This window comes from Engraulis encrasicolus, chromosome 11 (assembly GCF_034702125.1).
Source record: "Engraulis encrasicolus isolate BLACKSEA-1 chromosome 11, IST_EnEncr_1.0, whole genome shotgun sequence".
Lineage (NCBI taxonomy): Eukaryota > Metazoa > Chordata > Actinopteri > Clupeiformes > Engraulidae > Engraulis > Engraulis encrasicolus.
The window spans coordinates 6,915,174-6,987,262 of NC_085867.1; the positions used below are offsets into that span (position 1 = coordinate 6,915,174).

At 44.7% G+C, this 72,089-nt stretch overlaps 2 protein-coding genes across 9 annotated transcripts in view; one reads left to right on the top strand and one right to left on the bottom strand.

Annotated features, from left to right (window-relative positions):
* The first annotated feature begins 8,443 nt into the window (after nucleotides 1-8,443).
* On the top strand, nucleotides 8,444-39,905 carry smpd4 (sphingomyelin phosphodiesterase 4). Of its 5 annotated transcripts, none has more exons than XM_063209809.1 (20): nucleotides 8,444-8,544; nucleotides 9,376-9,459; nucleotides 9,614-9,700; nucleotides 12,749-12,885; nucleotides 14,193-14,268; nucleotides 14,934-15,042; nucleotides 16,135-16,187; nucleotides 16,582-16,730; nucleotides 17,421-17,553; nucleotides 18,139-18,210; nucleotides 23,962-24,051; nucleotides 27,779-27,951; nucleotides 29,648-29,738; nucleotides 32,644-32,744; nucleotides 34,101-34,264; nucleotides 35,046-35,251; nucleotides 36,145-36,396; nucleotides 36,892-37,020; nucleotides 38,338-38,466; nucleotides 38,770-39,905. In XM_063209809.1, the coding sequence occupies exons 2-20, from the start codon at nucleotides 9,421-9,423 to the stop codon at nucleotides 39,121-39,123; spliced, it is 2,544 nt and encodes an 847-aa protein (XP_063065879.1). In that variant the 5' UTR covers nucleotides 8,444-8,544; nucleotides 9,376-9,420; the 3' UTR covers nucleotides 39,124-39,905. The 5 variants fall into 5 exon arrangements, with proteins under 5 accessions (XP_063065879.1, XP_063065881.1, XP_063065882.1 ...); XM_063209811.1 differs by having other exon boundaries at nucleotides 27,782-27,951; XM_063209812.1 differs by having other exon boundaries at nucleotides 14,934-15,030.
* A 1,642-nt stretch (nucleotides 39,906-41,547) lies between these two features.
* Nucleotides 41,548-72,089, bottom strand: part of scarb1 (scavenger receptor class B, member 1) — a 34,476-nt gene continuing 3,934 nt past the window's right edge. The window contains exons 3-14 of one of the 4 annotated variants that reach the window (XM_063209816.1): nucleotides 68,479-68,620; nucleotides 66,171-66,374; nucleotides 65,765-65,860; nucleotides 65,219-65,334; nucleotides 62,676-62,842; nucleotides 60,897-61,015; nucleotides 53,000-53,073; nucleotides 52,736-52,787; nucleotides 51,174-51,320; nucleotides 50,337-50,375; nucleotides 49,667-49,742; nucleotides 43,062-43,157 (exon numbers count right to left, since the gene is read on the bottom strand). In XM_063209816.1, coding sequence (XP_063065886.1) covers nucleotides 43,150-43,157; nucleotides 49,667-49,742; nucleotides 50,337-50,375; nucleotides 51,174-51,320; nucleotides 52,736-52,787; nucleotides 53,000-53,073; nucleotides 60,897-61,015; nucleotides 62,676-62,842; nucleotides 65,219-65,334; nucleotides 65,765-65,860; nucleotides 66,171-66,374; nucleotides 68,479-68,620 — 1,240 coding nt within the window. In that variant the 3' untranslated portion in view covers nucleotides 43,062-43,149. The other 3 variants (XM_063209818.1, XM_063209817.1, XM_063209815.1) reach the window with 3 other exon arrangements.

Below are 72,089 nucleotides of genomic sequence, written 5' to 3' on the forward strand. Positions count from 1 at the left end.
GTAGTAAATGGAATGCATCAATGGGATTGCACCTCTCACGTGGAGAGCTTATATACAATGTTCCACTGACAGTTAATTCAGTTGTGGTTACGTATCTGATGTGTACAGTAAACTTTACGGTAACCAAACTCCAGTGTCCGAGTCCATCTTTATAATAACCAGGTTATTATACAGTACCTAACTGTATCCCCCTAAATCCTGGTTTGGTGATTTTTTTAAGAGTGAAATTCCTCTCCTCTTTGTACACCTGTTGACAAAAACCTGGCCTGACATCCCTTAGCCTAGTTTTCCCTTTTTAGCCTAAGGAAGTGGGCTATGCCATTTAGGAGTGGCTATCTCGTGTAACCTAACATAACCTAAAGAGTCTTAAGATGGTCTAAAATTAGGAGTGTCAATTTGGGAACTATTGTAGGCACGAAGTAGATAAGGACATATTCCATAATCCCCATAGCCCCCTTATAAAACCCTTATCTTGCTCTGGGGAGACCGCAAGTGAGCTAATTTGCAAAAGGAAAAGATATCTTGTTCCTTGGAGAAACTCAGCAACGGACTCTAGCATGTGTGGCCTGCGTTATCTCTTTACCGTAATATTTTTTTTTATATTTTTAAGATGTTTAGTGACTACGCCACTCTCATTTGTTAGGGTGAGAGAACCCAACCATCAAACACTTGATTTGACTTTCCCCGCAACAGGTTAGTGAATAACAAGAGATACAACTGTCATACAATTCAGAGTTCTTTTTATTTTCTTTCTTTTCGTAATGCTGGCATAGCCGACGGCCAAGCTGCGAGAGAAGCATGGAAGGACTGTCTGAGTTGAAGCAGATGGCAGCGCATCAGCAAGGGCAGCTGGATGTGCTGTCAAGGTGGCTGGGCATTTCCCAGCAACCTCAACCTCAACCGGAGTCGCAGGAGGCCAGCTTCACGTGGGAGAGCCAGCATCGGGGGCACCCGGTGAGAGACCGTGATGGGCAACGGGCCTCTGTGGGTGCGCAGCGCTCGCCGACAGCCCACTCAGGGGGCAATGGGCAGGCCTCCAACCGCAGACTGTCATTTAGTGGACCGGAGAGTAACCGTCCAAGAAGAACGTCCATGTCGCATGAGGCTAGCTTCACGTGGGGGAGCCAGCATCTGGGGCACCCAGTGAGAGACCGTGATGGGCAACGGGCCTCTGTGGGTGCGCAGCGGCAGCCCTCGCCGACAGCCCACTCAGGGGGCAATGGGCAACGGGCCTCTGTGGGTGCGCAGCGGCAGCCTTCGCCGACAGCCCACTCAGGGGGCAATGGGCAGGCCTCCAACCGCAGACTGTCATGTAGTGGACTGGAGAGTAACCGTCCAAGAAGAACGTCCATGTCCATCCAGCCTGGCGTGACTCCATCCTGGATCATTATGCAGTGTCTGTGTATGATTATGTGCATGTGTACTTTGTTGATGGTTAATGTGCTGGGGGGCTTCTAGTGTGCATGTGGTTGCGCTCGTTGGATGCGCATGCGCGCGCGTGTGTGTGTGCGTGCGTGCGTGCGCGCTTGTTGGGTGTGTGTGTGCGTGCGCGCTTGTTGGGTGTGTGCGGGGATGTGTGCGAGTGCGGAGTGTCACCGGGACGGTGACCTTTTAAAGTGGGGGTGTATGTAACCGGTGGTTATCCTGAACCTTTATTCTGACGGGGTAACGACGCTCCCCTTTTCCTTCCGGTGGGTAGCGTATATCATTCCGGTGGTAACTAGCTAGCAAAGACGCTATGTTTTTGATGCTGCAGAGTGTAGCGTGGGGTACACCGCTCTCTCTGTCCATCCGTTTGTGGTTGAGCCATCGTACAGAGGAAAGCCCTGTCCATCGGCGGCTGGCGTTGGGTCGGCTGCTGTTCTGGGATGGTGTGCCGAGCTGGGCAAACTCAAGTGTCGCTGGTGGCGTGTCTCCACTTTGTGTCCTATGGGGTTGACTGCTTGCGTGCCGCTTCGAGAGAACCAGAGGAGGAGTTGGTGCCTTCGACTACACTGATGCAGTGTCACTAGAGAAGGGGGGCATCACTGTTCTTTTCCCAACCTTTTTTCTTCGTTTTGTCCTATTGTGTGAGTGATTCATCCTGTGCAACCTTTTCACTTTGTAACGTCCGAGACGAAGGGGCTTGTGTAAGTTTCACTCTAACATCCGAGACGAAGGGGCTCGTGTAAGTTTCTACTAGTAACTGCCAAGACGGAGCTTGTGTATGTGATTAGGGTATGAACACTGAAGTATTACTGGGAGGCGTATCTTAAATCTCAGACTCCTTTTGGAACCTATACTTGCTGTAGGGGGAGACCAAAGACGTGTGTCTAACAGGCTTGTGTGTGTGTGTGGTGGCCATTACCAATTTTGCCCTTTTGGCAGTTTGTTTTCTTTTGTACAATTTGCTTTACTAATTTTGTTTGCCGGGCAATTTTTGTTATTTGGTCCACCCCTCGTGCAATTGCCAATTGCCATAAGCACTTTTGCATAACTAGCACATTTGCACAATTTTGTATATTGAGATGACTTGCCTATAAATACTGTAAAAGGTTCATATTCTATTTTTTATATTTGACTGAGCCCGTGAGGCATATTTTCATATACGGAGACTCATTACGAAAAGAAAGAAAATAAAAAGAACTCTGAATTGTATGACAGTTGTATCTCTTGTTATTCACTAACCTGTTGCGGGGAAAGTCAAATCAAGTGTTTGATGGTTGGGTTCTCTCACCCTAACAAATGAGAGTGGCGTAGTCACTAAACATCTTAAAAATATAAAAAAAAATATTACGGTAAAGAGATAACGCAGGCCACACATGTATTCTCAGTGCTCTTGTATGATGCTCCCTTCCGTACAACTCTGGACAAAACTTTTCTACCAAAAGAACTTTGTTTTGAGCATCAGTTGCTCACAACTAACCCCATTTGACCAATATGACATGGCTGAAGAATACTCTTCAAAGACAGATTCATTTCCCCATTCCCTCTCTGTCTCTTGTGCCCACATAAGGGCTACCCCACTGGGCTACCCCTTATGAGTCTAGATGCTGTTCAAGGTTTCCTCCTGTAAAAAAAAAAGAAGCAGGGAGCTTTTCCATGCCCCACTGCCTCTGACCTTCCTCCAGGGCCCTCTGCAGTTTGCCTTGAGAAAACCTCAATGGTTTCATGTGCCAGATACAGTAAATAAAATGGAGTTGGAACTTGACTGCATTCCCCGGTGGAGGAAAAGCAGATATTGGAGCATCACCTCATTAATATCTCCCCTGTGGTCAAGCATGAGAGTGGCAGTAGAGGGCCAGGAGGATGGTTTGATTTTCCCTTGCACCAAGGACTAGTTTTGGAACAAAAAGTGGCCCCGGCATTTTTGGCATAGACCGGCCCCGTATACACAGGCCACTTCCATACTCTATCTTGACTGACTGAATACACATGGTCTATTGACGATGGACCAATGGACCTCCCCCTCTAAATTGTGGGCCGGTCTGCAGGGAAACTTCGGCTTTTTTCGCACACCTCAGCTGGCAGGTGTGTCGGAGATGGCACCATGGGTCACTCAGCAATAGTTCAAAGAAACTCCTGCACACTGACCATTTCGCTGTTCTTTCTTTAATAAACAACGTTTCGGTACTAGACCTTCATCTGCCTGATGAAGGTCTAGTACCGAAACGTTGTTTATTAAAGAAAGAACAGCGAAATGGTCAGTGTGCAGGAGTTTCTTTGAACTATTGCCAAGTCTGCAGGAAAACAACCACAACAACAGCAGTATTGGCCCGTGTGAACTGTCGGCCCACTGGGAAAATGCCCTGTATGCCCTGCCTTGCACCAAGGACTGCATGAGGGAGACCAATCAGGACAGGGAGGGAAGAAAGATGGAAAATCCAGTACTGTGGTGATTCCTCTTTTTTTTTTTGGGACGAAACCCCCTTTTGGGGGTTCATATTCCATCATATTCCAGCATTTTTTGACCAGTGATGTTGGCAAATGTTGCCATTATAGACAATATGTAATGATATGTAATGGTAAACAACACAGGTGAATGGTGAACCATACTTCAGTTCTATAAAGTGCAATTTATTTTCTGGGCTCTTCAAAACCTCTGTGTACTGTACTGTAAGTTGACACAACAGCTAGTCCTCTGTGTGATGTGCTTGATTTCACTAACTAGTTGAGAAAGGATGGTTGCATGGGGGAACATCCTGTCGGCACATGGCTGCAGAGTCAGACAGGTGTCCGAGGGCTGAGGGCTGAGAGCTCTCTTGGCATATTTCCCATGTGATGTAGGCCAGTTCTCACCTTGCTCTGAATGTCTGCCCCTCTCTCTACATGGTAAAATAAACCCTTCCCTTCCCCAACGTCGGCCTACTTTCTCAATGACAACGCGAACAAACGGAGGTGCCCGTGCCAGCCCCACTACACCACAAACTGATGCTGTTTATATACTATATCTGCCGCTTGGAATCATTGTAAACATTTTACCCACCGCCCGAAAATGATGCCTTTGAACTAATATCTGGGTCATCGAAACAGGCTCCCATGCATGCAAAACGAGTGAAGAAAAACCGTGTCACCAGGATGAAATTATCATATACAATACTGTACCACCATGCAGGACCATTCACATACTTTTTTTCTCCAGAAAAAATACACATATCCTACGCCAGTCTTCCATTAGGCCTACATATAATAATTGTCTCAGGAAAACCCACCGCTATTGTAATTAACACAAGGGTGAGCACTGGTGGAAGCACTAATATGACGTGTAATAACATACTAAGCCCTCCGCATCCGTCTTGGAGGCACCGTCTCCACGACAACGGGGGGACAAAAGGGTCAGTTGTCTCGGGCCGAGCAGGGGCACAGATCAGGGGCAGAGGTCCTCATTACATTGTATTTAGTAACTGGGGGTGGGGCCCTGTCCACGGCGATGCCAGGGGTGTCGATCAGGGTGGTAAAGTGTGACTGAGTCACCAGGGCCCCATGTATAAGGGGCCCACACACAGTCTGATTTATGAAAATATACGGATGGAGGTGGTGGTGGTGGTGGGGGGGTGGGTGTCCATTGGAGCTGATTGTATATAGGGCCCACAATTTGCTACTACGCCCCTGGCGGCGGTGCTGAAGGAGACGTGAGCTTACAGTAGAGTACAGTACAGTGGAGTGCCAGAGCTACCACTGTAATAACACACTGTCCTAAAGTGCTGAAATTAGAATTAATAATAAGCCATTGATTAATCATCCTGACATGTAGTCTAATTTCCCCGAGGAAGTGGGCAGGATCCAAGGGTATTTGAGAGGGATGAATGCACTTCAATTAAAAAAAGGGAAGTAATGTGTTGTGCGGAGGGAGGCACTAGGGGAGATGGTGTGAGGACTACTTTATTGGCCTTAACCTTCAGCAAATAAACTTGTCTGGGTTAACATGAGGATGACACACGGCGTGTCGTGCATGACATGGGCAGGGCATGTTACTCTATTATTAAATTGTGGCTGCACAGACACATTAGCACACATTAGCACACACAAGGTACAGGAAACTGATGACAAAAAATACAATACAATACAATGTTAAAAAGGTCAGAAAACATACATACACGTATGATTTAGAGGTTGACGTCTTGTCGAAGGACGAGTACTAGGCCTAGAATAATTTAAAGATACGTTTTTCTTAAATCCACTGGTCAAAATCATTTCAAGATTATGCAAGAAGATTATTCACTGGCATTTATGCAAGTGGGGCATCAATGTTATCTTATATATTTTAGTCCAAGTCTGTGGCACTGGCATCAGATGTAGATGATCAAAGTTCATGCAAAACTTCAAATAGACTACAGAAAATTAGAACAATGAAATATCAGTGAAATCAAAATAATCATATTCATGGGCTGGTCTAGAGAAAAGCAAAATGCAGGGAGTGAAGTGACATGTACCACACTGGTTTTGGGTCTATTCCTGGCCTCGGGTCTCTCCCCTACTCTCCATTCTTCCTGTCATGGTATTCAATGATGATGTCCTGTCCACACAACATGGGCAAAAAAGGCTCATAACATTTTTTTTAAGCATGACTCGTTCTACCAGATGAAACCTTTTTTTATTGAAATGTAGACTTCCAGAATTCATGCTGCCCATTCAGAAATTTTATCATTTTCCACCACCATTCAACTTGTTCATTATGGCTTGTTCATTATGACTGGGGAAATCACATTTTTCATATATTAAAAGGTGGACCTTGTCTGTGTCTACTTTTGAATGTCCAGTAGGCCTAGACATGAGCTGAAAAACTGTAGTTTACTGTGGTCAGACCAGTAGGTCTAAATATTGTTAGGCCTATATTAGGGCCTATTAGGCCTACTTAGTAAATCAATGGGGGGTAAACATATTTGAAGATGGGCAGCATTTAAAGTCCACTTTTTCTAAAGGTTATTATTATTATCTTCAGCCTGCATCCTGCCTACATCAGCCAAAAAAGCTCAACACTGCCACCCATCCTCATCAAATAGCGTTGCAGGTCTTGGAGATAGACTAATGAGAAAATGCAATAAAGAACACAAATAGGTTCCACAAACGCCTGTGCAATTTTAAATAAACAACGCATGTGGAATTACATTTAGTCGAGTACATCTATGGCAAAAATACACCAAACCCCAAGAAAATTGATGCAAAAGGTTTTTCAACTGATTTCAATACATCCAGCTGTCCTTACTAACATACTAAAAATCTAGGAAAATCTAACTTCAGGAAAGGTGTCATTTTCAAGATCAAAGTTTTTTTTAAATAAAGGTTACTACATGATAATTACATTGGCATGAATTAACATGTTTTCAGGATCTGTTTGTTTGGGGTGCTGTTTGGGTGGATAAAGACACTACTGCTATGGTAATATCCATGTGCTGTTTGTCAGGGCACATCATCAGTGATGAATCATGGTGTCACTAGGTATTTTGGGTCTTTCAGCAGCTGAACTGAATAGACAGGAGCCACTACATGTGTAAGTAGAGGGCAAGGTGAAACGGTTGGTACTGGAGACAGACAATGTCCTGAAAGGACATAGGGCTTTAGCATAGCTTTCAGGTAAGCCAGAGTAGGGCCTGTTGTAGCTTTATAGGCAAGGGTCAGGGCCTTGTATTCAATTAGGGCATGAAAAAGAGGAGTGGCATGCAGTGACATTTGCAAAGGACTTATTGCACAAGCTGGAAGACCAGTCAGGAGGGAGTTGCAGTAGTTCAGGTCAGATGGACAATATCAGAAGTTGAGTCAGTCAGATCAGATACAGTGTGATTTTATGTATATTTAACAGTGAGAAGCGACATGACTGGGAAACTGAGGCTATGTGGTCAGAGAATGATAGATGGTCATCAACAATGACACCTAGATTTCTTGTGGCCTTATTTGAGGCAACAGTAGCAGAATCCATATTGAGTTCGATATCCTGGCAACCTAAATCTTTGACTGGGATCACCAGCATTTGGGCGAGGCTCAACTGAAGGTCACATTCCTTCATACTTGTGGATAGTTCAGAGAGGCAAGCGGAAATGTGTGTGACTGTGGAGTCATCTGGCACAAAGTAACTGTGCTTCATTGGTGTAACAGTGGTATGAGAAGCTGTGAGAACAGATAACATGGCCCAGTGATGTGGTGTACATGGCAAATAGGAGTCCCAGCACCAGCCCTTAGGACACCTCTGTGTGACAGCTGACCTTGCCCTTGATACATGCTAAGAATGATACCACCAGACTAAATGAATGTCTGGAAGAACTTGAGAAACATAAAACTCAATTATTTACATCCAAGAGAGATAATAATCATGTATTGAAAAAAATGCTATCTGGTGTGTCTGCATAAAGATTTTTAGATTTACTATAAAACAAAAAGAGATGTCAATAATCTCTTCTGAAGATATCTTCTGGCTTACTAGAAACAAAATAAAAGAGTAATTTTGAGCTTGGCTTTTTCAGATTTTGAGTTTTTGCATTTTGAAATTTAATGCATATTTAATTAGATATAGTCCAATTACCATATTAAAACATAACATTTCAGGAAACTTGCAATACATTTTTTTCTCACAAATATGTGAGTAATCACTGGATTAAGTTTCATGGTGATATCGGCAAGCTACATTTTTTGGCCTATTCACCTGGAGTGTCTCTTGACCCTTATAATAAGCCTATGGCAGCCATGTTGAAAAAACTCATTTCCCAAAGTCAGATTTTACTAGATTTTTAGTATGTCATTTGGCAGGTCCAATAGTAATAGAATCCATAAAAAAAACCTTTTGTATCATTTTTTGGGGGGTTAGACCCTAAATGTACTCGCCTAATTTATTTCACAGTGTCTGAAGCTCAAAACATGGGCTTGCAACGGCAGCCTATTTCGTTTGTTTTTTCCTGACGTCGGGTGTCGCTGTTTCCAACTCCTCCGACTGCAATCAAGGATTGACTGCAAGAGGAAATTGCGTCATTGGTACGTTCGGTTGGGTTCTTTTTGGATGCAACCGCGGTACAATGAAAATCTTTTATCTGGGAATTATTATTGACCTCTGTCAAATCTGAAGTCACATCTACGGTAGGACGAAAAATTATACACTATACATTTGTCTAAGATGTATTTAATCACCGTTTATACCACGCTAGATATGTTAGTGTACTGGATTAAGGGATCACCGGAGGGACTAACGTTAGCGGTTACTTGACGCAGAGCCAACAACCAGAGTCTGTTCTAGCACTAGTTAGCAAACTTGCGGCAACATACTATCAAACCAGTTACCTGCAGCAACAAAGTATCAATGTAGTCTACGTTTAGGAAATGTCATAAAATCGCCTTTAGTCTGTCTGTTGTGTTTGTTGGAGTTAGTAAGGAAGAATCAAGGCAATGGCTTTTATTACTGTAGCTAGCTACTGCGCATGTAGTTTAACTTTCTAGCTATTTTAAACTGGTCAATGTCATTTATTTTGATTTACTGCCAATTCTGCTGTAGATTCCCGACGAACATGTTTGTTGTGGTCTGACTAGCGAACTTCGGTGTGTCTAATGACCACTAACTAAGTGTTACAGGACGTGCAACATTGTACAGTATTAGTTCTGTCACTAGTAGTAAGGGCATGTTCGATTGAGTAAGCTAATGGCATTATGCATTTTACTTTGTGTAGCATGCGTGTAGTATGTACCATGTGCATATGTGGTAGCCTATGTGTAAGTTCAGTTACTTTTTCACGTTTCATAGCTGAAGGGTCGTTAACATGACCTCATGTGGTGGTCACCCATGGGAGTCAGATGGCCCCCTGGCTAACAATGTGGCCATTGACAGCTACGACTAGAAGCGTGTCGGAAGTAACTGACTTCCACCATGCATGATTGTGCGGTTGCAATAACAAATGGCCACTTTTGTTTGTGTAGGTCTCCGAAACTGTGTGTGTGTGTGTGTGAACACCCGACTTGCCAATGGCGGGCCCCGTGCATCAACAGCCCAGTTACCTACTGGTGTGTACTCTACTTTTCTCTCTTTCTCTCTTTCTCTGATAGTTTCAAGTCAGATGATCGTAAACAAAAAACAATGGTGAAACTTTATACGAATATAATAAAGATGATACATTATTAAGTTAATAGTGAAACCATTGCGTCTTTGATTCCACAGGCCAGTTTGAAAGCTGACTGGACCACGAAGCCCCTGTTACAGCGCTGCCAAGAACTGGTGAAGATTATTGATGACTACCCTTCAAAGGTGTGTGTTGATGAGATAACCCTGCTCAGTTTCAGCATGTTGTCCCCTTTGCTAAATTATGCCCACAAGACAACCCAATGTTGTTTATCAGGTCAGTAAACTAGCGGCTGGTTATGAAGACCCACACTTTCAAAGATTTTACTGTACTTTCTTCTCATGTACTGTATATGCTACCTGTTACCGTGCTGAATATGTATCGTTGGACATTGTAGGCTATGTTCGACCTTCAATGCCCACAGTAGACACCCTCTCACGTGGGTGTTGACTACTAGGGTGTATTGCAGGTTCAGAAGATTGGCTCTGGTTTTACTTCTTACCTCCCATCTACCCATCCTGAAGGTTTCATGTTAAACATTGTATCAGACATTGATCTAATCAAAATGGCATGCATTAGGTTACAAAGCCACTCATTACCGGTAGGTACTGCAAGCTTTGATCCATCCAGTCGGGCGCCATGGTGGCAGATATACGAGGGCTTTGATGAAATGTCGGTGGCCATGTGTTGCATCATGGAAACGCATACCAGACCATGGGTGGATTCCTATCTGCAGACTTCCGTCCTCCCTTGCTCACTTGCCTGCTTGTGACCTGCTGATGAATTGAATGTCTTGCAAAATCACAATTCTAATTTCATTTTCGCATTTGCAATTGGGATGGTGAATGAAAGACAGTCCCCTAAAAGTTGTTGTGGCTAGGCTGACAGCTGGCAAACTTTGTTGTTTTCTCCATGGAGGAGGGGCCAGGAAGCGGGGCAAGGCTACTAGCACAAGTGGAGGACGGGAGTTTGCCTATTGGAATGTACATCCTGACAGCTGAGAGGGTCTTCATCAAGCGGGTCGCCTCTTCTGTGGTCATGCATGGCTTAACCAGCTTAGTGCTAGCTGTCTGCCTGTCCTCCATGCTGCAGGCTTTTGTACTGTTGTGTCAATAGCAGATATTCTGTTGGTTTAACCTCTGCCGCGGCAAGTTGATGCACGTGCTTAGATGTGGGTCAGCAGTGTCAGTGAGGGCAGTCATGGTTAAGCGGTTAGGGCATCAGACTTGTAGCCCAAAGGTTGCGGGTTCAACTCCCCATCTGCCAGGTTGGTGGGGGTAGTAATTGCCCAGTGCTCTCTCCCCCATCCTCCTGACTGAGGTACCCCGAGCATGGTACTGGTTCTTAACTGGTTTCATTCATATCTATCCAACCGCCAACAATATGTCACTCTCAAAGACTCACGCTCCACCACAGTTACCATCAGCCACGGCGTTCCGCAAGGTTCGGTGCTTGGCCCCCTTCTCTTCACCATCTACATGCTCCCCCTTGGTCGTATCATCCGCTCCCATGGTCTCAGTTTCCACTGCTACGCCGACGACACACAGATATACATCAGCACCAAACCCTCTCCTCTGTCCCCCCCCACCCCTCTATCCCCCCCCACCCCTCTCGTCCACTGCCTGCAGGACATCAAAACCTGGATGACACACAATCTCCTCAAACTGAACAGCAATAAAACTGAGCTCATGGTGGTGGCACCAGCAATGCTGCAAAGGAAGGTTGGAGATCTCCACCTGGACATCGATGGATGCACCATCACCCCATCCCCCGAAGTACGTAACCTGGGTGTCATCTTGGATTCATCACTTTCACTTCACTCCCACATCAAAAAAGTCACCAAATCGGCATTCTATCATCTCCGAAACATCTCCAGACTCCGGCCTTCACTCTCTAAGACAGTTACGGAGACGCTCACTCACTCCTTCATCTCCTCCCGTCTGGACTATTGTAATGCCATCCTGCTTGGTCTACCCAACAAGGCCCTAGACAGACTGCAATATGTCCAGAACTCTGCTGCCAGGATCATAACAGGCACTAGACCCTGGCAGCACATCACCCCCATACTCAAGCAGCTTCACTGGCTCCCCATCAAGTCACGGATAACCTACGAAGTCCTCCTCCTAACCTTCAAGTCCCTCCATGGTCTGGCACCCCACTACCTCAGTGACCTCCTTCACCCCTATGACCCCTCAAGATCCCTGCGGTCCTCTTCCAAGGGCCAGCTGATCGTCCCTCGTGCCAGGCTCAAGGCCACCAGTGACAGAGCCTTCCATGTTGCTGCTCCCATTCTTTGGAACAATCTGCCCGACCACATCCAAAATGCCCCTTCACTGGCCATGTTTAAGCAACACCTTAAGACACATCTCTTCCTGGAGGCTTATGGCTGCTAGTTCCACAAGCACTTTCTCGCATTCACACACATGCTCACGCACTGACGCACGCACACACTCACACTCTCCAACACAACACTCTGTGAAGCGTCCTTGGGTGTTTTGAAAGGCGCTATATAAAACGAAAGTATTATTATTATTATTATTATTACTGTCCCGTCGCATTGCTCCCTTGGGGCACCATTGGGGGCTGCCCTTTGAACGGGTGAGGCATAAATGCAATTTGGTGGTGTGCAGTGAGCACTGTGTTCTGTGGAGTGCTGTGTCACAATGACAAACCCCAGTGAACAGTTGGATTATGTCCTTTTCATTTGTGCAATATTCACATTCATTTGTTTCCGTGTAGCTGTTCTGAATTGAGCATCTCTGGTGATTCTATTTTATTGTAGAGACCCAGTGATGCGCAAATTCTGCCCATTTTGCTTTGGCTTTGTACTATTATCCGTTTCTCAACATTGTTGGCTGTGCTCTGTGTATGCAGTGTGTGACTAATTCTGAGGCCTTCAAGGTTACAATTTTTTTTACTTTTTATTTGGCTGTAGGCTTGAGTGTCTCAGAATTTATCTACCTGGACCAAGTTTGAGAGCCCCTACACTGATGAGCTGATGGCTATGGAACTTCGTCCTTGTAGACAAATTCTGAGGCCTTCAAGGTTACAATTTTTTACTTTTTATTTGGCTGTAGGCTTGAGTGCCTCAGACTTTGTCTACCCTGGACCAAGTTTGAGAGCCCCTACACTGATGAGCACCAAGAAAAGAAGGTGAAGACCCAGAAGCACTCTGATTTCCTGTTTGTGTTTTCAACTATGATGTTTGTCTGCTCTGCTCCTATCCTGTGCAGGAGTTGCACCTCATCTTCCCGTGGTTGGTGGAGACCATCTTCGGTAGTTTAGATGGCGTCATCACTGGCTGGAACCTGCGCGCTCTCCAGAGCCGCACCAACGAATATGGCATCGTCATGGACTTCCTTGACCCCAGGTTTGTATAATGTGTAGTGTTTTCTAGAGGTTTTTTTTTGTTTTGTTTTTTTTGCTAATGGTACTGTATTTCACCAACGAGTATGGGATTGTCATGGACTGTGCAGGGGTGAGTTTCTCAAAAGGGAAGTTGCTAGCCTGTTATCAACTTTGGTAGTTGCCAATAGGAAAATGCATTGAAAGCAACAAAGTAGCTAATGTAGTAAGCAACTTTGGTTTTGAGAAATTCACCCCAGGTTTGTATATTGTGTAGCGTTTTCTAGAATGATGAGTAGATTGGGGTTTTTTTTGCTAATGGAGGTATTATTCGCAATTGCAATCTCCATTACATGCTGAGTAAGGGCTCTGCCCGAGATGTTTGTAGGCGAATAAACAGAAAAATCTGAAGAGTGCTTTCCTCCTCTTCCTTCATACATCATGCTAATGCACCATACCATGGCTGTGTCTCAAATGCCGCACTTGTGCACTACAGGCACTGTTTTTCAGTGCCTAGGGCGCTCACGCTGAACATTTCATTTGAGCCAGTGCACTGAAAGTGCCAGGATGATCCCCTAACAATGGCGGAAAAATGCAGTGCTTGAATGATGGACACTGCACGCACTAAACGGCATCCATGTTGACTATGACACGGAGGAAATGTGGCATTCAGTTCAGTAGAAGAGTTTGGTCAACAGTCTCCTAATTCTGTAAGTAATGTTGATGCGACACCAACCTTTTCATGCAAACCAAAGTATTGTATGTGTGATTGTTGACCTTTGGGGTGAAGGACATGGAAATACAAGCACCAGACGCTGTGCATTGTAAACAGTGGCCAACTCATATTTTGGCGAACTAATGCCATGCCCAGCCATCACTTCCAGGGAGGGCACAGTGCATAGTGCTCAAAGTTTTCCACGACACTATGCACTAAAGACCTCAGTGCACTGTGCGCACTGTGCGTCATTTGAGACACAGCCCATGACTGCGCAAGTTAGTCGTGGTGACCCATGCTTCAATCTGGCCTTGCCTTGGTCATTTCCAACCCAAACCCCCCTCTCCCCCACTACTTTCCTGTCTGAAATCTTCCATGTCCTATCTGAAGAAAATGAAGCAGCAAGGAGGAACTGGCACACCACTGATGCCGATGCATAAATTATATAAATGCATAAGGAAAAATAAAGAAAGTGCTACCCAGTGAAGTGCAAAAACGTTTTCGGTCCTTCAGACCATCATCAGTGCCAAGTGCTATCTGAAGAAAGGCACAGAAACCCTTGAAAATATATCTGAGAAAAGAATCGTGTTTGTTTACACTTTTGTGTTTCTTTACAGTGGGCCAATGATGAAACTGGTGTATAAACTACAAGCAGAGGAGTACAAGTATGAGATGCCCATCAATTATCTCCCGGTGAGTCTCCCTCCCACTCTGTTTACACGTATGCCTAGCCAGGGCGAAAGCGACTGTTGACTCCGTCAAACAGTCTGGCAAAAGCCAAGAGGAATCCGTCTCCGTGGAGGGTGGGAGATGGTCTGATCCTACTATGGCATTTAAATTAGTTGGAGTTCCGAATTCACGTTAAAACCCTTATTTTGCTTTATTAGCACGACGGTAGAACCACTCTCAACTGTTTGCTTATTGGCTAAACACTGACAGGACCGAGAGTCTTTTGCCAGACGATGTGCGGAGACAAAATCTTTGGGTGGAGTACATAGGATGGCGTCGTGAGGCTAATGGGTGATTGCCCTTCATGTGTGAATTACTCGATGGCTATAAATGTGCTGCTGTTCTGTTCTCACTCACCAGTTAGTCCTAGTTCGGTCCTCACATCATGCTAAAGGCCCTTTCTCGCCCTGCGTGTGAAATGGTTACAGATACATGTGGAATGTTTCATGCGTTCTAACCACTAACTGTATGTGGACAATTAGAATGTATGGCCAGAAATGTGTATGTGCCATTTGTGTTGAGACAAATTTTGCTATAAACCATTGTTCTTTCCACCACGACTTCAGTCTAACACTTACTGTGTGTGTGTGTGTGTGTGTGTTTGTTTGTGTGCATTTTGTCATTCACAGGGCCCAGTAAAAGCATCCATTCAAGAAGGAGTTTTGCCAGACAGTCCGCTCTTTCACAACAAGCTGCAGTTTCCCATGTCTGGCATGATGAGTCTCAGTATGTCGCTTAGTATCCTTAGAGCCTCTCCCCACAGTCTGTGTTTGAGTCTCAAACCCGCTTTACGAGATATAGTAGATATACAGGGATGGACAAAATAACGGAAACATCTGTCATTTTAGAGTGGCAAGCTACCTCTTGCGTCCACAGTTAATCCCGTTGGATGTGGTTCATATTTCTTGGTCGTATGCAGACATGATGCATCACAAAGACTTGCTGTCTAGGTCAAAGATGCAATAGTTACACACGCACCAAGCATTGCATTGCATTGCAAATTGAATCTTCACACTTCACCTTACTGGTGCAATGTGCAATTAATGACGATTGGCCAACAGGCTGGTCCACTTGAGCCATGAAACTTCCCACTCTAAAATGACGGGTGTTTCCATTATTTTGTCCAACCCCTGTAGTTCCCTGCAGAAATCTTCTTCTATATACAGTAGACGGGTCAGTGACGTGTCAGTGAAGCACAACAACAGCCAGTGCCACTATTGTATGGATTATCTAAGAAATTATTCATTGCAGCATATCAACCATCAATTACTAATTCATTTATGGGCATTAAATATCGTTACGCCACCTGACGTCTGAGCCCAAAAACTGTCTTTCACCCATATGCGAATGCTTACTGCAAGAACACACTTTTCTAGATACACTGTAGTTCCCAATAGGGATGCATTTTTCTGTAATTGATGTACGTAATTCACTGTAAGCTCATGCTTTTCGAGATGTATAGTTCCCTTCAGGAGCTACATTGTAGTTCCCAACACTTCCCAACAGTTCACACACAGTGTACAGTAGTTCCCTACAGGAACTCCCTTTTCTACATGTACATGTAGTTCACTTCAAGAAGACACTTTTCTATATGCAGTACGCTATGAGAACACAGTGTTTGTAATAGTGAAGTCGCTGTTGGTAGTGAACTCACTGTGTCTAGTGAACTCACTCAGTGTTTGTAGTGAAGACGTTGTTTGTAGTGAAAATGAATTCATTATTTAGGCAAAATGTTATTAGCCCTGCTGATTGATCTACTCTGTCCTTGATTAGACACATGTCTGAAGATGCAGGATGAACATTGGATTTCCTTAACCTTTTCTTTTTCAGACCCTTTTGAATACTACATGTTCAATTTTGCTTCAAGTTTACTTGCGCCAAAGGTAAGAACAAGTAGACAGCTCTCCTCTGTGGAAAATACTTCTTCTATAATGAGCAATTAACAGGATGAATCCCACACAGTGCTATAGGAGTTGTGATAAGTAAGTAGATCCAGTAAGATCCAGCAGATCATCTCAGACTGAATGATCATGTTTTATATTGCAAGATTATATTGTATTATACCCGCTCACTACTCACACACACACACACACACACACACACACACACACACACACACACACACACACACACACACACACACACACACACCTACACACCTACACACACACACACACACACACACACACACACACACACACACACACACTCTCTCATGACATTCTATGCCCATGACTTTTTCCTGAATGAATATTTCATATCCTGTCTCTGTCACAGACCTACATCGCCCCGATTGTCACCACCACAGACAATGCCTACTTTGTGCTGGTTGACACCTACCTCAAGTACTTCCTGCCCACGGAGGGCAATGTGCCCCCGTCCCCCTTCTCTGACACCAGAGGCTCCGTCTCGCCTCCTGCACCAAGGTACCATACGTCTGATTTTTAGTGATTAACTGCTAAGGAATTATATGTCTGAAATATAAGAAAACGTTTCCACTCATGGAAAGCTGAGATTCTCAGCTTTTAAACAAGCCCTGTAATGTGTCAGTAGGTCTAACACAAAATGTTCTGTGGCTGCTGCAGAAAAAAATGACAAACATTTCTGGGTACATGTTTTTTTTGTCTATAAACACGGTCTTGTGAGGAGGGCCAACACACTGGCAGCCACCCACGTGAGCTAATTTGACCGACAGCGGTTTAAAACAATTAGAGGTTGAGTTGTGCGCAGCCAGGATCGCGCAGCCAGGGGGAAACAAAAATTGAGATCCCATGTATTCAATGTGTTAAGCATTGCTGCATTGTGTCTTCTTGTAGGTCTCCCAATGTGTCTTTTGCATAGTGCACCTTTAAGCATTGCTGCATTGTGTCTTCTCGTAGGTCTCCCAATGTGTCTATTGCTGGCTATGGGGGCCACCATCCTACACAGTGCACCTTTAAGCATTGCTGCATTGTTGTCTTCTCGTAGGTCTCCCAATGTGTCTTTTGCATAGTGCACCTTTAAGCATTGCTGCGTTGTCTTCTCGTAGGTCTCCCAATGTGTCTTTTGCTGGCTACGGGGGCCACCATCCTACACAGTGCAACTTTAAGCATTGCTGCATTGTTGTCTTCTCGTAGGTCTCCTAATGTGTCTTTTGCTGGCTACGGGGCCCACAGCAGCAGCCTGCTGAAGCGCCACATATCCCATCAGCCCTCTGTCACGGCCGACCCTGCCGCCCAGGAAATATGGCGCTCCGAGACGCTCCTACAGGTAAACCACTCTCAGCGGCTTTGTGCTGGTGTGACCACCACTTGGGTTGTGGGGAGGCTCTGTTTTGTGGATGTGATGGGTGCTTGGGTCGTCCATAACAGGTCTTTTCTTGTGCGTGTATGTGTTGTGGGGTGGCTCTGACTACTGTTGCTGCTCACCGATTTATTCAACACAACGCTTCAACCTCGGTCGGTCTTCGTGTGTCCCTATGCACCTGACAAAGACTGACTGAGGTTGAAACGTTGTGTTGAATAAATCAGTGGGCAGCAACAGTGTGTGTGTTTTTTTCTTTCTTCTTTTATGTCTTTGTTTGATGCAGCACCTGTTTTATTGGCTGTGCGCGCATCCCTCACACTATTCAGCGGCTTTGTGCTGGTGTGACCACCACTTGGGTTGTGGGGTGGCTCTGTTTTGTGGATGTGATGGATGCTTGGGTCGTCCATAACAGGTCTTTTCTTGTGCGTGTTTGTGTGCGTGTGTTGTTGTGATGGGTGGTTGTGTCGTCCTTAACAGATATTTTCTTGTGCATGTATGTGTGCGTAATGCGTATGTTGTTGTGATGGGTGGTTGTGTCGTCCCTAACAGATCTTTGTGGAGCTCTGGCTTCATCACTACTCCCTCGAGATGTACCAGAAGATGCAGTCTCCACAGGTGAAGGTAAGGGACCGTCTCCAAACATCTCCACCACCTGCACCATGCTCCTGCTACTCCCCTCCTCCCTCCTCTTAGCCTGGTTCCTACCACACCTCTGTGTGTTTGAGCTCTGGAGCCCCCTGGTGGAGCTCAACACACACTGAGGTCTGGGAGCATGTAGCAGGATTCCATTTCTGGACTCAAAAAAGAATGCCGTGCATTTATTGATCAATATCAATGGCAGCTCGCATTGAGGAGTCACAGGACATATTATAGTCTATACTGACGCTTTAAAGATCAACAGAAAACATTTTTGAAGGAATTTGTTGACATTGAAGCAATAAATGCTGCAATTCTTTTTTTGACTGGAGAAATGGAATCCTGCTGCAGACTTCCAGACCTACTAGTGGAGCTCACGAAGCTGCACGGAACTACAGGGTCGGGCAAGAGCCAGGCAACCCCACCCCCCCCCTTGCCACTGCACTGCACTGCCCGCTCCCCACCTCCACCGCACGGCTGAATGGCTGAACACTTCATTACACACACTCCCTACCTTACACACATCCTTCCCCCCTCCCCGCACCCCCACCTCTACCTGCCCAGAGCTGTCCTGGATCCCTCTGCACAAGCCTTCTGCCCGGGTCCCTGTACCGTTACCCTGCTCTGTACGTACTAGTAGTGCACACATCATGCAAAACGCACACATCTCTGAACCAAGTATGCAAGTACAACGCATACTTGTTTTCCTCACCGTAGTCCTCAACAGTTGTTAGTACACGTACGTCATACATGCACCAAGTATGCAGTGTGTGGAAGCATACTTGTTTTCTTCTTGAAGTACACTCCCACTACTATATGCAGGGCTCTAAATTAACACTAGCCAACCGGCCAAATGTTGGTGACATTTCTGATTGGCTGGTAGAAAAGACCAACTTACTAGCCAACTTACTTGCAGCTGTAAGTGAGTGTGTGTTTGGCTAGAAAATGAACATCTACTAGCCATTTTGTCTGGTGATGGAAGAAGTAAATTTAGAGCCCTGACTATATGTAAGGATGGTGTGCTTTTATCTAGAAACATAATTTCATCATATCGCATATAAAACCTCACAGCAATAAAAACCCTCATGTGGATTATTGCTCAAGTCAGAGAGTTGCTGTTTGAGTTCAACTTCAAGATGTTTATTGCCATGTCGACATAGTCGATAGGAATTTTTTCGTGGCATATCCCCAACATCAAATACATCAAATACATACAATTGACAAGACACACAATTCCAAAATTGACTACTTACGAACTCTACAGTGCCTTGTCATATTCACCTTTTTAGTTTGAATTCGATATTCGACTTATAGACACTTATACACACTTATATGAATTACCAGTAGAGCATGAAGGGCACACTTATTTTTAGTTTGAATTCGACACACGTATGCACACACTTATACCGTATGAACTACGAGTAAAGTGTAAAAGGCACACTGTTGTACTTTAACCCCTTTGCGCAGAGCCTATGTCATCACCTTACTGTCATGAAATTGTGATGACCAGGTTTTAATCTGCTACCCAAGGCTAATGTCATAACAATGTTGTTATGACGTACTTCTGTCTGTTCAGCAATGAGTGACCATGCCCGCCAGCGGGCAGATCTGCGCAAAGAGGCTACAGTACTTTACAACCAGGGCTCTAAATTAACACCAGCCAACCGGCCAGATGTTGGTGAAATTTCAGTTTGGCTGGTAGAAACTGGGCCACTTTGACCCATTAGTTAGTAGTACCGGTAGATATTGAGCTTACTAGCCAAACACATTCATTTTGGCTGGTGATGAAAAAAAGTGAATTTACAGCCCTGTTTACAACTATACAGTGCCCTGTCATATTCACCCTTTAGTTTTATTGGCACACACACACACACCCCCACACACACACACACGCAAACACAAAGTATAACATTTGAATTAAGCCTAAAAGTAGAGCACAAAGTACATACTGATTTTTTTCCCCCTACCTTGTCTCCTCGTGTTTTTCTCAAAGCATTGACTCTGCTTCTCCGTTAATTCCTTTAAAAAAAATCTATGTTGGGGATAAAATGGACTTCACAATTATGGTATCTGTAGATTGTCTTGCCTGTGTACTATTTTCCGAATCTTCTGTGTCTTGCTGTAGAAAAGAAGGCCTTTGGTATTGCACATCTCTGTAGGTTTTATTTTGGCAATGTTCGATCCAAGCTAGAAAAGAGAGATTTCCCAGCTAAAGGTGATTATTATTTTTATTGTTATTTTATCTTAGCTTAGCATGTCCGCAATCAAGACATCCTTTTGAAATCACGGGGTCTTTTGGGCTTAGTGCAGAGTGAATGGACTCCCCCCATCAATTTGGCATGTGGAATTGGTTACAGTGCTGTGACATGTTGGTCTGTCCATATCTCTCTTCTATTTCATCTTCCTTCCTTCCCATTTTCCCTCTCTTTCTCTCTCTCTCACACACATGCTATTGATCTGTTCATCCATCTGCCCCTTGGTGTGCGTGTGTGTGTGCAGTGAGCGAGAGCGAGAGTGTACTGTATTTGTGTGTGTGTTTCTCTCTCGTTCATTCATTGATTCACTCATTCATTCATCCATCCATCCAGATGATCATGCATGCTTTGTCTGCGCGGCTCCACGGTGTGCTTCTGTGTCTGCTGTGCTCTGCTCCGTGTGTCTGCGCTCTGGTGCCCAACACGAGGAAGATGCTTCTGTTGCCCCCTCGGGTACTCTGTCTCTGGCAGCTCAGCTGATTCACCAGCTACCCACTCTCCCCTTCTCCCTTCCCCTCTCCCCTCCCCTCCCCTCTCCTCTCCTCCTCACGTTCCCTGCTTCAGTCAGCCCGTGATGTGATGGTGCCTTCCCTAGCATCCCTCCTCCTCCTCCTCCTCCGAAAATGGCCTGGTCAGATTACGTTATATTATACAATGGTCAATATATTTTGCGATATCCTATTGGATGAGACGTGTTGTACGGGTATTCTCCTACGTGTCGGTAAGCGGAGGCAGCCTTCGGCCTCGTGCCTTTGGCCGAACCACACCTAAGAAGCTGGTTCAGGAGTAAACTAGGTTAAAGGAGAAGTCCGGTGTAAAATGGCTTAAATAGAGTTCAAACGTGATGCTGAGGGCTACAAAATGCATGCTTCAAAATGCATTTTTGCGCCGTTGCGACTTAAACTCCGGAGCGACATATAGTCCAAAAAATACGGTACATCTGGCCACATTTCCTCTATACATGCACTGCATAGCGAATTCCAGGGGCTAGTCAGAATTCCATGAGCTAGTTGAAATTTGGCTTCTGCTGTGATGGTCAGGCATCGAATTAGTCATCGCAATAAACCTCTACTTTCCACCCATTTACGAGGCTCAAAGTTGCTCTGTACTTCATTCCGCAGAGTCGCGGGGTTGTTGACATGTAAAACGAGGCATAGAGAACTTTGGTAGTGAACAGTTAGTTTAGCTACTGGGCCATTTGTAGAGGCTGCAAAGTTTTCATTGAGTGTCTGTGTTTACGAGGCGCCGCCATCTTTGATTAAACCACGATAAGTAGATCAACGAGTACAAATTAGGATAGGAAATGGCAAGACAGAAACAGACTGCGAAATTAATTCTGTGCAAATGCAAGGATTCTTAAAGCTTTAAGCAGCTTAGAAATAATTGATGAAGGTCTAGGACCGAAACGTGTGTTTAAGAAAATAGCGAAATGGGGTCAGTGTAGGAGTTTTCTTTTTAACATTGTCTGCTGAGTGACCCATGGGCCATCTTGGACGCACCTGCCAGCTGAGGTGTGCGGAAAAAAATTCAAGTTTAACAACAAAGTAGTCTGACCCTGCCATCAGCGAGCTGAAGACCCAGTTTCTTGCTTGTGTGCTGTGCTCCCTCTGCCTCTCCCCCGAGTGATGTTGACCGCCTGCGTCGTGTCGTGTTTTATCCATTGAGTCTCTTGAATATGTTGTGTGTTGCCATGGAGACTGTGAGATGCAGTAACTCATTTAAATAGATCCTATATTATAACGCAGTGCATCATGGGACTTGAAGTGTGTGGCTGTTTTGGGACCACCCTGTCGGAATCTCCCTATAAAATACTGTGCCCACCTGCGATCAGTACCAGTATGGTGACAATCTGACGAGATTATCCAAAAATGGCCGCCTTTCATAAGTCAAGGGGTGCATCCCAATATGTGACCTTGCCTCCTCCACTTGCGCTTGTCTCCTCGCCCTGCCTCCTGGCCCCTCCTCCGTGGAGAAAACGATAAAGTTTCCCAGCTGTCAGCCTAGCCACAACAACTTTTGAGGGACTGTTTTTCATTCACCATAACAATTGCAAACGAGAAAAAGACTCTACAATTGAGCTTTTGCAAGATATTGAAATATAATGCTGTTGTCAGTGATGTCATCATGACGAGAAGCGAGTGGAGGAGGCAAGTGGAGGAGGCAAGGTCCCATATTAAGCTGCACTCAAGGAGGCATTTAGTCAGATGTTCAGCCTGCCAGGCATTTCAAACAAACAGCCCATTGACGCACAGTATTATGGCCTTTCCATTACTTCTTTTTTTTCTAATAATGCTCTGGCCACAGTCTTTCTTGCATAAAATTTGTTAGTGAAGGAGGGTCAGCAGATGGGTCAGTGTGACTATTACGGTTGGAAAGGCTGTGTTGTAAATTTTTTGCAAAGCAAATTCTCAGGGTTGACAGTTGAATTTTCTAAAGGCTGGGGGAAACCATGATTCATGTACAGTACTACAGATAAAGATTTAACAGTGGGCTGGTCAGTCTTCTACAGACGCCAGCCTGTCTCTCCTCTGTTGACTGACATACAGGCCTGTACAAATGTACAGTTGTTGCAATGTAATTATTGCATAGATCTAAATCGGCAGGCAGAGATTGTTCATCTGCCAAAGGATGCCTATTGTTTTACACCTTGGCTGAATAGAAACTGGTGTGAGAAAAGGCTTACTGCATCGCACTCCCATGCAATGTTGTAAAGTATTTTGTTTGTGAGGTCTGTGGTCAGTGTTGTGTTATATATGTCCAGACATTGTGTTGTGTCCAGTTCTGAGTGTGTTTCTTGTTTTCTTTCTTTTTTTTCTTGGATTTGCACTCTTTTTTTACTGTTATCAATCTATCCTTTATTCCTTTCCTGTTCTCACTTATACCTTTCCTTATCCTCTTTTCTCCTCCTTCCTCCCCCTTCCTTTCTCATTTCTTTTTTCCCCTTCCTTCCTTCCTTCCTTCCTTCCTTCCTTCCTTCCTTCCTTCCTTCCTTCCTTCCTTCCTTCCTTCCTTCCTTCCTTCCTTCCTTCCTTCCTTCCCTTTCTCCTTTCCTCACCTCCTCACCTATGTATCCTCCCACTTCCCCTACCTTCCTTGTGCGTGTGTGTGTATGTTTTACTCCTCCTCTTCCTCTTCACCTCCTGTCCTCTTCCTTTCCTCTATGTATCCTCCTTCCCTTCCCTTTCCCTTTCCCCAATTCCTTAACCCTGTCCCTCCCCTTTTCCTTGGTGTGTGTGTGCATGTGTCTTCTGTAAACCCCTATCCCTCCATTTTCCCATGTGTGTGTGTTGTCTGTATCCTATTTCTCTTCCTCCTCCTGTCCTTGTTCTATTTCTCCTTCCCTTTCCCTCCTTTCCTTTCCCCTTCCTCTGTGTGTGTACTGTACGTGCGTGTATTTCTGTACACCTCCTTCCTCCTCCTCCTCCTCCTCCCACTCCTCCTCCTCCTCCTCTTGTTGTGCCGGGTGGGCGTGCGTCTGCAGTTGGCGTTGCTGCAGTACCGCCTCAATATGTCCAGCATGCCGTGCCAACCCCTCGCCCCAGCAGGCCCCGGGAGCCTCCGCACCTACCAAGTACTTACCTGCACCTTACCACCCTCCTGGCGCCACGCCACGAGCCATGCCACACCTGGGGAACAGTGCCATCCATCAGGCTTGCTGATGGTGATGTTAACGGCACCACTGTTAACAAGTGGAGGACTGTACTGTTGGTCTTAAATTGTACTTAACTGTACATATATGAATAGGGAGCCGCCACACCTACCACCAAGTACTTTAAACCTCAACCTTCACGCCTCCTGCCATGCCACACCTGGGGAACAGTGCCATCCATCAGGCTTAGTGATAGTGAAAGTGAAAGTGAAAGGGAAAGCCCACCTGGGAAACTCCAACTCCCAAAAATGGCCGCCATTTCATAAGTCAAGGATGCATTTTAGTCAGACGCTCAGCCTGCCAGGCGTTTCAAACAAAGCCCATTGGCGCCTCACCTGCACCACCCTGTGCCATTGCCACACCTGGGGCGCAGTACTACCATGCGTAGTGACACGTGTTAGTGAAAGTGAAAGTGAAAGCCCACCTGGTAAACTCCAACTGCCATTGTCATTGTGACACACCACTCCACAGCACACAAGTACACACTGCAGGGCACACAACAAAATTGCATTTATGACTCACCCCACCGTGCAAGGGGGCAGCCCTCCCAATGGCGCCCCAAGGGAGAAGTGCGGCGGAGAGCACTGGTTAATCACTTCCCCCTACCAACCTCACAGTAACATCATGGCGCCACCACTGTTAACAGGTGGAGGACTGTACTACTGTTGCTCTCCATGTCTAAGTACTTGTACTTGTCCAGTTTTCACCCTGCACTACACCGGGGCAAGAGTCAGGAGAACTGGCATTAGGTTAGCGCAGGAATATCAAAAATGCCATCGCTGTTAACAAGTGGTGACTGTAGGTCTCATGTCCAATTACTTCACCTTCTTCACCCACCTTGCGCAATGCCAACCACCAACTGGTGAGCCGTGAGGATGAGTACTGTTAGGCTTAGACCAGTAATATCAAATGTGCCATCACTGATAAGAAGTTGGTGGGTGGGTGGGTTGTATAGTAAAGTATGTGTGCAGTAGGTGTAATAGTGTCCAAGTACCTCAACCTTCACCCCACCTGTGCCACCCTGTGTCATGCCACACCCGGGGAACAGTCAAGAGGAGGGCCATTAGGCTTAGACCAGTAGTATTAAATGGGCCATCTATGTACTGTTGCCAAGTGAGTAAAGGTAGATTTTGAGTGCGTTGTAATATGCAACCTTGCCTCCTCCACTTGCCTCCTCCACTTGCTTCTCTCCTCGTACCAGGAAGTAATATGTCATGATGACATCACTGACAACAGCATTATATTTCAATACTTGCAAAAGCTCAATTGTAGAGTCTTTTTCTCATTTGCAATTGGGATGGTGAATAAAAAAACAGTCCCTCAAAAGTTGTTGTGGCTAGGCTGACCGCTGGGAAACTTTATCGTTTTCTCCACGGAGGAGGGGCCAGAAGGCGAGACGAGGAGACAAGCGCAAGTGGAGGAGGCAAGGTCGCATATTGCAACGCACTCCTTGTGTCCAAATACTTACGTTTCCAGTTTACAAACATTCCCTATGTGAGGAGGGGCAAGATGCTAAGCAGCCAACCATGTGAGCACATTTTTTTGATTGACAGCAGTTTCCAAACAATCAATGTATGTATAGTGGCATCAGGCTTAGCTCAGTGCACAGTGATCTTAGGGATACATTGCAATACATCACACTTAGCTGATACTTTTATCCAATGTGGGCGCAGGTGCCTTCATTAAAGGCACCTCATCCAGAGATGACATGGGAAAAACTGCCACCTTACAATTACAAGACCTTCTTTAGCTGTGGAGAAGACCGTTGGGGGGACCCTTTGTAATTGTGGGGTTGTGGTGTTTTACCACTTTTATTTCAATTTGTATTCATTATATTTTTCAGAAGTATCATTGTATCTGAAGACCATGTCGGTTACTTTTTAAGTGCATGATGGAAAAGAAATATTATACATATTTTCTTTTTTTTGCCCCCTAGTTAGCCACAAAGACCTGCAAAGTTGCTCATGTTGAATCCCTATCTGGCTGTATAACTTGTCTAAAGTGAAACGCGCTGGTTACTTGAGCTTGATTTTGAGTGTTTCATGTTTACGTTGGCGTTGGGGCAGGTGGTGAAGAAGGAAGAATGCGGCAGTGAAAAATCTCATTTAGCAAACGCCCATCTAGTTTATTGGTTTGGACAAGGCGGTGAAGACCCAACGCCATTAAAGGGGCTGAGATACTAATGCTGTCTAACAAGCAGGGGATCTTACGTCGCCAATCTCACCGTCTTCACGATGCTCTCAGGGGCTTATTTAGAATGCGATTTGCAGACAGGCTCTAGACTGTGTACTATATAACGTGTCGTCACGCACAGTGATCCCCTGTTCATCATGGTAATTATGTTCCAGAGTCATCACGGTGGATAAAGATCCGTGATCTGCGCTGAAAACATGTACAAAACATGTTGTTTGATAATTAAAAACCTGAACATGCCTTTGCTATTTATATTTATATTTTGAATTTAATTCATTGTGGCATGTAATAGATAATTCATATTGAATGGGGAGACCATGGTTATTATAACAGGGGATCAGTGTGTACAACACGGTGTATAGTTTGTTAACACTAGCATACAGTATGTACTACATAGTGCAGTATTATGTAGCCAGTCGAATGTGCATTGTGTCGTTTCCCCACCACTGTTAGTTGAAGGATGTAGGTCTGCACAATACCAATAAGCTCCAAAAATAAACTTTATTGTTGAGTAAAAAGGAACATTTCGATCACCCTTGATCTTCATTAGGCATATATGCTTATTGGCAGGGTGCAGACCTTCCTCCTTACACTGTTTGACACTTTTGTCTGGCACCTGCAAAAAAGTGTTTTTGGATGTGCACACACCCTATCCAAAACTACCTCCCCACCGATGTTACCCTGCTCTCAGGTATTTGGGAATCCATGTAGCAAACTCCTCTCTCCTCTAAGGTTGTCTTTGTTCACCTATTATTCCGTAAAAATTGCACAGCATCCATGTAGTTTCATATTTACATTAAGGAGTAGAAGGATGAATGAATATGGAGAGATGTTTTCATTGCACAACTGTCTTGGTAATGTTTTGGGTTTGTGTGTCACTATTCACAGTGAATAGATAGTTAGATTAGTGCGATGAATACAGGATATTCTGTAAGTTATATAACATACTCTTAAATGAAATTATACATTTGTCTGCATGCAGAACAGAGTCCTTATTGTGTGTGTTTGTGTGTGTGTGTGTTTGTGTGTGTGTGTGTGTGTGTGTGTATACACATGTATGTGTGTGTGTGTGTGTGTGTGTGTGTGTGTGTGTGTGTGTGTGTTTGTGTGTGTGTGTGTTTGTGTCCATTCGTCCTTTTATTCGTGTTTGGTGTGTGTGTCTGTGTGTGTACACATCTGTTTATGAATGCTTGGGTGTGTGTATTCGTTCGTCCATGTGTCTTTGTTCTGTCTTTCCGTGTGTGTGTTCCGTCTGTCTGTCCGTGTGTGTGTGTGTTCCGTCTGTGTGTGAATGTGTGTGTGTGTGTTGCGTCTGTCTGTACATTCGTGTGTGTGTTGTGTTGCGTCCGTCCGTGCGTGCGTGTCCGTGTGTGTTGCGTGTGTGTTGCGTGTGTGTGTGTGTGTGTGTGTGTGTGTGTGTGTGTGTGTGTGTGTGTGTGTGTGTTGCGTATGTGAGCAGGAGCCGTTCAGTCCTACGGAGGAGCACGTGCTGGTGGTGCGTCTCCTGGTGAAGCACCTCCACGCCTTCTCCAGCAGCCTGAAGCCCGAGCAGAGCAGCACCTCCTCGCCATCGCCCTCCCCACACACACACACACACTCCCACGCCAGCCCCCTCGAGGAGTTCAAGAGGTACACACACACACACACACACACACACACACACACACACACACACTCCCACACACTCCCACGCCAGTCCCCTCGAGGAGTTAAAAAGGTACACACACACACACACACACACACACACACACACACACACACACACACACACACACACACACACACTCCACGCCAGCCCCCTCGAGGAGTCAAGGTGCCGGTATGCTTGCTGTGAGCTGTAAATTACGCGCGTCACCGCGAGCAACCGGCATCACATGCTTGCTTCAAAAGCAGTTGACCAAGACGCAAAATACTGGCGGACAAACTCAATGAGACGCTCTTAAAAGTTGCTGCCATTGTCGTTTTCATATCAAGCACACGCGTGGAACTGCGCAGTCTATCTTACGATCGCCCCCAGCGAGTTTGAAGATAGCCTATTGCACCTGACGCACGCATTTGGCTGCCGTGTCCAACGCGCGCGAAATTGACATTAAATACGCATGTTAACGCGTTCATGAACGAATCGTGCACGCGCTCGCGTATCTTGCAGCAAGCATACCGGCACCTTTACACACATACGTGCAAGAGGTACACACATGCATGCCTACACACACACATAAATATACACATACATATGCACACACGCATGTTGACACTCCCACGCCAACCCCCTCAAGGTGTTCAAGAGGTACACACACACTCTCACACACACTCTCACACACACTCTCACTCACACCCTCACACACACACACACACACACACTCACACTCACACACACACACACACACACACACACACACACACACACGCACACACCACCCTCTTGGAGGAGTTCAAGAGGTATACACACACACAAACAGGTTTAACTTACTTTCACCTTATAAGCCCAGGTGTTGGCTTGCCTTCAGGCATGTATGTAACAAAGACATTTTGAGAAATAAATCATGTCATTTGTGGAAAAGAGGCTGAAATTCGAGGAAAATGAATACTTAATAATAATAATTAATATTACATTCATGTCAAATCTCCATTGACATACAGAATGCTGAAGTGCTGAATACAGAAATGCAGTATGCATAGTGTTGCTGTAACCCGTTTTAGTTTTGTAGTTGTCTGCACTCCAGTGTAATGCAACTCGATAGTAAATCATTTCAGTGTATTTCAAACATTGAATGTGTTATTCCGTCTACACCGCATTCACACAGTGGTCAGGATGGACTACACTGCACAAATACACTACAACCTACTTTCCACAGCACTTGATTCATTTTACAGAATTGTTTAATCTCATACAATAGATCATGTCCACAGCTGTGCATTTTTTTTTCACAAGAAATCTGTAAATAAGGAGGAAGTCAAATGGGAGATTTTGTTCCTAAATCTGCTGATTTCAGCTGGAATTACCTTATTTGTACTCGAACTCTGTTATCTTTCAGTTCCCTCTATGCTCCAGGGTCAGTAGTGGTGCTTTCCACCTCACTTGAATCTTTTCACAGAGATATTTCATTCTGTATAACAAACATATCTTTTGATTCCTTCCCTCAGAAATATCAGTGGAAAAATAAAACACTATTTGTAATATAGCTCTGTTATCTTCCTGTGCCCTCTATGCTCCAAGGGTGGTGCTGCAGTGGTTTGTTCTGCAAAAGCAAAGTAGTACAGCTGGTTAAAAAAAAGCGTCATTGCTGAAGTGACTGTTATCTTCCTGTTTCCTCCATGCTCCCAGGGTGGTGGTGCAGCGGTTTGTCCAGCAGAAGCTCTATGTCTTCCTGCAGCATTGCTTTGGCCACTGGCCGCTGGACGCCTCCTTCAGAGCGGTAGGTCATGTATCATCAAAGATTTTCTTAGTAGAGTAAGGTGATTCAAACGCTGCCGACCCAAAGGAGTGTGCTCAAGTTTGGTCAGAGAGAGTAGAGAGATGTACTTAAAGAATCTCTGGTTTGGTGTCACAAGGGGGCGTTGTCCCCTTCTTCTTCTTCTCTGTCTGTGGCGCTACCGCCATCTACAGTGCCAAGGGAACTTCATTCATTTTCAACCTGAAGCCTCCAAAGGTCTCCAAACCGCAGGTCTCCTAAAGGGGATGCACGGGCTGGAATCATCTTACTCTTTAGTGTTTGATAATGGCTTTGTATTTCGGGTATCAACCCATTGAAAATTGAAAGTGTAATACATGGACATATGCACTATAATATCTGCACGATAATATCTGCACTATTACAAATTTTGAGGAGTTGAGGAGCAATACAAAGCTTTTCTTTCACATGGCTATAACAAAATTAAAATGGTGAAGGTTGTTTTTGAATAGGACTATATTGCCTGGCTGCAGACTACTGGAACAGCATTATGGTCTGACGTGCCTTGTCCTCTTGCGCAAGGTGCAATGAGGTTGAGGTGTTGGTTGCAGTCCATGAACACAAATATGAAATGATCCTCATACGGATTCATGTATTGCTTTTGTTTACAAGTTTACTGATATGAGAACATGCCCTGGGCAGGTTGTCATGTTTTTTGGGCACAGATAATGTAGCCTAGAATGTTCACATGGAACTGAGTTAGAAATGGGACCAAGAACTGCAAATTGAATTTGGATTTGGGCTCACGGTACTTCAGAGCGTCAACAACACATACCGTGGAAAAGAAAGGTTCAAAATGCGACCCAAGAAGACATCAAATGCAATATTACATTGACCTCAATACAGCCCTTTAATGTGCGTAAAGAGAAAGGCGCGTAAGTGGACGGGAGAATGTGCTTATGATTCTTTTACATGCGAGACTCCTTCAGTTTTGGATGGCCCCACCTCGAGTTGAAGTGTCTCACACCTGGGGGTGCTTCTCTCACACTCCGCCTCCATCTCTCTGCCTCTCTCTCTCTCTTTCACTGCCTCTGTCTCTGCCTCTCTCTCCTCTATCTATTCCAGGGTATCCGCGGATCCTTAAAAAGTCTTATAAAGTCTTACTTTTAATATTTGTTTTTTAAGGTCTAAAGCATTATATTTCGCCATTTTTTGGAAGTGTGGTATTATATTTACGTGGGAGGTCTTATATTTCATCTGGGTAGCTTGAGTGTAAGAAAAAAGGTCTATTTTTTGACGCTATAAACCTTATTTAACCGGCATACGTCCCTTATCAAGATGCGGAAAAGTAGATGAAATTGATCTGTGTTTGTGGCGCAGCGCAGCCCGCTGGCCACACAGCGGGGGGCAGCCGCAGACCTGTGGGCGCAGCGTCTAGCCTACTTGCATGTTCTAGTAGAAACAGTCGAAAAAGTGGTCGAAAAAATATGAACGTGAATCGAGATGGGTAGATAGATGCACGTTCAGTGTAATGTGGATTGAGGACAAGAAATAAAACGGTTAGCTGCTATCCAAAGCAACGTCGGAATATGAAGCTTGATGTTAACTGTGTCAGGAGGACGCATAGCCTAATCAGTCGTTGAGTGTAAGTTTTAAATGTCTATCGTAAGCATGTTAGCCATGCCCTCGCGTTTGGGTAGAAGCGTTTGCTAAATGTAAAGGGTTCATTTAATTAAGTTCATTATGACCGTATTCGAAAATAAATGTTCCTTCATGCAATAGCATACACTTTCAAAATCGCCTCTAGATACGTGACAGGCTATTTGAGGCCTCTGTCAAATGCAAAATGATTTCGTTAACATGATGGCAGCATGAGGAAGTGAGCGCGAGGCAATACGAAATCGGATGAGTAACAGAATATGTACGACGCCAATGATCTGGCGAGGTGCGTAATGTCCAAATCGGTAACCAGATGGGCAACGGTAAACGCGCTAAATGCTTGTTATGGACATGCTGGAAATCGCTTCCAAGTTGTGCGCTGTTTCTTGCTCCCATCTAGAGAACAACAAACTACAGACAGGCTAAGCTCAAGTAGAAGGCTTGCTTCTGCTACCCGTCTCTGATAAAGCGAGCTGGAGAGGAACGGCACTCAGAGTAATCATACATTTAACCCTTTTGACACCAGGTGTCCTCTCTCCTAATAGCAAAGTGCATTCAACTATTTATCCATCAGAAATGATGAATTGTTGAGCCATTTTTAATGTGTACATTTAAAGGCATTTCATGAACATTCATCGGATTTCTCCATAGGCCGTCAAAACATGCGTGGGACCCTCAATTAAATGCCAGTTGTCAATTAACTGACCATATGCATGCATGGTGTCTGTAGGCCTACAGATCAGTTACACCTTGCTACTGCTTACACTGTGTTTACCCTAGGCTACACTATAAAAGCACAGTAGTCATATAATATTGTTTATTATATATAATTATGTACTAGGCCTACATTTCATTATAGCAATGCAAACTAATAACATTAGCAATATTGCAATGCCTCACCCCGAGCGGTGGTCTTATATTTTATCATCAGAGGTCTTATATTTGTCTTAAAAAGTCTTATATTTGGTGATCCAAAATGTGCAGAAACCCTGTATTCATTGCTCACTCTTTTTCTTTCTTTCTTTATATATATATTTATTTCCGTCTCCCCTCTCTCACTTTCACTTTCTCTCTCTCTCTCTCTCTCTCTCTCTCTCTATCTTGCACTCTATCGATCTATCTATCTATCTATCTTGCTCTCTCTCCCTCTCTCTCTCTCTCTCCTTCTCTCTCTCCTTCTCTCTCTCTCTCTCTCTCTGTCTCTCTCTCTCTCTCTCTCTCTCTCTCTCTCTCTCTCTCCCTCTCCCTCTCCCTCTCTCTCTCCCTCTAGGTGCTGGAGACGTGGCTGAGCTACATCCAGCCGTGGAGGTACACAGGAGAGAAGGTTCAGCCTGCAGCAGATGGACAGATCAGGAGTGTTCCTGACAAGTGGTAATCTAGCCAGCACGGCCTACTTGCACTTCTATTGGGGATGGTTGGAATCAGGACTTTAAGTTAAGACACACAAAGTGGCCAAATGCTGGTGAAATTTCAGTTTGGCTAGTAGAAAAGACCAACTTATCAGCCACATTGACCCATTGGTGAGATTGTGCTTGGCTAGTAAGATTAACTTCTACTAGCCATTTTGGCTGGTGGTGAAAAAAGTTAATCTAGGGCCTTGGTTGTAATAGCGACTAGAGACCGACCGACCCATATGGATTTTTTTCAAAAGCTGATGCCTATATAGCTACTTAGCAGTCAGAGCAACCGATGGCCAGGTGTGACTTGCCGATTTTTAGGGCCGATATACTATCGTATTATTATCTGGTGAGACACGGATGTCTGATGAAGACGCATGTCGAAATGTTAGTCTGATTGCACTGAAAAATAGAGTCCTCGAGGAGGACTAGTCTGATTGCACTGAAAAAATAAACAACAGAAAATAGGCATCCGTGTGGCACCACATTGTTCCTCCCTTTTTTTATTTTCCGTTCCTAGAAAACGTTGTACTAATTACACAGTCATTTAGTTATTCTTATCGATTGTTTCTTAGAAGCAGTTGCAGATTATCTGATTCTTGGAAGTAGTTGAAGCGTGCCACAAACGTTAGCAAATAACTTCCGCAGAGATCAAAATAATTTATATTATGGTTTTATTAGTCATCAGATGACCCTTATCTTGGACATTCAATCTTAATGTGGTTTTAGTGCATTCAAATGACCTATGTCAACAGATTGAAAGTTAACCAGGTCTGTATTTAGGGTAGTCATGGGTAAGCGGTTAGGGCATCAGACTTGTAGCCCAAAGGTTGCCTGCTCGAGTGCGGTCACAATGACAATGGCAGTTGGCATTTCCCAGTTGGGCTTAGCCTGACAAGCCAGACTAAATGTGAGATTTATGTGAATATTTAGTCTGGGCCCGATCAATGAGACATCGGAAGATTGTTGATGGGAACAACCCGTTGTTTTTCAAACTGTGTCTGTGCCTATTGGCCAACGCTTTGTCGTCACTCCCTCAAAACCCTGTCCACGTTGCATCCAAAGATTCAAAACAAATCAAATCAAGTCTGCTGTGTTGTGATTGGTCTGCCGGTTTCAGGGCATCGGGGCATTGTCCGAGGCCAGACCCAACTTCTTATGCAAGTATAGTAGACTTGCTTGCCCAAGAAAACGCGCTCCTTCTCACATCTCTCTCTCTGTCTCTGTCTCTCTGTCTCTCTCTCTCTCTCTCTCTCTGTCTCTCTCTCTCTCTCTCTGTCTCTCTCTCTCTCTCTCTCTCTCTCTCTCTCTCTCTCTCTCTCTCTCTCAGGGCCTCGTTTGTGCAGGAGAACCTGCTGATGTACTCCAAGCTGTTCCAGGGTTTCCTGAACCGAGCCGTGCGGACTGACCTGGTGAACCCTAAGAACGCCCAGATGGTCTTCAGGGTGGCCAAGGTCTTCTCCCAGCCCAACCTGGCCGAGATGATCCAGAAAGGTCTGGCCACTTTAAAGACAAACTTGAAAGGAGCTCACTTAAATCCATGTCTTTTTTTATACAGTATATGCAATACCTGAGCTGCAGAGTATCTTTGCATTTCCCTTTCCATCAGAGCAGCTGTTCCTGTAGACCAGGGGTAGGGAGCCTATGGCTCGGGAGCCATATGTGGCTCTTTTGGGAACTGTATCTGACTCTTGCTTAACTAGAAATACGGAATCGTCCCGTATTTTTATAAATAAAAGTATGTGTTCCGTATTTAGCAGAAACATTTTCGGGGGAGGACCCCTAGACCCCCGACATAATGAAGAAGGCAGTTGGCAACCCTATACTTACCTGTTAACAACTTGACAGTACACACTGAAATCTCCTCTCCTCTCCATGCCTCCTTGCAGCCCGTTTATCCTACTTGATGGACAGGTCTGATCAGTAGTGTGTGTGTGTGTGTGTGTGTGCGTGCGTGTGTGATCGTATTGAAAACAAAATGGCTGGTCCGCATCGCCCTTGTTGTAAAAAACAATTGGCTCGGGCCCACACTTAATGACCCCTCTACCAAATCATCTAACCCCCTCTCCTCTCTTTGCTGACCCCTGCCCCAAATCCTCTCCTCTCCTCTCCTCTCCTCTCCTCTCCTCTCCTCTCTTCCCTTCTCCTCTCCTCTCCTCTCCTCTCCTCCCTTCTCCTCTCCTCTCATCTCCTCTCCTCTGCTCTCCTCCCTCCTCCCTTCTCATCTCCTCTCTGCTCCTCTCCTCTCCTCCTCTCCTCTTCCTCTCCTCTATAGCGGAGCAGTTGTTCCTGGAGCCCGAGCTCCTGCACCACCGGCAGCACCGCGTCTTCGCCCTGACCCCCTCGCACGGCGGCAGTTTCCTGTCGGCACGGCAACCTGTCACCACGGACACCGTCTTCAAGGTGAAGAGCCACGTGTACAGCCTGGAGGGACAGGACTGCCAGTACAAGCAGATGTTTGGCCCCGAGCTGCGCGCCACTGTGAGTCACAGCTACGCACAGTACACACACACACACACACACACACACACACACACACACACACACACACACACACACACACACACACACACACACACACACACACACACACACACACACACACACACACACACGAGTGTCATTGTTTCTGGCCATGTGTGTCATGCAGCATATAGGCCACCTTTTATGTCATAATATAGTTTTATGTAAGCTTATTTTTCTTAATGTGTTTTTTTGTAAGTCTCTTAGTCTCAATGGGACAATCCTGGATAAATAAAGGATAAAAAAAAAACATGGGTGTAGTGCTGGGTGAGAGGGGAAAAACATATATCATGATATTGATTGGTTTATATCATGATAAGTATAATATGTATCTCGATATAATACCACAATTACATGTGGGTGTGTTTTTTTTTTTTTACTTTTTATTCTGTCATGTACTTCTCGCTTTTGCATTGGTAGCGGGAACGTTTACTGAACATTCCATGAGCGTGTTGAGAGTGAGCAAGAAGCGAGTAATGTGCTGTATGTCAATATAGCTGAAGTGATACTGTCCCATTTTTGGAAATAAGCTTATTTTACACCTTCCCTTGAGTTACATAATAGGGTATTGGCTTTCTCCTGTACTTTCAACCGTTTTCTAGTTATGACCAATTTTACCTCCAAGCTAACAGTTAACATTGAGTCCTATGAGACCAGTTAGCCGCGAGCTGGTCTCATAGGACTCAATGTTAACTGCTAGCATGGAGGTAAAATTTGCACTGCCATACCCCGAGAATGGTTGAAAGTACAGGAGAATGGTAAAGTCCTATTACTTAACTCAAGGGGAGGTGTAAAATGGGACAGTATCACTTTAAGTGTAATATGTACCTTAATCCCGTCTCGTTCATCAGGTGCTGAAGCTGGTGCAGATCATTGCGCAGGCGCGGCAGACGGCCAAGCGCATCTCGGACCACTCGGCGGAGGTGGCGGCCAACAACTCCTTCCTGTCCTGGTTCGGGGTGGGCGGCTCGGAGCCCGGCATGGGCGGCGGTGCCTTTGGCGCCGGTAGCAGCGAGGCGGACGACCTGGGCGGCCCCGAGAACGTCAAGAAGACCCACGAGTTCCTGGACAAGGCGCTGGACGCCCTCTGCCAGATCTTCAGGGTGAGTGGCAGCAGGACTTTACTTGATAATTATAGCAGGTAGCATGTAGCAGGCTTCACTCAGCGTTCCTTCGTCATTTTAAAGATGCTGGCCCAAATACAACTCTTACAATTCAGCAGAAAAGGGCGCAGCTTGCATCAAATGTTTATTTATTTTTTTAGTGGACAGACACGTTTCGGCTTTTCGACGTTGCACACTGAGAAAAGAAACAATCTTAGTCGCATTATATGCTCTTTATTAACCCTTACAAGTGCATGTAAAAGTAACCTCATGTGTTTTGCTCCTGGCCCTGTCTTGGCCTAACGGTTGGGCACTGTGTTACTACACCGGCGACCCGGGTTCAATTCCGGCCTGGGTCATTTGCCAATTGTTCCCCATCTCTCTCGCCCACTCGCTGCCTGTCACCATCTCCAACTGTCCTTTCAAATAAAGGCAAAAAAGCCCTAAAATATATTTTTAAAAATATATGTATGTATGTATGTTTTGCTGCTGTAGTTGAATGCGGGTCAGCTGACCCAGCTGATGGCCAGTGTGGCCGCCACTGAAGACGACAACTCCAAGCAGATGCCAGATTGCATCCTGGGAGAGAACGGCCCCGTGCTGACTGACCTCGGCAGGATGCAGGTAAGAAAGCAGAGAATGTGCACATGCACACACGCACACACGCACACACACCTACTTATGCAGGTAAGAAACTGGAAGTGAACCTCCCCTCTGTGATTTTTGTGGACATCTCTTATCAATTAAGCATATTCTAACTTGCCCTGCTCTCAGAAGGAAAAGACAACAGTTTTTTAAAGAAGACACTATTTTTGGTATTTTTAATAAGGTCCCACCTTTAAAGGTTTTGAACTTTTTAAAATGTATTGATGTGACCAAACTTATTTAATGCATTTATTCAATCATTTATATTGTTGTTGATTTTTAATTTGAAGCAAATTCTATTACCTGTACTGGCCATGAAATAGCCACAGTTGCATATTTGGCCATAAATGTAAACAAACAAACATGCAGGTAAGAAGGCAGAGAATGTGTGCTCATCAATGGCACAGGTGCTGGACAAAACAGAAATAACTGAAGTAAATGATAAATGTCCGGAACACTGTTAATGCTCCCATTTGTTTTAATGGCACGACGTTCTGGAATTTGAGTGCAACTCGAAGAAGGACTAATGTACGAAACGTTGTGCCATTAAAATAACTTAGAGCATTAACAGTGTTGCGGACATTTATCATGTACTTCAAGGATGCAGGGAAGCCATTTCAATGGGCAGAGGATTCAAGTGGCCCTCAGTGGCATGCTTCTGCTCTGCACCATCTTTGTACACACACACACACACACACACACACACACACACACACACCAGGACTGACAGTATTTCAGGCTTGTCAGAGTTTGCAAAAAATAAAAACATTGATAATAAATTAGCCATTAGGTTATTCTTATCTCACAAAGTGTTACAGGTTCAGGGTTTTCTTCTACTATCAGGCTTGACTAATGGTCATACACAGGCTATTAAATGTTTGAAAAATGTGTCAAAATAGGCCTACGCTACGTCACTATGCAGTATCTTGTCGTCGTCGTCGTTAGAGCAGGGAAAAAAGTTCAGGCTCAGGATTTTTTTTCACCATCACCCCTGCGCACGCACGCACACACACACACACACACACACACACACACACACACACACACACACACACACACACACACACACACACACACACACACACACACACAAACACACCTTTGCATTGGGCATGTCCTCCACAGTCAACACCATACACATACCAATGCACACACACACACACACACATATACTATAAACTTTTTTTCAGCCTTGATCCTTCATTACAACTATTCAGATAGATTGTTTTCTGGGTCTGGGTTTACAAATCATATGTTGTTTCTACTCTCATCTCAATCTCTGCTATTGTGTTGCAGATCATCAACGGCCTTCGCCGATTCGAGATCGAGTACCAAGGAGACCCAGAACTTCAACCAATCAGGAGCTACGAAAATGCCTTCCTCGTGCGCGTGCTCTACCAAGTGTCCTCCTTTGTAAACAACAGGGTAGGTATTGGTATTTAGCTGAATATGATCTGTTTGTAGTGTTGTTTTCGGAGTGAGAAATCCTTTTTGTTGTCTTTAATTGTTTCATGGCTGGATTCAAAATCCATTTCACCTGAACGCCAAATATCCATAATTTTGCAATACATGTATTTAGGAGTGAGACGTCCACACACTTAAAATTCTTTTTGTTGTCTTTTATGGTTTCATGGCTGGATTCAAAATCCATTTCACCTTATACCCAAACATCCCTTTTTTTGTGAAAAAACAATACATGTATTTTTCCCCCATTTTCCTGCTGTTCAGTTTGGCAACCACATGGAGGCGCTGTGTTCCCGTCCCGACGTCCTGGGCCGCATCGGCAAGCACTACCTGACCAACGCCTCCGCCACCTCCGCCTCCTCGTCCTCCTCCTCGTCTGCATCCACATCCGGCGGCCGCAGCCCGGCCACGCGGCGCCTCCTGGAGCGCCACGCTCACCCCCGCCTCAGCCTGCGCACGCTGGCCAGCTACCGCACGCTGCTGTCGGGCCTCCTGCTCTACCTGCTGGCCGCCGCGCTCTCCTGCGGGCCGCTCTCCTCCACCGCCATGCTGCTCCTGGCAGCCCTGCTCTACGACCTCCTCACACACCTCCTGCAGCACAAGGCCAAGGCACACTAGACTAGACTACAGGGAGTGGCGCGCGCGTGTGTGTGCGTGTGCGCGTGTGTGTGTGCGTGTGCCTGCGTGCGTGTGTGTACGTGTGTGTACAGTGTGTGTGCATGCGGTATGGTGTGCGTTTGTGCGTGTGGTGTGCACATGTGCACGTGTATGTCTAAGTATGTTTGTGCACATATGAGGTGTACACACGTGCCCATGTATGTCTAAGTGTGTGTGTGTGTGTGCGCGTGTGTGCGTGTGTGCGTGTGTGTGTGTGTAGATGGAGCCCCTAGGACTGAAGAAAGTTTTCTGAACAGTCACTCGATCATTTGACTTCTGAGAGTGCGAGCATCAAGACCAACATGAGGATACAAGTTATCAGAGGTCATGTCAACATCTACAGAGACTCTCTGATCTTGGACGATTTATGTTAGTCCAAGGCCTTCCTTGACTGACGTTATCCACCTCTTCAAATTAGGAAGCCAAATAAGTTATGTTGAAGGTTTTTTTTAATCAACTAAAGAGTGTAAATCTGGTGTATAATGGAAGCTCATAGGTGGTTGTAAGATTTTTCTGCATTTTTGCTTCATGCTTAAGACTTGCGAATGCTTTTGTGTTTACTGCCAGAATTTGCACTTGATTTTTATAAAGAAAGTGGGAAAAAAAACTTCTTGTGGATGTTTGTTTTCTTTTGTTGATGGAATAGACGCCTATAGAAGAAATATACTCACACATGCGCTGGTGTTCACTGTTCGCTCAGCATTTTCAGTTAGCAAGTCTGAAAAAACTATAACCGTAAAAATCTATTTCTCCAGTGCAATAAAATTTAAATTTTTATTTTCATTTCATTTTATTTTTTCAATTAAATGTTGGCTGGACTTGGGCCGGATTGCATCTGTGCAATTCAATGCTCACGACTGTCACTTGTGTGTGAGAATTGCTATTCATTCAGAGCATTTGAAGAGAGTGATACAAGCAAGTGGTATACCTCCAGGGCGTATTTCAACAATATGTTAAGTGGTTTTAGGCTGAGTTAGTAGAGTAGAGTACTTTTATTAATCCTGAGGGAAATTAAGGTGTCTGAAAGCGCACCTAGATGTAAGACATAAACATTCCATATTGCAGTAAACGTATCGCAAAATCTTAGTATAGCAAAAAGCCTTACATCAGTGAAGATACACACACACCCACTCTCTCTTTCTCTTGCTCTCTCTCTCTCACTCACTCACGCAAACAAACACTGACCTACAGGAGGTGGTAAACCAGACCGCAGATACATGCAGGACAGGTGTCATTGTATCATTCAGAAGAGATGAATCCTCTATTAGGGTAGGTTTTGGCCTGTGAGTGCCAGTGTCCACCAGGAAAAATAGAATAAAACTAGATGTCTAAAGGTTTTATTTGTTGCTTCTACGATTATCTGACAAAAAAGGTGACAATCCGCACACTCCAAGTCTTTTTTGTGCAAGGCTTTACTGAATTTGCAAGTTTTCGGTGCAAGACCTTCAGCAGAGTGCAGAGTGCATACAAACAGACACTTTTTGTATGCTCTCAATTTTTAGGCCCATTGATCCCACCACAGTATATTCCTGCTGCTGCATGTCCCCACATTTCAAAGAATGTATTCAAATGTAGATCCCATGATCCATGGCAGGGAGAAAGGCATTGTTCTCTTAGTTTACTCGGAGTTGTGGAACATAGGGCGTATATTTGAATAATTTCTTAAAAATGTGTAACATGGAGCAGCAGGAATAAACTGTGGGACCAATAAGCTGTGGAAACATAGAGCTGACCCCTCCTCACTCAGTGCAGCCCCTAGATTAACAATTATTGTTTATTGAAGGCATCAGGTTGAAAATGCAATGGAATGGGTTCTCAATTTTTGTTCTCTCATGTCCAATTATAGTGCCTGGTCATGTCATGTGTCCCTGCTTTTCAAGGAAGTGGCCCATCCCTGATCCAGACACGTACAATTGATGGCCAGCAGAGGGCATACTACACAACACCTCGATACATGGGTTCTCAATTTTTGTTTTCCCCTGGCTGCGTACAACTCAACCAGAGATTCTTTAAGTATATAGAGATATGCCAACATAATAGGTTTCTATGGGCACCTAACGTGACCAGGTTCCGGTCTGCCTAAAGGGGCGTGTCATAATGCTCCTAGAATGAATAGAACAGTCCTTAGGTCTGCCTAAAGGGGGATTTCCCCCCTTCCCCTTGCAATAATAGAACCCGGAAACAATGGTCCAATGGAACCTCTCTCTATCTACTCTCTCTGACTCAACCTCTGATTGTTGGAAACCGCTGTCGGTCAAGAAATTAGCTCACGTGGATGGCTGCCAGTGTCTTGCCCCTCCTCACATTACCATGTTTATAAACAAAACAAAAAACAAAACAAAAACATGTATAGCAGAGCAGATCCACAACAAACACCACACTGAGTTGCGTTTTCAATTTTTTATAACAATGCATTATTATTTATTCACTTATTTTACAAATTACTAGATGTGTACGATTTTAAGGCAAATCATGGGGTCTCCCACCCCCCAAAGTTAGTTTCTTAAAAGTTTCTTCACATTGATGGCTCCACACAGGCTTGACATTTCAACCACAAATGACACTCCAAGTTCATCATGAAACAAATAATAAAACTACTATTTATGAAATCATCACATTTGTGCACATTGTCCCAATCCATATATATATACACACATCAAAACATGTTAAGGCACGTGAGCTGCTGCCCGTGGTCAGTCAGGATTCTTTGCATGTAAACAGTACTGAAGTCCAGAAGGATAACTGGAGCGTTGTGTTTGTTGTCTTGTGTTGTCTTGTGTTGTCAATAAGTTGGCAGTAAGTCCAGACTTGTTATCTCTCTACAGAGAAGTGGAGCAGGAGTGAAGGGCTCTGCGAGGTGAGGGAGTGAAAGACCTTGGGCCTGATACTACAAAGCTGATTCAGGAGTAAACCAGGTTTAAGTTAAGAAGTAAATCATCTAATAGAAGAGCCTGGAGTCCTGTGTGTACTGAAGAAAATGAGGACTCCATGCTCTTCTATTAGACGATTGACCTCTTAACTTGACCTGGCTTACTCCTGAACCAGCTTTGTAGTATAGGCTCCTTGTGGTAACCCCACAGAACCGCTAAACCAGACCCGGCCTCTCAGAATCAGGCCCGTCCTTAGACTCAGTACCAGGTTTTTCAAAGTTCATTCTCTGGCAATCCAGAACTCTTCAGAAGTGCAGTGTAACTTAGTGCTGAGAGAGAGAGAGAAAGATAGAGAGATAGATAAAGATAAAGAGAGAGATAGATAAAGATAGATAGAGAGAGAGAGAAAGAGAGAGAGAGAGAGAGAAAGAGAGAGAGAGCGAGAGAGAGAGAGAAAGAGAGAGAGAGAGGCTGTGTGTGTGTGTGTGAGTGTAAGAGGCGGAGAAAGTGAGAATGAGAGAGTTTGTGTGTCTGTGCAGTAATACTGTGTAAGTAACCGATGATGCAGGCCAGCTACGTGAACACAAGGTGGCAGCCTGTGTGTCCACATGGCAGTGTAGTGGCGTCGCCTGCTCGCCTCATGAGGGGTGTCCATGTGCTGCTCACACCCCCACCCAATGCTCTCGGCCCCCCCCGGAGAGAAAACAGAGCAGGAGGAGGATCGTATAAATGGCGCCAGGTCACATCCAGGGGGCTTGGCAGATGCAAAACAAAGACCAGTGTCGAGGGGAGGGGAGTGCAGCGGCGTGCGGGAATCGAGAAACAAAGTTTGATGAGATGAACACAACAAGAGTCGCACGTCTCTCTCTCCCGAGGTCTTATGAGGATAGAGGGGGACACGCAGTACAGTACTCCACACCACAGTCCCACCTCTTTTCCACAGCAGTTTTTTTTTGTTTTTCAGAAAAGAAAAAAGAGAGGGATTCATTCTTTTTTTCTTTTTTTGAGTCAGTTTTGAATTGCAGGGTTCAGTCAGCTTTGAATAAGAGGGGTGCGTTCGTTCACACACGACGAGTCGGGTTCCTCTTGTGCGTCATCGGACAGGCCTTTCTTCTTCTCACATCTCTGCGGGGGTGAAAAAGAAGAGTGAGATACACAGAAAAGTAGTACACCTCTCAAATACAGCTTGAGCCTATACTACAAAGCTGGTTCAGGAGTAAACCAGGTTAAGTTATGGAGTAAATCGTCTAATAGGAGAGCCTGGAGTGATGTGTGTTCTGAAGAAAATGAGGACTCCAAGCTCTTCTATTTGATTATTAATCTCTCAACTTAACCAGGTTTACTCCTGAACCAGCTTTGTAGTATAGGTCCCTGATGTTGTGGAGGACGGTGTGACCGGTCTGTCAATATTGACAGGTTGTTCTGGTCACACCTCCTGCTATTAGAGGTGTAGCCTCAGGATGGCGGTCCAGGTGTGAGACAGCCAGGACAAGATTGACAGGGAGGTCACACCTCCACAACATTAGCCGTTTTCAAACACGTCACACACTTAAACATCCATGTGACCAGTCGAAACATGTCAGATAAAAGACAAAAACTTTTACATGTCTGAAACAAAAGAAACTTGAAGATTTGATATAACTCTAAGGCATCATGAACGTCATACATCTAAAGTACACCTCTGTTAGAGCACAGTACACTTTTCTCTCTCTCTCTATATGCATGCATTGCTCAGTGCGAAATACACACATACACACACTCATACATGCATGCACAGGCATACATGTCTTGAATAAGAAAGGACACTTCTAATCCCTCTTTCTTCGTCTCTGACCGACACGCACGCACGCACGCAAGCGCACTCAAGCGCACGCACACACGCATGCACGCTACATCGTAAATTGGTAAATAAGACAGTCTGCTGCCCTGAGTTCTAGAATCCTGGCAGAGCTGAGGATCAGCGTCCCTGAGCTGGCCTGCTGGGCAATTACTCAGATATGTGGACACAACAGCCTTACCTGAGCCAATTTCAATCATCTTTTCCTTGGCCTTTACTTGTGGTGTGTGTGTGTGTGTGTGTGTGTGTGTGTGTGTGTGTGTGTGTGTGTGTGTGTGTGTGTGTGTGTGTGTGTGTGTGTGTGTGTGTGTGTGTGTGTGTGTGTGTGTGTGTGTGTGTGTGTGTGTGTGTGTGTCAGTGCTTGACACTAAGTTTTTTCTCTTACCAGCCATTTTGGCGAGTGGTTTTCCTGACTCATTGGGCCTTTTCACTAGCCATAATTTTCTTAACCATCATAGCAGTGAACCTTCGGTATCTTCTATCCAACGCCGAAATTCACCCGCATTTGGCTAGCTCGCGGGTGTTAGTGTCAAGCCCTGGTGTGTGTGTGTGTGTGTGTGTAGGGCCAGGACAAAGTCGTCTGAAAGGGCCCCCCAGCCCAATACATCTAATGTAATGAGGACCCAACTGTGGGTCCCCCGATCTCCCTGGGGCCCGGGACAACTGTCCTCTTCGTGTGCATGTTTGTCTTTGGTAACAAAAACAACATAGCCCTCCTCTCAACTTGCGGGACATATGCGTAAGGCAAACCCATACACACCGCTGAAAATGCAAGACAAAAAAAAGAGAGAAGCACTGAAAATGCACTGAACACCAAGCCATTGCTCATGCCACAGAACACAAAAGCAAACACTCATTAGTCTGGACCCCACAGTGCACATACAGTACAGTATACCCAACAGTGAACGCCTACTACTTGCTCTCCAGTAATGCACAAAGCAGGAGCTCACCCCATGCCACACAGTGTCTCAAGCTCCAGCTGCTCACACAAATGCACAAACACTTGCAGATGAACACGCACACACACACACACACACAGATGCACACACACAGACACGCGCACACACACACACGCACACGTTTCCTATAACAGTGTAGATAAAGATCATGAGTAGCTACTTGCTAGAACTGATCAAATCTGCACTGCTGTTAACAACAATAGACTGAGTAGAGTGGTCGACATGAGGCCACTGGGACCTGTCTGACTGCCTGGAGGGGCTTCTTGACAACAGACATGTTTTATGAGTTTACACAAGCAGCTGCAGCAGGATGTACTCACTTGCAGTCGTATTGTGTTCTTTTTGGGAGACGCTTTTGGATAAAAGCATCTGCTAACTGTTATGTACTACACAAGATTTGCTGTGCATATCTGTTAACATGGGAGACACAAGCATCGCGAGGCAACGTGCCTTAACGTGTGACTTAAGTATGGCGATGACAGTCAAGACAGACTTGATCGTTCATGGATTGGGAACGAATTGATTTTGATGCATGCTTACGTTGGGGTGCATTTGAGGGTAATGACAGGGCAGTCATGGGTAAGTTGTTAGGGTGTCAGACTTGTGGCACAAAGGTTGCCGGTTCTACTCCCGCCCGCCAGGTTGGTGGGGGGAATAATTAACCAGTGCTCTCCCCCAACCTCCTCCATGACTGAGGTACCCTGAGCATGGCACCGTCCAGCCACATGGCTCCCTTGGGGCGCCATTGGGGGCTTACCCCTTGCACGGGTGAGGCATAAGTGCAATTTGTGTTGTGTGCAGTGTGCACTTGTGTGCTGTGGAGTGCTGTGTCACAATGGGAGTTGGAGTTTCCCAGGTGGGCTTTCTACTTTCACTTCACTCTCGAATGCACCACCCAGTATTGAATACAACCAGACTACAACATGAAACATACACACAGTCTGGCACCGGATGGTTCAGGAAGCAGAGGCTGTTGTAATTAGTGGGCGGGGTCAAATTCAGTGTTTCCAGATTGGGCTGCTTAGGATGGCCGTCTGCGGGTAAAAATGGCACTTAGCAGAAAAAAAATTTTGGCCATAGAAATCAATAGAATTGGGCGGGATTTAGTGCCTCCAGGTGGGTTTTGAGCATTTTTGGGCTGGAAATCATCAGCCTCATCTGGCAACCCTAGTCAAATTGAGTATATAAGAGAAAGAGGATTGTGGAGTGTTCTCAAATAGAATGTGCTCAAGTTTGGTCTCCTAAGGGGGCGTTGTCCACTCCTTCTCTGTCTGGGGCATTTGCTGACGGCGTGCATAAGATTTGCGCTACCATCATCTACAGTGCCGAAGGAACTCTATTCTCAACCTTAAGCCTCCAAAAGGTCTCCTAACCGCAGGTCTCCTAAAGGGGCGTTCACATGACATCACATGTATCCAGGAAATGCATGGTCCGGAGTTATCTTACTCTAATAGAAGATGCTTGCATCTGCTATCCAGTTCACCACTTCCTGTAGGTTAACTTACGGTAGCCATTTACCACTGAACCATGTTGTTGAAATACCCCCAGGAGTTCTAAAGTCCTAAAGGGGCATTCACATGACATCACACGGATCCAGGAAATGCACAGCCCTGAAGTATCTTACTCCAATCTACTCTCTTTGGTGGGGTTGTTGCCGTCCTTTTGGGTCTTTGGCTGGGTGATCTTGTACACGGAGCAACAGTACCAGACCAACTCACTACTTGGCTAAAGTAGTTTTGGCCGCTAAGCAGGTTTGTCTAGTTTACTAGGCCATAATGATGATAATGACCAACTAGTTCTGTCGTTGGCTCTGCTGGTATCTAGGTCAAAGGAAGCTAAAGGTCTGATGGATGGCAGGTTCAATAGCACACAGAGGCTTTCCAGAGATGCAGGACAGGTCAAGCCCGACCTCTGTGAACTGAAATATTCAAGTCAAGTCAAGTAATTTGAAATACCTCTAAGCAATAAGCAATACCTGTGAGAACTGGCTTTTCGAGATGACCGAGATGGCCAGACCAACACTCTTTGAAGGTCAAGTCACTTTGAAGTCTTTGAGGCTTTTGAAGTCACCATAGTCAGGTTTGGGGAAACTATTGTTTCAAGGAACCGTGGCATTGGCACTGCATTACAAAGTCAAAGTGCAGTAACTGCCTGAGGTCTGAAACTGAGAAAATGCTTTAAAAAGCGGTCATCATGGGAAACTGAGAAAATGCTTTAAAAGCTGTCATTACACATAACTGATGTGGTTAGAAAATGCTTTAAAAGCGGTCATTATGCATAATTGGTGTGATTATTAGTAGAAAAAAAGCAACATGTTTAGTCACGACAAAAGCCAAAAGAGGCATTATATCATCAATTGTCAAGTCTCCCACAAAAAGTACTCGTAGTTACCTCATTTGGCTTGAGTGGACACAGGGCCCAATCGGACAAGCAGCCAGTTTACAGTCCAGTTTCTTCTCTTATACATGGTTTCTACATTTTTGTTTTCCCCTGGCTGCGTGACCCTAGCTGCGCACAACTCAACTTCTGATTGTTGGAAACCACTGTCGGTCAAAAAATTAGCTCACGTGTTTGGCTGCCAGTGTCTTGTCCCTCCTCAAAACACGGTGTTTAACAAACAGAAAACATGTATAGCATGTTCAAGCCGAGAGCAGAGAACAGACCCTAATCTCAAACTGACACGTATAATCTACGTGTTCAGGAACCAGTTGGACAGTTGGTTCGTACTGATAGGAACTGAGAAATGGTTGGTCTTTCCAGGACGGTGAACCATGACGATAACATATAGGAAATGAAAAATGGTTGGTCTTTCCAGGACGGTGAACCATGACGATAACATAAGCATCATCAGTAAGGTCAGCTGTCAACACACTAGCAACATCGCTAGTTAGCAGCAAAAAATGTGGAATACTGTCCTGCCCTGCCCTGTTCAGTCTCAAAAGAGCTTTAGGTGTGTAATCCATACATCCCTGCGGACTAGCACTAGACTAACCTCTGCACCCAAAAACATGAGGGAGGTGATCAATCACCCACGCCGTTGGTGGCATGCTTTCATGTTTGCTGCAGTGAGTATGTGCAAGATTTGCTCTGTGCAGACAGAGGCACATCCGTCACCAGGCTAGGCAGGCAGGCAGCTACTTGGGGACCCCAAGAACTATAGATCAGGGGTGGGGAAACCTTTTCATTCGAGGGGCCACTTCAAATTCATCCATGGGTCGTAAAAGTCCACCAAGGGCTGCACTATGAACACAAACCAGGTTTTCCTCCTTCCCCCATATTGAAGGCGGCAACCTTTACAACAGACCCCACCTTCACTAAGCCCCTGAAATATAACTTAATTGTATTGCAATGTAATTTTAAAGATTCCTTTACAAAACATGTCATATTTCATGTGAAGCAACATAACATTACATTTATATAGGGGGCCGGATAAGACGGCCTAAAGGGCTGCAAATGGCCCTTGAGACATAGCTGTTATTCACCATCTAGCGATATGGAACCTAAGACTTTAAACTACAGTAGTGGCAATTTTTTGTGAATATTTATTCTTTTGAATTGGGGCCCCTACTTACCATAGAATTGTTTGTGTGTGTGTGTGTGTGTGTGTGTGTGTGTGTGTGTGTGTGTGTGTGTGTGTGTGTGTGTGTGTGTGTGTGTGTGTGTGTGTGTGTGTGTGTGTGTGTGTGTGTGTGTGTGTGTGTGTGTGTGTGTGAAATTCAAATAGCTTGTATGGCAACAATGTGGAAGTATTATGTAAGGAGAGGGCATCCAAAAAAAAAAAAACATGAATGGAGAACTCACCAAACTCACCTAAGGAGAGCCAACAGGGGCAAGAAGACACACTGTATATGTCTACGAGAGTCTCACAGCCCCCCAAAAAATTAAATAAAATAAAACTGTACAAAGAAAATATCACCAACAAAATGACAAAGGAGTGCAGGAAATCAGAGTGAGGTGAAGTGCTGATTGGGACATCATTAGCAGTGAGGGTGAACAGGGTGCACAGCACACACACCCGTGATATGATACCATATGATACGGCGGAGCCTGGAGCTGTATACAGGGGCCCGGGTCATAGGGGCCGGAAAGGGGGTGCTGCATCCTCGCTTTTGGGTTCCCTACACGAGACCTTTTGTTATTGTTGACAAATACACGTCTCTTTTCCACTGCCGATTTTCTGGTAGGCCTACAGCTCAACACAGCGTGACTCTGCCGCCGCTTTTTGCTTCTCGATTAGGCACGACACAGCTCAATCGAAAAGCAAAAAGTGTCGTCCGAGTCGCGCTGAGTCGAGCTGTAGGCCTACCAGAAAATCGGCAGTGGAAAAAGAGTCTAAAGAATGAAGAAAAACAAATGCACCACCACTTTAGAACTCGTTCCGGCGCCCTTGACCCAGGTTAGGCCCGTGTTAGGCCCAGGTCTGGGCCGTAGCTGTACCAGAAGCACAGCAACAACCTGTACATACTGTTCTGTGCTCAGAAATGTCTGCCCTGGGCTGGTGGGTTTCAATGGGTGGTGGGTGGAGCTGGAGGGAGGGGACTCATACACCTCTCTTCACCCAAATCAGTGACCCAAGGCCAAGTCCCAAGTGTTTATTTGAGTAGCCATAATGGAATTTGTGCACGTGTGTCCATGTGTGTGTGTCCGTGTGTGTAAGTATGTGTGTATGTCCATGTGCATGTGCGTGTGTGTACATGTGTGTATGTCCGTATGTGTGTGTGTGTGTGTGTGTGCGTGTGTGTGTGTGTGTGTCTGTGTGTGTGCATGTGTGCGTGTGTGTCGGTGTATGATGATAGAGACATCAAGTTGAGTGTCTGCTAAAGGAAGACAGTTCCCACCTGTGTTGTGCAGCACATATTTCTCCATCTGTCTGTCATTGTCTCTGGGCGTGTGTTTTGAGCCATTAGCCTTCTCCTAGAACAAACAGCCACAGCTCGTTGAGGCGCCACAGAGGGCGGGAAGGGCGGACATGATTGGTTGATAGGTCGCTACGGCGTGCGACCTGAGCCAATAGCCGAGCTTTGCACATTCAAGGGACATTGATGATACAGTAGCCGTTGTGATTTGTGGTTAGACAGACGGTGCAAAACGGGGAGGGATTTAGTATTGTGTGTGGTGGTGTTATTGGTTTGTGGCATGCAGTGGACAAGAATCAAGCAATTCGATTGGTCGATCGGGGAAGTGGGGGAGTGGCATTCTGGAATTTCGTCTCAGCATCATGCGTCATACTGAGAACTTTTTGATCATGTGAAAATATAATTTAAAAAACATGACAAAATGCTTTCAATTAAAAGAAAGCAAAATAAAAAAGCTGAATCCCTGTTGTTTTTGTTTCACGCGATAAGCCGTCAGAGGAAATTAGTTTAAACAGCCCTGCGCAGTCCCTTCTTTTGACTTTTGTTGTCTAAAGAATAAATGCATAACCCAAGCACATGCTGGAGGTTCGACGACGCTGCATTCATTAAGAAAACATTTTAAAAAGTCAAGCCCTTGAGGTAAAAAACAAACCCCTTCTTGTTGCTTTTCCACCAAGGATTTTTTCTGACGCTGTGAAACACAGTTTATATAATAAAAAAAGTTATTTCTCACAGCAAATAACAGGGAAAAAATGCAAATGTGGACCATCTGTAAAAAGTCAAAACTGAACAAGCTGAATAACTACGCTTGACTGTTTCATTACATCATAAAACCCTGACTGAAATGCCTTCAAATGGGTGTTGGTGCTGTGTGTAGTTTCCCGCCCTGGTGCTTCTGGTTAGATATTTGCACGCCCGAGTGCATGGCATGCAAATAGTTACTGGACATACACCTCCTCATACCACCCGTGGACATTCACAGTTACCCTTGTTTAGCAACAGATACTGTACACGCACACACGCACGCACGCACAAACACACACACTTGCACATCCCATCCAAAAATGTTAGCAAGACACCTCCACCAAGCCCACACACTTGTACCACAATAGCCAACACAAGCACACACACAAGGAGAGAGCGAGAGAGCGAGAGAGAGAGCCAAACACACAGAGAGAGAGAGAGAGAGAGAGAGAGAGAGAGAGAGAGAGAGAGAGAGAGAGAGAGAGAGAGAGAGAGAGAGAATTTCTCTCTTTTCATCACCCTTCTTCTCATACACACACACACACACACACACACACACACACACACACACACACACACACACCCACACACACACACACACACACACACACACACACACACACACACACACACACACACACACACACACACACACACACACACACACACACACACACACACACACACACACACACACACACACATAATGAGGAAACCCAGACGTCGTTGCGGTGGCATTGCATACCTTGTCTAAGGTCAGGAGCATGGCGGCTCCCAGTATGGTGAGTAGGCCCAGGCCTATGAAGATGTACTGCGTATACTCCATGATGGCCGGCAACACCACCAGGTTGGTGTGGAACGTCTTCAAGATGGGGCCATCGATGTAGCCACTCTGCAGCGTCACACAGAGTAGACACATATACAACACATAGGTTCAAACACAGCATGACACAAACGCATATAAAACACAGAGGTTTAAACACAGCATCACACAGACACTAGGAATGAGACGCCACGTAACACAGAGGTTCAAACACAGCATCACACACAGACACATATATACAACACAGAGGTCCAGGGTCAGAGGATGAGAGGCCGGCATGGGTCAGAGGGCCAATAACTGAGTGGCGCTGTGATTTATGTAACTGAGGTGTTCCGCACGCAGTCCGCACCCCCCTCGGGTCTCGAACTCGCCACCGCATTGGTTCGGGTATGGGAGGCACAGCACCATAGAGCTGGAAAGTCCCGCCCCTTAGTTCCGCATTTCATGGGACCTAAGCTGACCATCTAACAACATGGTAGCGAGTAAATATCTTCTGATTTCAGTCATTATATGTGCTGGGCTACAAATATGCTGCTTAAGAGGCTAGATATAGATTATTCATGCAGAAGTTTCGATATTTTGTTCCAAGGCCGTCTGCAAGAAAAATGTGAAGAAACACAGCATTCTAAATCGTGTAGTGTTTCGCAGGAAAAATTAAACAAAAATATCAGAAACAACATATGTGGAGCTCCTGGCACAATTCAAAGGATTTTGAAATATCATTTTAATACCGCCATTGGATTACATGCTAACATTTTCTGCTAAAAACGCCATTGAGGTCCCATGAAATCGGGGGAAGTGATGTCACTTTCAAGCTCTATACCACTGAGGTAGAGGAACAGTCCGATAGCTCAGCGCTACCGATACTGTATAACGCTTCGGGAGAGAGGTTTACTAACGTTCTATCATGCCACACTCTGCTAGTTGGCCTCCGTTACATTTATGTACCTAAAGTAATAGTAGAGGTCTCGGGTTCAAAATGTGCCATGTTTGTGCCTCAGGGCCTGGGTGTTCTAATGGATAGCAGAGTTTAATAAAGAAAAAAACACACACATTCATCTCAAAAAGTTTTTGAGTGCAGTACATGAAACTGAAAATAAAGTCTGCACACCAATCTGCCGTTCTTTTCTTAATTTAATGAGGTGACATTTCGGGCAGCAGGCCCTCCATGCATGCTGCCCAAAACGTCACCTTATTAAATGAAGAAAAATGGGGGATTGGCGTGCAGACTTCAGTTTTCAGTCTTCTTAGGGATAGCAGAGACTTGCCTTGACTTGGCTGGAATCTACCATATCTGATATATGGGGAGCCTTGTTATGCTAAAGTTCGCGCAACCCTGACCTAGACTAAACCGTCCCTTCAGGGATGTTTTTCTGGACATCGTATGGCCTTGAGCTCTTAATCTCTGACCTCTGCCAATTAGCGTTATCTTGTGGCGCCTTTCTCCCTCATCATCACTCTCACTCACAAACACACAGTCTTACCTCTCCAAACCAGATCATGGGCATCACCACTTCAGAGATCTTGCCCGTCTCTCTAGAAGATAGACAAACAGAAGCATACGTACATTGTTTTTATTATTCAGTTACATAGTTGTGTAATATATCTTTTAAAAACGGCCAAAATAAGAGTCACACAACTTAAAGACTAAAAAGACTTAAGATACTGTTTCCATTTTCCATACCGTGTGTGTGTGTGTGTGTGTGTGTGTGTGTGTGAGAGTGTGTGTGTGTGTGTGTTCCCCTTACGTGATTCCACTGACTTTCTTGATAAGCAGGTTGAGTTGCAGGCGGACAGATACGTTCATAGGTACTCCAGTCTCCTACAAAACACACACACACATTCAAGGGTCAATGCCACCTCCTACGACATTCAGCAGAGATTCTCTGGGTCATAGTACACACCCCTCCCTCTCAGGATCTCACACATCCATACACATATACACGCTATTCACTATCATATTCACCATCAACACACGTCAGGGGTCATGGTAAAACATTGGCCCACAATACGCAACACGCGTGTATACATATACATACAATACACGCTATTCACTATCATATTCACCATCAACACATGTCAGGGGTCATGGTAAAACATTGGCCCACAATATGCAACACACATGTCCTCATCACACCTCACCATAACAAAAACACAACTTTACAGTATATGCAGTCACACACACACACCTGCTGCCAAATGGGTTACTTTGACTTAAATTCAGACAGAATATCAATCCAATAGATGTTTATGTTGCATTGCTTCAGGCTGGGGTTCTTCACAGGGGCTTGGGGCCCAGGGATTTACCCGAGCACGTAGAATGCCATTTAAAAGTTTTAATGTAGCAAAGAGAGATATCCTCCGCGCTCCTGCACTTCACAATCTGGTGCGTCTCGGGAAAGGACTTGGTAAATGCAGGGGAAGAAAGGAATCACCTGAGCATCTTCAGATGTGGAAATTAACTTGTTTTATTGGGCAAGCGCCAAGACTAACGTTTTGACGTTCACACGTCTTCTTCAGAGTCGAACAACTTAATTTCCACATCTGACGATGCTCCGGTGATTCCTTTCCTCCCCTTAAAAGTTTTAATGTTGGTGCATCAAATGACAACATACATGCATGAACATCGACTCAACAAAATCAACATTGATTCCTCAAAATCGAGGCATGCTATGTCAATTTGTACTGCCAATTGCAGTCATCCTCTCCATACAGGCTAAAATACAAGAAATAAAGTGCAGGTACTTGATACACAAAATGCATAATAAATGTGTACACACTATTACAATCTCAATTATTTAACTGACGGAGAGGTGTAAAATTTCACACTTTAAAGTGATACTGTCCCATTTTTGGAAATAAGCTCATATTACACATCCCCTTGAGTTAAATAATTGTGTTTTACCGTTCTCCTGTACTTTCAACCGTTCTCTGAGTATGGCAGTGCAAATTTTACCTCCGTCTCATAGGAGTCCATGTTAACTGCTAGCTTGGAGGTAAAATTTGCACTGCCGTACTCAGAGAACGGTTAAACGTACAGGAGAAAAGTAAAACTCAATTATTTAGTTCAAGGGGATGTGTAATATGAGCTTATTTCCAAAAATGGGACAGTATCACTTTAAGCATGATGTATCGGACATGAATGTCTGCTATATATTGTTACAGTATATTGTCTGTTAGTCTTACTACTGTAGTACAGAACCTAATGGACACTTTCAAATGTTTTCTTGCTGCCAAGCAACAACTTGTCACTCAGTGTGTGTGTGTGTGTGTGTGTGTGTGTGTGTGTGTGTGTGTGTGTGTGTGTGTGTGTGTGTGTGTGTGTGTGTGTGTGTGTGTGTGTGTGTGTACACAACAGGTGGGCTATTGATTACCAATGGAGAACAATCTATCTCTAAGTCTATGGCAAGGACGAATCCGTGCTCCACACAAACTGAGAACCTTGCACAGTGACCTGCAGAGGAGAGGACAGGACAGGACAGGACAGGTGGACTCATCCCTTTCGCTCTTCTTCACAGATTAGCTGTGAAAGATAAATGCCTCTGTATCTCTTTCTGATTAGCACCCATTAACCCCAGGGTGTCATAACGGTGATACACCAAAGCAAAGCTATCATCTGGGGTAAATGTCAAGTTCAGAAAACACCCACACACTTAGCTCCAAAAAAAAAGAGAGAGAAAGTAAAGAACCGTATCCCGTGTTCTGTGGTTTTTGAACTTTTCATATTGATCAAAATGTTCCTGCCTTACTCCTGTACTGCACCTGGACAACTGAAGGCTTGTGCACAAGGGCTTCCATGTACCTCAGGTGTGGGAAACCTTTTTCCTTTTAGGGGCCACTTGAAATGGTATTAAATCCTCCATAGGCCGTCCTACGAACACAAATCAGGATTTCCACCTGCACTTTAGGCCTATATTGAAGGCGACCACCTTTACAGATCCAACATCTTCACTAGGCCCCTGAAAATACAACTTAATTGCATTGCAAATGTTATTTCTAACACTTCTTTACAAAACATGTCATATCTCGTGTGAAACTGCATAACATCAAAATTACGTCGGGGGGTAGATAAGCCGGCCTCAAGGGCAGTAAACGGCCCTCTACACATAGAGTAGGTTCCCCACCCCCTGGTGTAATGTACCACCTGGACAAAGTCTGTACAAAGTCTGACAAAGTCTGAAGTCTGAAGACAAAGAAGGGGACTTTAAGCGGTGACACTTGGGGGGTCAGACCAGGACAGGGACCGCAGCAGCTGTCAGGTCACAGTAGGGCTGCACGACTATGACACAAATCATAATCTAAATTATTTGGGTCAAAACCGGAATCGCAAATATTAATCACGATTATTTATTTTTTGCAGATTTAAAAAAATATATCTAACAAAATGGAATATAACCAAGAATGAATTATATGTGGGACGAGCAAAATAAAACTGAACTGTAATTATTAAGAGGCAATAGCATGAAACTTAGGTCACAGCCTTCCTTATTCAACACCAGGGCTCTAAATTAACTTTTTTCATCACCAGTGAAAATGGCTAGTAGATGTTAAATCTTAATTTCGGCTTCAATACACTTTTTCACACAAGCCTCCTTTTTTCCATTATCTTGAGTGATTACTACTATTAATACACGGATGTTAAGTGCAGGAGCACACGCCGACCTTTGTTGGTCTTTTGTCATTCAAATCTTAGATGCGAAACACACCAATGAGTCAAAGGGCCTAGTAAGTGGTATCAGCCAAACTGAAATTTGGTCGGTTGGCTGGTGATAATTTAGAGCCATGTTCCAACACGTCATGTAAACCATGATCTCAAATGGTTTTCAAATAAGGTGTCTTTAAGTACATTGTTATTCAGTAGTTATTCGGGTTTTTTTTAAACTATCATTCACATATTATTTTTTAAAGGTGCACTGTGTAAGACTGTGGTCAGAGTAGGTATTGCAACTATGCTGCTCATTGAAACTGTGCTGTTTATTGCCAAATTTGAGCTTTTCATGAATATTAATAAATAATAAACCAATACATGCTAGTTTGACCAAAGCTAAAAATGCGTATTTTCTGCAAATTCAATGGCGGACTATGGAGAAGATCTCCCTTTTCATGTATGATAAAAAATCTCAGTCCTAATGAATACTTAGAATTTGATGGTGGTGCTAAGTATTCATGAAAAAGGTAACATTTGAGAATGGTCAGAAAGAATTCTGGAAAGAATTCTGGAGCTACTAAAACTATTACACAGGGCACCTTTAAGATTCACCCACTGTTCTGTTCTATAACATGACTCAATCATTTTTAGCTATCTATTACAGTGTATGTCTGCATCTTAGCAGAAACATCTGGTTTTAGAAGTTCATGTGTAGTGGTTATGAAAAAACTAGCTGTGTGTGTGTGTGTGTGTGTGTGTGTGTGTGTGTGTGTGTGTGTGTGTGTGTGTGTGTGTGTGTGTGTGTGTGTGTGTGTGTGTGTGTGTGTGTGTGTGTGTGTGTGTGTGTGTGTGTGAATGGATATGCTAGTGCTTGTCTTATATCATAACGTCCTGTTATGCAAGTTGGGGGTTGGGGGATACCCTGACCATAGCATTGCAATCAGAGCCCATGCACTGTACTGCACTTATCAATAAAGGTACCGTCTTTCCTGTAAAATCAGAATGTAAAAAAGGCTGAAAAGCTTTACATCTTATTTTGCACATTTAACCTATGTGGGATTTTTGTTTTAATTTGATTGACGTCGTCTGAATTGTCGAAAACGGACAAACTTAAGTGTGTGAACTGAACTGAGAACTAGGGCACATGCCAAAGTGCAACCAGACAGCACGAGGTGTTTCTGTGCAAATGTCATATCGGGACGTAGAGTTGGCTTTGCCTGCAACACCAGTCTCTCCCTCTGCCTCCCTCTCTCATTGAAGTAAATCCACAAACTCATCCAACGAACATTAAAAATGTAACACACACACACACACACACACACACGCACGCACGCACGCACGCACGCACGCACGCACGCACGCACGCACGCACGCACGCACGCACGCACGCACACAGTGCGGCACATTGTGTCCTCATAGTTGTGGCCAAATCTGTGGCTCGGGATGGCTTGCAGAGCTGCCTGAGTAATTGGGCGGCCGTCCCGTCAGCTCGGGTTAGCTGCTTAGCTTAGCTGCTCTCTCTCCCCTGAGCTCCTCTGGCGTCATGCTGAGAATCAAACCCAGCTGCAAGCTTCCCTGCTGAGAACAACATCACGTCTCACTCTCATTCTCAATCACACACACGCGCACACACACACACTAGCGCACACACACACACACACACACACACACACACACACTAGCGCACACACACACACACACACACACACACACACTAGCGCACACACACACACACACACACACACACACACACACACACACACACACACACACACACACACACACACACACACACACACACACGCGCACACACACACACACACACATACACTCACGCACACACTCTCTCTCTCTCTCCCTCGTCAGAGACTTTTGCATTCATTCAGAACAGTACAGTACAGTACAGTAAATTATAGTACAGTACATACATACACTGCACACAAACATTATCAGGATGAAAATACACACGGTATAGAAACAAATCGATGCACGCACACACACACACACAAGACACCAGCATCTGGAAAAATGCATGTTTGTGAGTACACAAACACACACACAGACGTGCACACACAGACGTGCACTGCACACACACGCGCGCACACACACACACACACACACACACACACACACACACACACACACACAGAGTTCCCAGCCCACATCAGGAACGTTAACTGCTCCAAATTACTGGAGTGGAACTATGGCATCCTCCACACACACACAGAGAGACAGAGAGACAGAGAGAGACAGAGACAGAGACAGAGACAGAGACAGAGACAGAGAGAGAGAGAGAGAGAGAGAGAGAGAGAGAGAGAGAGAGAGAGAGAGAGAGAGAGAGAGAGAGAAAGAGAGAGAGAGAGAGACAGAGGAAGCTGAGCCCAGTTGGAGGTTTCAAACTACATGACTGCCTGTGGAGCACAGGGGAGGCAGTGGAGACACTGCCAGACACGGATTAACACACACAAGCGCACACGCACGCACACGCACACGCACACACACACACCCGCACGCGCAAACACACACACACAGACACACTCACAGACGCACACACATAAACAAACAAACGCACAAATACGCGCGCACGCACACACTGCTTTAAGTGGCAAAAATTAAGTGTCGGCACTCAATGCTTCGCCTTCGTCTTCACGATACCATGTGGGTATCCTGCATGACTGACACAATTGCGAATGATTTTGAATTCGAATGATTGGATTATCAACCTGTCCTCATCCATATTGGCTCACTTGAAGTACTGCACACACACACGCACGCAAACACACATACACGCGCATGCACGCATCCACGCAGGGGACAAAGACATTTGACAGGGCCCCAAATACAATACATACAATGGAATGAGGATCCAATCCTGGGCACCCTCTCTCTCTGATCCTGGGACAACTGTCCCCTTTGTCCCCCCCTTTCGGCTTCCATGCATGGACGCACGCACCCACACATGCGTACACGTGCGCGCAAACGTACACCACGCTATCCCCAGTCGTGCCTCATACTTTATCTAGTTGGCATGTTCTGTTCTCCAATACACTAAGTAGGTTAACTTGACACAGACGGCGTGTTTTCCTCCTCCAATAAACTGGTGTGTAAAAAAGTCCATCCCAGACCTTTCGCAATCCAAATGCCTATTCAAGACCTTTAATGTGTTCATTGGCATTGGCATTCATTTTTTTACTGCCATAACAGATGGCAAAATGTTTGTCTTATCAGCTAGCCAATTAGCTTATCAGATCCGGTAAGGACATTAGGCAATTTTTGTGCTTCACCTGAATGAAACTTCTGCAATACACCTCACACATTTTCTATGTTGTTTTTGCCGTAGTAGGGTAGTCAGGGTGGCACAACAACAGATGATACCTGTATTGCATGGATTAAATGTTTTTTTACGGGATTATTTAAGAACATTCATTGCATATACATTACAGTAATTGTCATATTCTATAATTTGAGCATTAGCTGTGGTTGTACCACCTGACATCCTCAACCCTTTTGCAAGTGCAGTCAGTCACCATGTGATATCTTGCTGTATTGCTATAATGCTATTGATGGATTGATTATTGGTTCCGTTTCACATTTGTTAAACAACACCATTTGGTCATCGCACCACACTATAAAAGATCTATTTTCACTGTCATTTCAGTCATTTTTGTCGTGTTCACCATTTTTATTGAAAGCATTATGAGTCTGTATCAATGATACAGTAATGTAGACCTCCTTGGTCTGTATTGTTGAAAATAATTTAAAAAAAAAACACATTCCGGTTTCTTTGTTTCAAGCTATCTTTGTAGCTAGTAAAGTGGCTTGTAGTCAAACGACAGGATTTTCCGGTCTTTCATATTCCTGACGCGAAAATGAGGCGTCTCTGATCGGCTCCCTCCCCCTGCTCTGTGTATCCAAGAGTAGCAACCAGCTGGTAGCTAGGCTAATGGAGGTTTCGTGCCACCAGCCGTCGCTTGTTTTGAAAACATGTGGGAAAAAAAACACACTCAACATGTTTTTAGAAATACAACCGTAAATCTGTGGGCAGACATAAACCCAAGTAGGCAATGCCTTTTCAATGTGACGAAGAGGTGACCCTCCGTATTCCAAAAGGAGCGAGTAAAACTGGCTTTCAGTGAAAGTAGATCTTTAACAAATATCGTTAAGCAAACTTGTATGCTGGTACCTTTAGGGTTTTTGGTGTATTTTTTCCAAAGGTATTACCAAGACCACGTGGTCTCCTGATAAGAGACTCAGATCATGAGAGCTGTTTATGCAACAAATTTAGATAAGGCCTGAAATACCGACTTTTACAGGGCCTGCAAAAGATAACACAATTCCTTTTTTCTTTTCTCTGCAATGTTTATGGTACTGGAAGCCTGCAGTGACAGGGAACCGCATCTTGGATGTCAGGCCACTCATATCTCAGCGATGTCAGGCCACTCTTATCTTTAACATGTGGTCAGATCTGAAGACCAAACCCCAGACGGTTTTGTAAATGACCTGAATCCAAATCACTTGCCTCTGACTCAATGGAGTAGAGTTAAAATGCCGACCAGTCTGTTTTTCTTTATATCTCTGAATACCCTATTTGAAATAAAAGGGTTTTAAATAACTCTTCAACCTTGCCTCACAAGCGAGAGCTGTGGATTCAGTTTATCAGTCAATTAAGTCGTAAAATGAGTGACTAGGCACACCCCTTCTACCTGGAGAAAATAAAGAAAGAGGTGCTATTTATGACCAGCTGGCCAAGTGAAACAGAATAAATACATTCTGTGGAAATTCTGTGGAATAAATATGTGGCAGGACTTTTGAAATTTCTGAACCGGGATGTCCAGAGGGTTATACTACAAAGCCGGTTCAGGACTAAACCAGGTTAAGTTAAGACATAAATCATCTAGAAGAGCCTGGTGCCTGGAGAATTCCACAGAAATTAATGCCCACACCATCAGCCAATCAGAAAAGAGAATTTTGTTACAAAGACAGATAATGTGACTTACAGGGTGGATGTCGATGAAGAGGCCGTGGTCGTCCTCGTTGGGGCTCAGGCCCATCACTGTATCCAGCAGTCCGGGGTCCGCATTGAAGAAGTGAGGCTGGGAGATGAACATTGGGGAGTCTGGACACACAAAGACCTTTATTCAGTACCACAGTCACTTTTTTGTGTGCAACACGCTACCCTACCAGGACCTTACCTTGTGTGTGTGTGTGTGTGTGTGTATATATACAGCTCCAGGCCTTTTTATTAGAATACCATGAAAAAGTTGATTTATTTCCATAATTCCATCAATAATGTTAAACTGTTGTGGATTGTAGATTCATGGCCCAGTTTTTTAACTATTCCAATCATATTTTTTTTTCTTTTTATATACGTTGGCCTTCCAGCTCAAAAACCCATGAATTGGGGAATTCGCATTATTAGAATATTGTTATAAAATCACATTTTTCTTCATCAAAATTCGGGTCACATTAAATCCGTTGAAATTTGGTACTTTCTACATAACATGCAATGGTCAATACTTGGTTAGGACATTCTCTGTCTTCATAATGGCCATGATGCGTTTAACATTGAAGTCAATGGCAAAAACAGTGCATGGGAGTTATGGAAGCCCAGATATCCTTGATGCTTTGCTGTCAGCTGTTCTTGTTTGTTGACCTGGTACCCCACACTTCACTCTTCAATATACCCTGTAGATTTCCATGCCATGTTTTGGTGTTAACTCACCAGTTTAATTCTAACTCACCAGAAATAAAACCCCATTCATTTTCAATGGGGTTTCATTTCTGGTTATTTAGAATTAAACTGGTGAGTTAGCGCCAAAACGTGGCATGGAAATCTACAGGGTATATTGAAGAGTGAAGTGTGGGGCACCAGGTCAACAAACAAGAACAGTTGACAGCAGAGCATCAAGGATATCTGGGCTTCCATAACTCCCATGCACTGTTTTTGCCATTGACTTCAATGTTAAACGCATCATGGCCATTATGAAGACAGAGAATGTCCTAACCAAGTATTGACCATTGCATGTTACGTAGAAAGTACCAAATTTCAACTGATTTAATGTGACCCGAATTTTGATGAAGAAAAATGTGATTTTATAACAATATTCTAATAATGCGAATTCCCCAATTCATGGGTTTTTTGAGCTGGAAGGCCAACGTATATAAAAAGAAAAAAAATAATGATTGGAATAGTTTAAAAAAAACTGGGCCATGAATCTACAATCCATGACAGTTTAACATTATTGATGGAATTATGGAAATAAATAAACTTTTTCATGGTATTCTAATAAAAAGGCCTTGAGCTGTATATGAGTGAGTGAGTGAGTGAGTGAGTGAACTGTTGTAAGGCTGATGGCTGTATTCAAGTGTGTGCTATACTTTTACTGTAATGTACAACAATGTGTAGAAGGTTTTCTAATTGTGTATCTATGTAAGCTGACAGACACCATCATTTCCTTCGGGATTAATAAAAGTACTCTACTCTACTAGTACTGAGCAATTGCATAAAAGAGTAGTAAAGTTGTTATCAATGTCTACTGTAGAACAAGAACCTTTAGTTCCTTCTTTGAGGAACATCTTCCTAGATCAGAGGGAACTACAGTATAGATGGATTTTTTTTGTTTATAAACACAGTGTTGTGAGGAGGGGCAAGACAGTGGCAGCCAACCACGTGAGCTATTTTTTTTTTTGACCGACAGCGGTTTCCATTAATTAGAGGTTGAGTTGTGCGCAGCTGGTTTCGCACAGTCAGGAGAAAACAAACATTTAGAACCCACTATTTCTGCAGCGGCTGACATTGAGGAGTCCAGATTGGCGGCAGGGGCAGAAGCCCTCGTTGGGGGGGTAGTCGCTCCCGTTGGCGAAGAGGGTGGTGGGCGAAACAAAACGGAACACCGGAACGCCCCCCACAACCCCCGGCCTCTGGTAGACCAGCTCCATTGACCTGTGAAGACAAGACAAGAGAGTGTGGTGAACACGGACGTTCGCGCACGCACGCACGCACGCACGCACGCACGCACACAGTGCATCGTTGCAACACACACGAGCAGTACATTGCAGTGAATGGATGGCAGTGTCGTGTCACAATACACTAAAACCTTTGTATTGCATTACATCACATTCGTCTGATATTAGTCTACTGTTGCAGGAATCACACCTGCTATCCTCTGCTGAAAACCCAACTCATTAGCCAATACGAGTCCACAGTTATTCCAAACTTGCACACGCAGGAAAAAAAAAGCTTTGCATTCAAAGAAAATAATACAGTATTGCCTTGCTCTCACAATAAGATTTTGAAACTGCGTCTGCACACTAGTTGCAGTGTTATTCAGTAAGGTGTGAAAGATGCACGTGTTATGGCGTGAAAAAAAACACACCCACACCCTGAACACATCATATGGGGCCTTATCTAAATTGATGGACAAGGTCTATAGTTTATCAACATCAACACAACTCAAACGTCAACTCAATACAACAACATGGCCAGTGGCGGAGCTGTAGGAGGGGCGAGCAGGGCATTTTCCCCTGGGCTCAGGGCCCTCCCGTATTGGTGGTGGGGGGCCTATTATGACTTTGGCAGGCCATATGGAGGGGCCCTAACAGTATTTTGCCCCGGGGCCTCTGAACATGACACAGTATATGCAATTGATGCAAAAAAGCAGACTTGATTGCAAGCTGACTGCCCTTTACTCTATCCACTTACTCGCATGCATGCATGATCCCAGATTAGTTACTATAGGGCAGGTAGATAATGCAAGTAATCTGTCTGGTTACACTGTAGGGGTGTAAATCACAGCCTTCATGACGATACGATACGGTATCGATTTCTTAAATCAGGGATTCGATTTTTTTCGATACTTAAGAATTCCCCATGATACGATGCGATTCGGTTCGATTCGATTTTTTCCAATTACTTTTCCACTACTATTGTGTTGTGGAGCTAGGGCATTGCACATGGGCCAGCGATTCGATTCTTTTCGATTCTTAAGAACGCCCCACGATACGATGCGATTCGATTAAATCGGCGGCCGATACTTCCCTATTATATTGTACATGAATACAGCCTTGGCCAGCTCTTGGTTATATTACATAAACAGGCTACAGCCTTGGCACTATTGGCCAGCTTTGCATAGAGAACCAGGGACTGCTGTACAGGGCTACTTACCCCGTTCGCTCTTTTTTGCGCTCTCTGATGTTGGTATTGAAAGGGCGGTTGTTAGGAAGACTCAAGTAAAATAGCACCGGTAAGAAATGAAAACTACTTTCACCCCTGTATATCATACATCATATATCATAACCCGTTAAGACACGCCGTTATAAATTTGTTGTTAACAGAATGGCAATGACTGAGTCGCAGTACCTCACTAAAGGCCCTGTGTTATGTCATAGTAGAGTAGTACTATAGTAATAAACCTTTCAATGAATATTACAGCGCGTCTCAGACAGTATTGTGTGCATTAAAGGGGCTACGTATTGCCTGCTCCACTAACGGGCCATAAACGTCCAGCATGCCTCATAAATATGGAACGACACACGGCTGGTGACTGGTTAGGACTCCCTGGAGTGCCATTTAATGAACACAGTTCATGAAGGTCTTCAGTGCCTCACAAGCCTTCAGCGGGGAGGTCGAGATGTGAGGCAGGCACGAAGCATGCATATCGCCAGCCTTAGGACTGTGCTAACAGATCACACATTGATGTTTAGGATTATAGACTATAAATCATGGAGATAAGAACACCTTGCTCACATCATGTGATCTCTTTTGTACCTAAATATGAGATGTGGCCAGGGATACTTACAGTAAAACGGCATCATTTAGATTGTGCATGTGCGTGTCTGTCTGTGTCCGTCCCTATCTATGCGTGTGTGTGTCTGTCTGTGTCCGTCTGTATCTATGTGTTTGCGTGTGTGTGTGTGTGTGTCTGTATCTATGTGTGTGTGTGTGTGTGTGTGTGTGTGTGTGTGTGTGTGTGTGTGTGTGTGTGTGTGTGTGTCTGTATCTATGTGTGTGTGTGTGTGTGTACCTGCAGGAGTCTGGGCTCCAGAAGGGTAAGGTGTGTGTGTGTGTGTGTGTGTGTGTGTGTGTGTGTGTGTGTGTGTGTGTGTGTGTGTGTGTGTGTGTGTGTGTGTGTGTGTGTGTGTGTGTGTGTGTGTGTGTGTACCTGCAGGAGTCTGGGCTCCAGAAGGGTAAGGTGTGTGTGTGTGTGTGTGTGTGTGTGTGTGTGTGTGCGTGCGTGCGTGCGTGCGTGCGTGCGTGCGTGCGTGCGTGCGTGCGTGCGTGCGTGCGTGCGTGCGTGCGTGCGTGCGTGCGTGTGTGTACCTGCATGAGTCTGGGCTCCAGAATGGCAAGGTGGACTCGGTGGTCATGAAGGGCGGCCACATCTGGCCAGCAGTACCGTTGATCATGTTACACTGATCAGTACCCCAGTAGTTCACCTGGAGAGCAGATAAGGAGAAATGAGGAGAGATGGGGAGATGGAGAGATGGAGAGAGTTAAAGAGAGAGAGAGAGAGAGAGAGAAAACTTTGGGATGAAAAATACACATAGAGAGACAGCCAGGCTACACACATTCAGGCTTGGTACACCAACTTGGTAACCCAACTTGTGTCATAGGCTAGGACTGTGTGTATATGCACAGGGAAAAAATGGGTGTGAGTGCATGTTGCACATGTCAAAATAAATAGAAGAAATGGATGCCACAAACAGATAGAGGTTGAGAACAATAAAAGGCTTCCCTGACCAAATGCCCACCGAGTATAGCTCAGGGATGCAAAATGAATTTCAGTACAAACTGACGATAAAGTGCACTCGTATCATATGGTATCGTATCATATATGGTATTGTATCGATTGGTATTGTAGCGTACCTCTCTCAGGCCGTTCCAGGAGTCCACTTTGTGTACTTTGCGGATGTCATCTACGCCAGTATTCACCGTGAACAGGCCGGTATTGGAGTTATTGAACTGCAAATAGACACACAAATAATGAAATAAACAACCAGTGCACATACGCATCATTAAGATCATCAACGATGTCATTATTAAAACTTTGCTAGAATCTAATAAAGAATTCTAATATTAAGAAAGAATCGAATAAAGTTACACTCTACACAAAAGAATCGAATAAAGTTACACTCTCACCAGAGGTTCTAATGAAGTTACACTCTACACAAAGTGCTGGGGGAAACCCTGTGTGTGTGTGTGTGTGTGTGTGCGCGTGCATGCGTGCGTGCGTGCGTGCAGCTGTATGGGTGCGTGTGCGTGTTCCTCTCACCTCTGCGAAGAGTCCAAACTTGCCGGAGGAGGGCAGCATGCCGGGGAAGTACTTGTTGAGGAAGTCCACCAGCTTGCTGTCGTACCCCCACATCAGCTCCCCGATCGGCTTGGTGAGGAAGGCGCCCTCCTTGAAGGCCTTGAAGGAGGCGCTCACCATCACCCGGATGGGGAACGGCATCTTCTCCATCATCACCGCCGCACCCTTCACACACACACACACACACACACACACACACACACACACACACACACACACACACACACACACACACACACACACACACACACACACACACACACACACACACACACACACACACACACACACACACACACACACACACACACACACACACACACACACACACACACACAATACAGGTAAGGTCCCACATGGGAACACGCTCTCGGGAGGGGGGGTTATTCCAAGAACATGGTTAAGTGATAAGCCAGGCTAAGTTAACTCAAAGGAAGTGGTAAACCTGCTACCATATACCTGGCCCATACTTGTGGATTCCCGGCTCTTCAGTTGTGTGTGTGGGGGTCCTGACCTTGTGAATATATGTATGGTGAGTATATGTGCAATGTTGTCTGTAATGTCTCTGTGTCTTTTTCTGTATTTATGCATGTATGCTGCTTGGTACCTTTATTTCCCTCAGGATCAATAAATAATACTCTACTCTACTCTACTCTACTCTACTATACTCTACTCTACTCCTCTCTACATGTCATTTGGTTACACAAATAAGGCTCCAGGCTCTCCTATAATACAATTTTCCACTACTTCAAGGTTGACCTAACCTGGTTTACTACTGACCCTAATATAAACAGGGGGTGAAGTGTAGTGGCACGCCATGCTAAAGCAGGGTAACATGAATAGGCTTTATATGCCCATAGGGAGTGTACCCAGGTTGGAATGTGGCCATGGTCATTTCCCAAGCCTACCCCATCTCTCTTCCTAACCACTGTCTTATGTCATGATTTTCATGATCCTATCCACAACAAAAGGCAAAAAGCCCACATTTTAAGTAAGAAATGAAAAAAATAAAACATAATAAACAGAACAAAAGAAATGTTATTGCAAGCTTCTCTTGATAATCCAGTGCAAAGCAGAAGAGGAGCAGAATAATGCGCAAGAACAACATTAACACTTGATGGCCCAGCTCTCTAAGAAGCTAGGGATTGTTGCTACATCATGACATTTTCTGTAGGCTTTAGGCATGTGCCCAGCGTGGCAGGTCATTTGCATGATAAGAGTATGGACTTAACCGTCATTAACGACTACCTTTACTGGACTACCTTCCTACTTCTGAGTCCAAGGTCTGTATATACATATGATTATAAAATAGTCATAACATTTTGCATTTATGGTGGATGCTGGAAGAGAGCCTTGTAAATATGTGTGCATGTTCACACCAGTAATACTGAAACACTGCTAGGCTACTCTGTCTGTCTGCTTGTGAAGAAACTTCCCCTCAGTTGAAAAAACATAATCAGGAACAGGCCTCTATCGTCTGGAAATAATCTGACAGAGTCATTTTCATACTCCAAAACTCCCCAACACAAGCAGTGGGACAAATATCTGCACAACCCCCTGGAGATTCTACAAGCCACTCCTGCTGTGCGAAGCCCAATGACATGACAGATTTATTGAACAATTTGGACAGCCAAAACAGTTCTGGCTTCTGAGGCAACAATGACAAACGTGCAAGAGAGAAAACTTCATCCAGGCACTCCAAACACAAACGTGCATTGGGGCATATCTGCACATAGAACATCTTGCAAAAAGAGAAACACTTTCTTACCTTTCTTCCTACATCAGGGCCATAGGATGTAGTTATGCAATCTGTGTAATGTAACCCGAGATGTAACAAGTAATGTAGCCAGTGATGTAACCGGTGATCAGTAACCAATGACACATGTTTAACCCATTGACGCCTAAGGCACCTGCAAAAAAATGGTGCTGAATGCATGAGCCCTTTTTAAGAAAAGCTGCCCTCAGCCTATAAAAACCTAAATATCTCAGCTTCTGAATCACATAAAAAATATGCGCTAAGTTGCATTTAAACGCTAAGACCCTCATCTTTCATTAAAATGTGTTCAATCATCTCAAACAAAAAGAGATTTTTAATAAAGTTGTCTCAAATCTCATGAGCCTGAATGTTGCGTAATGCAGCCCCAGGCGCCAGGGCCAATGTTATGCAATGCAACATTAGGCATCAATGGGTTAATCTCAGTCGGCATATCATATGATTGCTATATGGGTGGGTGCCAATTCACTGCAAGGACAGATGTTGGGATCTTACCAGCACCATCATGTTGGGGATCGTGACAATGTCAGACTCGTTGCCCACCGACATGTCCCTCTCGAAGAAATACTGCCGATACTCTTGGTAGGACACGGTGTGGTTCGCATGGAAAGTAATGTTGTCCTTCCACCTTTTTTCACTGTAGGGCAGAGAAGATGGGAGGTCAGAACAGGGCCGGTTCAACGAATATCAAATATCCTAGGTGTGACACCACAATCAGATCTTTACCACAAAAAAAAAACAACAGCCATTAATGCCAATGAAAAGAAAGGAAAGGGCCTGGGGCATTGTCCGCGGCTAGACCCACTCACAGGCAAAAATATTTTTTGACTGCTGGCGGGTGGGGCTAGTTTGCTAGGCTAAGAAAAGGGTAATACAGGTCGCAATTTCTCTGCCTCTGGCACTGCCCCCTACGTAACCAGACTCCCTGGTCTTCTCCTGTTCTCAATAAAAGCAGTGTTTTCATAGCTCAAATGATACGGTTTACAGGTCTAACAGTACCAAACCGGTCATTCAAAACCTGGTTCCTTCAAAGACGCAGGAAATGATCAGGTTTTTACCAAAAAAGAAACTTAATTTGTGTAGCTCAAAATAACTATTATATTTAGATATACTATACATACTCAGCAGCTTAGAGGCGGAAAACGCAAAATCGCAGAAAATATCAGTCATTTATTTTTTCAGTGAAATCAGAAAATGTACATCCGTGTGGCAGCAGCTTTTTCTTCATTTGTATTTATGATTTAGTTAGTTCCACTGGATTGTTACTTTAGAAGCGCGGACTATGTATATCCTTCGTTCTACAGTGAAAACTTGCTCAAATCTGTGCAGTGCACATAATAATAATAATTATTATTAGGGGGGGGGTTGCAAAGAGGTGCTAGGGGAACCGCAACAAGTTGACAGGAAAAGCATACCAAAACAAAATTCATAATTAAATAAAAGAAATAACTTAAAAATAAACCAAAAGCATTTATCTCCGCCTTTCCGAAACCAAGCAGATCTCGTCGTGGTCAGAGAAATGGATGCACAGCACGGCTGCAAACATTCCTACCACAATTGATGTAAAAAAGGAAGTATATCAAAATTGTGGAGAGGTATTTCACAATAAAAGTCCTATTTGTAGTAAGCAAAATAATATAGATCAGCTTTCCTTTTGGAGAGCATGCTCATAATACATAACTTCAATCGTGCACTAGTACAAAAAATACATTACAGTTTAGATAGCAGGGTACATTACATTACATTACATTACATTACATTGCGTTTGGCAGATGCTTTATAATCAAAGCGACTTTCAAAAGAGGACATAGTCATAGCCAACATCACTAACAAATACAACGTGCACAGGAGATATACAGAACAAGTGTATATCATACACTTCATGCAAAGGCTGAACAAAAATGCTGACAACAATAAATGAACTTCATGATGGGTGATTGGGTCTGTAGTCAGAACGAATGGGGCTGGCTGACAGCATATACACACTTCCCCAAATAAAGGGGCCCTACTACTTTTAAATTGGAAACGCATGTGACAAATCCCCCAACACACACACACACACACACACACACACACACACACACACGCACACACGCACACGCACGCACGCACGCACGCACGCACGCACGCACTCTCACGCACACTCCTGTACACACGCACACACATACATACACACTATGATGTAATGACTATGTGCAGTGAACGGCAGGCTAAGAAAACATAGAGCATGGGGCGAGATGGAATAGGGACCATATGTACCAATACCAAACATGTTATGGAAGCCCTCTCGGTCTGGCCACGTGTGGATGGAGACAGAGAGAACAAAATAACAAGCAAATGACTGATTCTGCCTAACGCCCATTCCCTCTGCTCCTGGAGGGTGTTTTTGTATGTACTGTATATGCCTTCAGGAATCTCCTAGACCAGGGGTGGGGAACCTATTCCAATTTGGGGCCCACCTGAAATGTTCACAAATTTTTGGGGCCCGTCTCTGACCCAATCAACAATACAGCTTCAAAAAAAAAGTCAACAGCGACACACAATTATTATTATTTTGATTTTTGGAAAATGATTTCAGGCCCATTTGGAAGGCTTTCAAGGCCCACCTATGGGACCCGGCCCACCGTATGTGAGGGTACACAAACCCCTACAAACACAAACCATCTAGCATTTACGTACCATCTGCTCACTCCAAGCAATCTCAGTCAACACTGTTCTCCATCACTGTCCCTCAGCGGTGGAGCAAATTCCCAGCAAGAGCAGCAAGACTCTAGGCACATCTCTCTCAGCCTTCATGAAGCAAGTAAAGACTCTTCCCTTTCCTGACTGTCTACTACACGAATGCTTGAGCTGGCCCAATCCTGAGGTAGACTCTAGTGAAGTGAAAGCCCACCTGGGAAACTCCAACTCCCATTGTCATTGTGAAACAGCACTCCACAGCACGGCAAGTGTTCACTGCACACTGCCCACAACGAAATTGCATTTATGCCTCACCCGTGCAAGGGGGCTGCCCCCAATGGCACCCCAAGGGAGCAGTGCGGCGGGACGATACCATGCTCAGGGTACCTCAATCATGGAGGAGGATGGGGGAGAGCACTGGTTAATTACTCCCCCCACCAACCTGGTGGGTCGGGAGTCGAACCGGCAACCTTTGGGATACAAGTCTGACGCCCTAACCACTCACCCAGTTCTCAACGTAGACCACACGCCCCCTTGACCTCATGACAGCCTGCCAACTCACCCCTTAGTATCAGAAAATAAAATTGACTAATTAGTACAGTAACTAGAAATTAGAAGAAATAATTAATTACAGACTTTGTAAGTAATGAATCTAATTTAATCTCATTTTTATCATCACCATATGGGATACTTGGTATGAGAGAAAAAGGTGAAGAAAGGATGACTTCATCTACTCCATGGAGTCCAAGTCGTGAAATTGCTCCCCTTTTAAATATGAGAAGCGAGGAGCCGTTTTCACCCATAATATGCACATGTGTGGGGGTAAGCGAGGGGGAGGGAGGGATGGAGAGAGAAAGAGTGGACTTAAGGGTGCACTTAATGAATACTTTGTCTGAACGTCGTGATCGGCGGTTTCACAGGAGCAGGATGAAACACCTATTGGCAGTTTACGAACTTATGCCTATTCATAATTAATCGTGTTCATTTTTTACAACACGTTCATTTGCGGTGTAATTAATTAATCTAATTAACGCACTTAAGTGGCAGCCCTAAGACTATGTCTCCCAATGGCAACTGAGCACCCCCCCCTCTCTCGCAGCTGTATCCTTCTCGACTCCCCCCTATGGGCCCCTAACGCCCCCTGCGTGTACTCTACTTAACCCTGTGCTAATGTACTACATGGAAGAAAAACAAAACTGTTCCTAATTGGACTAATTGTTCTGTATATTTCCTGTGTACTTTGTATTTGCAAGTGTTGTAGGCTATGATTATGTTCTTGATTGTGAGCTGCTTTGGTTAAAAAGCGTCTTACAAATGCAATGTAATGTACTGTAATGTAATGCAATGTAATGTAATGTAATTCAATGTACACTTCTTGATAAAGAAAAGGGCTGAACTATGGCAGACAGACCTTTTATCATCTCGGA

What these genes read in the sequence shown, in the direction of transcription:
- smpd4 (XM_063209809.1), top strand. Translation starts at nt 9,421, where the DNA reads ATGGCGGGCCCCGTGCATCAACAGCCCAGTTACCTACTG. An exon ending in TGCCCATCAATTATCTCCCG is followed by an intron (nt 14,269 to 14,933) that starts GTGAGTCTCCCT and finishes TGTCATTCACAG; the next exon opens with GGCCCAGTAAAAGCATCCAT. An exon ending in CCTCCTTTGTAAACAACAGG is followed by an intron (nt 38,467 to 38,769) that starts GTAGGTATTGGT and finishes CCTGCTGTTCAG; the next exon opens with TTTGGCAACCACATGGAGGC.